Consider the following 66,428-nt stretch of genomic DNA (forward strand, 5'->3'; position numbering starts at 1 on the left):
AATCATTCTGCCGTGCTCATTTTAGAGATATGAGACATCCTTATCTCCTGGAAACCCTTTCAAGCAGCCAATATTTGTTCAGTCTTTTTTTAATCATACTGTCACAGAGTTAAACATGTAACATGAGGCCTGTAGAGTTTAAGATATAGGTAGTGGGTTTATTGCATTTTCTCTAAGCATTGCACAGCCTAACCTTGAGGTGAATTTGCTAGGATGTCCACTTCTGGGAAGATTGTGGTATTGTGTTAAAACATACCTAAATTCTCCAGACCAGCAAACTGCCAAAACTTCTGCATTTATAAAGACACTCACTCTTTCTAATAATAAATGAATAAGTGCATTTGATTAGCAGCACCTGGCTGCTATGTACCCTTTTGACCCCTATGGAAGTTTTAAGGGGGTACTTTGCTTTTCAATGGACTTTATAGAGTCCTGTAAAAACTCCTTTTTTCAGGATTAAGGTAAAAAGCTAATGGTTTTGCAACAGGAAAAAATATCCACAAAAGAAGAGCTTAATAAATTTTTCATTTATTTGACATATTTCTTATTACAAAAATCTAGGCATCTTCCACACAGATTTACAGCTGTATAGTCTGCGTGTTTAGTGAGCCTCACTTCAACATCATTACTGCATCCAACAACACTAGGCCTATTTTTTCCCCTCAAAGCTATGAATGAAATAGCTTGCAAATGTGTTTCTTCAGCTTGTGTTGAGCAAGTGATTAGACATCTCATTTAAAACAAATCACTACATACAGTATGTGTCATTGAAAACTGAGTAAAAAAGTTGACTTTCCTCAGTGATGTAGAAATTTTTAACATTTCCTTCTTCACTAAAAGGCCAAAAATTAAGTAAACAAACCGTAGTGCAATGTCGAGACCATACAGCTAATACCTGTATGACATTTAGAGATGTCAGCAGAGGCGAGCTGGAAAATTCAGATCTCAATGAGAAATACCTTTATTGACAAGCAGCACTCTGTTTGCTTTAGAATTAATTTAACTACTATGTAGAACACAAGTGGAAATTACTTTACAAGGATATCCCTGACATTTTATTTTCTTCACACATTGACTTGCTATAGCATTTTGAAGAAAAAAATTAAATAAAGTCAGCACTTAAGAATGTTTGGCAGTAATGTTGTCTTTGTTTTCTAGGGTCAAAGAAAAAGAGTAGTTTCCTCAGTATGAATCTTTGGAGAGGGCAATGATGGTGAAACGAACCTCCTGAGGGTCGCGAGCCATAAAGACTTTGCAAACCTCTACAGCATCCTAGAAAAAGGAAGACAATGATTGAATGTAGGCAAGCTTATGGCAGTATTATTATGACCATCTCAGTTTTATTTGGTTGTCTCACCTCAAGGAAAGTATCCTCTGAGGTTTTTCCATGGGCAATAGGGAAAGGCTTACGGCCATCTAGGTATTGGAAGAAAAAGTTAATCATGTAGGTTTAACAAAAATGTGCTTCCAGTCTTCTAGTACTAAATGTTGTAATGATTGTAATAACCATCAACAATGTGACAAATTCTACCAAATATTTTCTATAAGCACATTTTTGCTTTGTGGCTAACTCACCCAGTTCATATAAGTGCCCTCCAACATTCACAAAAGCTATAAAATGCAGATTCACTTTCTCGTCTAAACTTGGGGCCTACAACAGACAAGAAGCAAATGTTAAAGTGCATTAAGTTCAACACAAAGCATGCAAAAAACCTTGAGACAACACAGAGAGTTAAAAATCAAAAAGACACCTCAGTCTGTCCTTCCTGTGCACTGGATTCATGTGTAACACGTATACTCTGGAAGAGAAAACAGGAAAAGAGGCCGAATGTTTCCTCTGTTGTATATTTCAGGGTCATTTGAATGATGCACATTTTTTCATTGATCTTGTTATGGTTTCCTTTTTCCTGGTTTCTGAAATAATTTTTTATGACTTTGTACTATTACATTGCAAAAGCGGTAGCAAGCAAAAGTATGACATGCCCTCTTGTGACAAGTTGGTTACACAATTCTCAGTACTGTCCTTCACACGAGATGAAAACTTTGTCACCCTGTTCTTAATAAAGACACTTTTCCAACCTCGTCTTTTTCCAGGAAGGTTGCCCTTTCCTCCGGTGTCATTTTAGATGTTTGTTCAAGAAATTTCTTAAGAGGAGAATCAGGTTCTGAAAGAAAGAAAAACACTTATTAGAACCTAGAGAAAAAAAACTGACTTAAAGCAAACACAAAATTAGATTTATACTCAGTGACGTCTTTATTAGGTACACCTGTATAATGGAGTGAAATGAGATAATGAGAGAAGTCAACTTTAACATGCCCATAAACTCAACAACCACTCTGATACGTACGGCTGTTCAATTGCCCATTAACACAAATATTTAAGCAGCAACTCAGTGCATTTAACCATGCAGACATGGTCAAGACAACCTGCTGAAGTTCAAACAACGCATCAGAACAAATGTGACATGGCTGCTGTTGAGGTTTTCACAGACTGCTGATCTATTAGGATTTTCAAAGAAAACCATCTCTAGGGTTTACAGAGATTACATGGTAAGGTCAGAATTTGTTGTAAACAACATGAGAGAATGGATCCATCCAAGCTGGTGATGTAATGGTGTGGGTGATATACCCTTGGCACTCTTTGGGCCCCTTTGTACCAACTATGTATCATTTAAACACCACAGCCTACCTGAGTATTGTTGCTAACCATGCCCATCCCTTAATGACTACAGTGTGCCCATCTTCTGATTGCTGCTTTCAGCAGGATAACAGACCATGTCACGAGGCTCAAATCATCTCAAACATGTCAATGAATTAACTGTACTCAAATGACATCAATGACAATGACATCACAGTCACCAGGTCTCAATCCAATAGAGAACATTTACAACAGAAGACTGGTTTAATGGATATACCATTGACAAATGTGCAGCAACTGTCTGATGCCATCATGTCAACATGGATCAAAATATGTGAGGAATGTTTCCAGCAACTTTTTGAATCTGTGCTATAAAGAATTAAGTCATTTCCAAAGGCAAAATGGGTCCAATCTGGCACTAGCAAGGTACCTAATGAAGTGGCTGCTGAGTGGATTTTGACACTGACATACAGGTGTATATTTTGTTATAGGTTTTGTACCAAGGTCATTTGGTTTATTATTTGGGCATGCTGCATAGTGTTGATGGTGTTTCTAATATTCTGCCGCTCTTATGCATGTAACAGGCACCTAGCAATACCAACTTCACTGATATCCACGCATAGGGTCTTGCACATTAGTTCATCAAAAACCAAACAAGATAGATGGCTATGAAAAAAATAACTGCCTAAATAAAGCTTAATAATCATTAAAGTAACCTCAATAAAAAAAAAAAAAAGAAAACTCACCAAATTCCAGATGTGCCTGGTTGTTTGCCACAGCGTGAATTAATCCTATTGTTCCACAAGCGTTTCCAATAGTTTGCTTAATGAAGTAGACGTCTGGAGAAACCTCCTGAGGCTGATCTTTGAGCTTCTCCTCCTCTTCTTGTTTAAATGCCTCATACTAGACAAACATGGCAGATGAGAGAAACATCTGTTTAACAGTGTTTCCTAACCAGATGTAAAGTTGACATATGGATAATGAAAATACATGACTTATAAATAACAGGTACCTTCTCTGTCACTGGAAAGAGGAGTAGCACCGCGCACACTGGTCTTGGTACCATGCTGAGAAGCTCTGGATCCAATCCATACACATCCCCAAACTGCCAGGTTGGCTTCATACCCAAACAACTAACAAACTATACACAAGCGGAGTGTAAATTCATGCAGATCAAAATAAACTTAGACATTTTAAATTTAAAATAAATACAATAGCTGGCTCCTAATTACCATCTGAAAATGAGATTTCTACCTAAAAGGTGAGAATATGTTTCTGTAACATTCGACTTTTGACAATTCAATGTAATTTAACTGGTATAGAATTAAATATTATGCCACTGTATGGCAGGAATCTAAACTTGAAAACTAAAACTGTTAATAGAATAGCAAAATAATAAGAAGCACTTTTTACAGTAACACCGTTTTCAGGAAAGTATTTTTTGACACTTTGTGGAGAAAATAGAAATTTCCTTCATTATTTATTTCAACCAAACACTCAATTGCTAAATGACACCTTCTGCAGCTAAGACAGTCAGTCAATCAGTCTATTAGCAAAAACCTAAAATAAAAAGTGATAAATAAAAAAAGAGCTGCCTCCATGAAGTGTATAATGTTTAATATTTGGTGAAAATTTATTTAGAAGGATGATGATTCGTGCTTGGAGGATGCAGTTGCGATTCTGTTTGATGTTTGTATTAAACAAGTGTTAAAAACTATAAAAAAAAAACAATTTAAAAATAGTTTTTTGGTTAAACCCCACCCCCCACCCCAAACAAACAAACTACAATATCCTACAATATCAGAGTTCACTCAAAATCTCGACTACAAACCGGTAATCCACTACTATATCATCTGCGTCTATGCGGCCAAAACTTGATTTATTTTCATATTCACGCCTACTTTTGAGTAGTTACACACTTGAACGACATTAATTAATGTGTATCAATAAAACACTATTTAATTTATGCTACATAATACTCTTAGCTGTAGGAACCTGTGCAATAAAGTTTAACGTAATCATCTAGTGTGTTTCCTGCGAATGACATCAAACACACCGCACTATCTGCAGACTGAAACAGCTGGAAAGTTGGATGAAAAGTATGAGGAAAATGACTGAACGTCTTAAAATTAGAAGCAGGGCAAGTTGACAAAACTTTAAACTTATCAGATTTCTTCACTCTTGTTTCCTGTCAGTCTGTTTACATGACATTATTACATCATATTGTGCCTTGAACCTTTTAACAATAACATTAGGTGCAACACCGCTGCTGAGTAGGCCTTGCATCTCTCCGAACCGGTTTGGTTATTTGCTTTGACTACTCTATCGTGTTTTACGGAAAATATAAAAAGAAAACACTTACTTTAGTCATGACCTGAAATGAGAAGACACAAATGGAAAACGTTAATGAAAATGTTGTTGGGTTAACAAAGCGGCGACAACAGCTTTAGCTTTTGTTCTCTCTGATAGCTTCAAGTTAGCTGCCTCTCACATGTTTGAGAATGAATAACTTCGATAAAACAACATGTTCTGAAGAAAACCAGGAAAACATACTTCTGGGTTTGACTCAAGAGGCAGCCAACGTGGGGAATCCATTTTGAAGCACAGCTAAGTGATGTTTTCCCGTTACAGTAGCGCTGAGTCCGATTTACAATTAAATCTGTTTGACAGCTGCGATTCGCTTCCGCGTCTGGAGGGCGCACGTTGACATGTATGTGATCCGCGGGGGTGACTTGCCTTTATCAATAAACCATAACTACCCAAAGAACATGCCCAAAAGACTTGATAAGGCATGTGACATATATGGATGCATTAACATGTTTACTATAAATCGTTTAAATATGATTCTGTATACACAAAATGAACATTAAATTATGGTAATCTTCAGCCTCGGTGGACTATTCCAGGGCTATGGGCGGGGCTTAGATAAGGACATTTTTGCGCTCATGGATGGACGCTGTTTAAGTATATTCCCCGATATACCATCTAACTGACATAATATGACGCTGGTCATTGTTTTTCTTAACGATCTAACCACCATAATAATATTAATAAAAATAATGAACAACAAGAACCACACTCAATTAAATTATTTCATTTTTAAATTATTAATCTAAGTGTTATTTTTACCAGTAGGGGGCGTTGTTGGCCATGAATTCAATCGCTAAAGAAAACGACAACAAAACCGGATAAATAACAGAAAGAACAAAAATATTTTTCTTTGTGTGGTTATAGTTAGTCAACAAGGTTTCATAACATATCTTTCAATATTGATTCATAACACTTTGGTGGTATACCTTCATCATCTTATTTTTTGTGAATTATGCCAAAACTGAAACCATCATGCGAGGGAAAACAATTGTTTGTTGGATGTAATTCTAGATTTTTTTAAGTAGGTAGTAAGTTTTTATTAATGTATATTATTGTTGTATTATTGTTTTTATTAGTGGTATTTTATTCAGTAATCTTTTGTTAAAGAGTTTAACTGACTGTAATTACACAGTAATGACTGTGTGTTATAAGCTTAGTGGTCTGATGATGTATTTTTGTTTCTCTCTGACCCTATATTTTCTCCTAGTCCCCCATCTGAACTATTTGGCAGGGATTCAAAACAGCTGTTCATCGACCTCGAGAGTGCTGAAGAGGCTTACTGAACTGAAGGGGATCAATAAATCAGAGACCTAGGCAGCAAATCATCAAGACAATATGATTAAACTGGTGAGTGTGTAAGACTTTGGTCTGTTGAAGCTTTCAACCCTTTAGTTTGATTTATTGACATTGTACTAAGAAATACAATACTCTGCAAAAGCCTTGAGCCACCACTTACTTTTTCATATTTTGCTTCCAGTGAGCCAGACTTTGGTGTATTTTCTAAGTGCTTTTGAGCCATAGTTCTCCAGGCTTTTTTTGGACATAGGCTGCTTTATGACTTATTTTCAGTCCAGTCCTTGTACACTGACCATTTTCAGAGGAGTGATGGTTTGTTAAGCCACTTAAACAGATTCATTTTTTGTTGTTGTACATATGCAATGACAATAAAGCACTATTCTATCCACCACCAGATGAACAGTATCTGAAAGTCATGTCCTTAATAAATAGGAAAGAAATCCAGAAAAGACTTGACATAGGACCTGGGAGATGCATTTGGCCCTTCAGTTGATCCATCTACTGTTTGCAGATCCCTCATGAGAAATGATCTCAGAGAAAGAGTGGCTGTCAAAAAGCAATTTATAAGAAAGAGAAACAGAGAGAAAAGACAGAGGGATACCAAACTACACAAGAACTGCACAGAGTGGCAACAGGTCTTATAAGGTGATGAATCCTAATTTGAACTGCTTTGTTCAAATCTTTGTCGTTATGTATGGATGAGGTCAAGAGAGAGGCATCAATACCCACACTGTGAGGTTAAAACATTATAGTTTGGGTCTGCCTTTCATCAACTGGTGATGGGAATATTGTCAAAATCGATGAAATTATGAACACAGAAAAGTACCATCAGATTTTACATTACACTCCGGAAAGCATCTGACTGGCACCAGCTTAATTTTTTTGCATGATCATGATCCTGAATACACTGCCATTGCAGTAAAAGAGTACATGGATAGAAAAACATACAAATGACCACTATCAGTCATAGACTAGCCCCTGTAGTGCCCAGACCTCAACATTATTGAAGCAGTGTAGGTACACATTGGCAACATACAAAGCCTAAAGAACTATTCCTACAGACTACTTTAAGAAATGACAAGAAAATGCATGTAACAGAAGTGACTATACCAAATATTGAATTCAAATTCAAAACTTCAAAGACTTTTCTCATGAGTTCATTAAAATAAGTTCATTTTAACTTTTGTACTCAAATGAATGAATGAATTCTTAATTGATAAACTTCAGTAGAATAGTACTGAAGACAACTGGATATTTATTAGGGTGTTCAGTTAAAAAATGACCAAACATGTTTTTAATAGGCTATTTTGCAGGGGGGAGAGGAGGACAGAAATCTGTCGCAGAAATACAACTATATTGACGATAAATCAGAGATTTAACCTAGCAGAGCTTTAAATTAGACCAGCCACTTTGACAGATTTTTTTTTACCACTTATCTAGTTCTCTTGAAATCAGTGATTGAGGACTAGAAATAATATTGATGCCGTCATTTCCCCAAATAAAATCCTGACCATTTAGAGTCAATGAGCCACCTCTCCGGCTGACTCTGCAAAAGACTAGAACAATAAATTTCTGCTACAGCAGATGGCGCTATGCACCGTTTACAGTGATTTGCTATAAGCTAATAAAAACCAAAGAAGAAGACTTTTTTTTTTTTTTAAGGAAGGAGAATTAATGGACAGAATTGACGTAGAATAGCTGGTTAGTTGATCTAAGAAGCCGATTTATTCATAACTACTATTTTTTTTTTAATAATACAATAATTACGTTAAACGTTTTCTGAAATTTCCAAGGCAATCTGTTCGGTGGTCAAATTTAGCGAGAAAGTCGCTAATTTGGCTGCGCTAATACTGTGGTCAAACCCAGAGCCTGACAGAGAGGATGCCAGCAGCAGAGGAGTCATATGGTGGGTTCGCATTACTCCACTTCAGTAGAATGTTGTTTAAATGGCAATTAAGAAGAATAGATTAGGCTTTCACCCAGGAAATATGTGCTAATTTAGCCACTCCATAGCATTAACTTAACACCGTTGTAACCACAGAGACTTCCTGTCGCTGTCTTTCCCCCACTTATATTTGACTCCAGCATCTGACTCCTAATGCTTAAAAGCCCTTAACACCTTTTTAATGAATGCTACTTTAACATACATGCAGAAATACGCAAATGTTTATAGCTCAATAATAAAGTCAAAAGAAGATGTTTTAAAAGCTAAATGAACCTTGCCCTCTTGTATTAGTTATTACATGTATTATTATTATTTTTATCCTTGTTTACCCACTGTTATTTGACAAATCACTATGCAAGGTTCTTCAGGTAAGGCCTATACTATATACTATGTTATTTACTATATTTATTTCTGGGTTACATAATATATATCATCATGCTATTGCAGTTGTGATTGCCTGCTCTTGGGAAAAGAAAGAAAACAAAAAGCATTAAGAAAACACAAGTACTATCATTAGACTCCCATGATGCCTGTGACTGCATTAAAAAGAAGTATGGAAAACCTTGTGATAAATAAATTGTTTCACTTCTGTATTCAAGGCGTCAACAAAGTTGTGGACAACATATGCAGGATTTCTCCAGATCTGTTAGCAGATGTGGTGAGTGTATCTGTCCTTGGTTGTGTATGTTACTATACGGGTGGAAAAAAGTGGCAGCTTGGAAAACAGAGTAGACTTAAATAGTATTTACAGTGACAGCTGCAGACAACCCTCCTTCTGCAACTTTCCCCATTTCCGTTCTGAGTTTTTCCCACTACTTGAGCACCATGTACAGTTACTTGTATAGGTTAAAATCATGTGAAATATTTTTTGTGTTCTCTGTGCTACTATATACAAGTCAAATTAACTGGTTGCAAAACAACAAAGTCAGGTCACATGCAGGATTCTAGTGCTCATAGACCACTTGAATTTAAATACTCTCAAATATTATTTATTTTATTTTTATTTTTTTGATCCACACATTGATATGAGCAATGTGTGGCCCAACCCTGTAAGTGAGTTATATAGAAGTGCTCTAGAAAGAAAAACGGAGTCTTTTATTTAAATTGTTTTGGGGCTGTTTCATTAGTTTCACTGCCACAGGCTCAGACTGGATTATGAAACTCTGATAATTTAAACAGTTGTGCAACTTCAAAACACTGCCTTTATAACTCGCTACTGGAGGATGTTATTGTTGACCAAAATAGCGCTCATTTCAGGGCTATTAGCAACCACTGTGCACAAGTACCATAGGATGTGGTGTAGCTGTGGAGGCTATGCTGCAGTTCTGATAGCTAATCTTCAATAATCTCCACAGTGTCAGCACGTACTGACTTATCTTCAAGGGCAGAAGAGAGGAGTAGATTCAGCTGAAATTTCTGATGTGAGTCACCCTTTCTTTAGAATACATTTGACTTATAATAACCTATCGTCCCAAATTCCTCTTTTAAGACCTTTTCTGGGTTTTTTTTTTTTTGTTTGTTTTTTTTGTGGGCAGAGATTTCAGAGAGCCGAAGTGAGACTTGATCATGAAGCTCTGCAGGACATGATCAGATTTCTCTTGCTAACATTCCGGTATTTTTCCCACAATTCTTTTAAATTTTTTATAAAGATCTGAATGTAGTTTCTGAATTTGATAACGGTGTCTTTCATGCTGCATGCATTTGTTTCTTACATAGCACATCAAAAGGCCAAATTATACATAAAGTAGGATGTTGTCCTACTGTAGGCTGTGATAGTAGTGGTTTCTTTTGCTAGGTCAGCTGGAAAGAGCAACATCTCTGGGGATGAACTTGTGTCAAAGCTGGAAGAAGGCTCTAACAAGTGGACCAAAGCTTCCCTTCAGGTCTTGCATAGGTTGTGGAGTGAACATGGTGTGTCAGTCCACACTCAACAAGAGGCCCAGGCCATGCTCAGCATCGGTCAGGTTTGTCCAAGTTTAATGAAATAAAGTATATATATTCTGACCCCCTGAACATATAACTTCTTGTTTTCTCCTCTTTCTCTTTCAAAACTGATGGAACTTTGTTTCGCCTTAGTTGGTGGACATGCAGTGGAAGCTTGGCATGGCAGTGAGCTCAGACACCTGTCGATCTCTCAACTCCCCATTTGTGTGTCTGCTGCTGAAGATTGTTGAGCCTTCAGGACAAATCTGTCAGAGGTCTTTTGAGATGACCATCCCACAGTTCCAGGTTTTTTATTTTTTTTTTCATGTGAATGTAGTGTTGTTGGTGTTATTTATTCATGATATTTTATCCCTCTCCTCCTCCTTCTTTCTGCAGAACTTCTACAAACAGTTCAAGGAGATGGCAGCTGTTATGGAGACTGTATGATTGTTAGCACACCTAAGTGCTTGTTACAGTTATACCAGGTTTATGTGCAACTAACGGAAGAAACTTTGACATAAATGTTTATTTGCTGGTTGTCTCGAAACACCATCTCTCAGTTTTGTGCTTGTTTTTTTCCACAGATTGCGTAACCTCCCAGTTGATAATACTTTTAGGATGTCTAGCCTTGGGTTAGCTTAGAGTCATGCATTATATATTTAAACTGCTAAGCCAGCAAAATCTGACTAATATATGCATTGCCAAATGTGTGTGATGTGATTCAGTTTGTAATAAATTTCAGTTTGCCTGTGTGTGTTTGTAGGTTTACACTAAACCACCCCCCACCCCAGAAATGAAAACAAAACAGTGACCTAATCTCTTGTATTTTTGTCAAGGGTAGGAGACTGTAGTAGCCCACTATACAGCAAATTACATACTAGTATGTAATTAAATAATATTAAAGTTTAATATCAATTTGTCTTTTTGTAGAGCATGTAATGTAAAATGGTCCAACTTTTTAGTTGTTGCGGTTGTCTAAGAAGTCTGTTTCTATCAGATAACTTAAGTACTTTTATTCCTCCTCCTGTACACGGTGGAATGAGGTAACACATTTTTGCCACTACTTTACTTTGACTCTACAGCTCAAAGGGAAATAATGTCTGTAACTAAGGCTTTCAAAAATAGATTCAGTGGTTAATTTTCTCACTAATATTTCACCTGTTTTTCGGAAGTCTGCAAAATATAACAATTTAATACATTTTACAAAAGTAAATTTATGCAAACCATAGTAAATCAAGATCAAATAGATGCTCTTAAAATGAACACATCATTACTGGTTATTAGTTACACCTTTTTAGTACCGGTTAGACCACCTTTTTCCTTCAGAATTACCCTTATTCCTCATGGCATGGATTCAACAAGGTGCTGGAATTAGTGATTCCGTGTAGTGATTTCGGTCCATGTTAGCATCACACAGTTGCTGCAGATTTGCCAGCTGTGTATCCATGAGGCCAACTTCCTGTCCACCACATTCCAAGGGTGCTTTATTAGATTGTGATCTGGTGACTTGTGAAGGCCTTTTGAGCACAGTGAACCCACTGACATGTTCAAGAAACCAGTTTGAGATGGTTTGAACTTAATGACATGTCATGTTATCTTGCTGGAATCAGCCATCATAAAGGGATGGACATGGCTACAATACAATACTGGGGTTGGTTAAGGTGTTTAAATGATATTCAGTTGGTACTAAAGGGCCTCAAGTATACAAAAAAATATTACCCACATCATTACAACACCAACACCAACCTTAATCCATGATACAAAGTAGGATGGATCCATACCTTCATGTTGTTTATCCCAAATTCTGACCCCACTATCTCAATGTTAAAGCAGAAATCCGTGTGAATTGTAGGCTCAGTTTCCTGATCTAGGCTGACAAGAGTGGCACCTGGTGCGGTCTTCTGCTCAGAGTTGTTGTTCTACATACCTGGGTTGTAATGAGTTGTTATTTGAGGGACTGTTGCCTTCCTATCAAGCCTTGCCCCCCCCCCAAATAGAACAGCTGTTCACTAGATATTTTCTCTGTTTCAGATAATTCTCTATAAACCTTAGAAACAGTTGTGTTGGAAAATCCCAGTATATCAGCAATTTCTGAAAGACCAGTCAGACCAGCTTGTCTGGCACCAACAAGCGTGCCACAGTAAAAGTCACTTAAATCCCTGTTCTCCTCCATTCCGTCACTCAGTTTGAAATTCAGCAGGTCATCTTGACCATGTCTACGTGCCTATTGTGTTGCCATCTGCTTGATTAGATATTTGTGTTAACAAGCAGATGAACAGGTGTACCTTGAAAATTGTGAATGTGCACAGCAGCTTTGTCTTCCATCCCTCCTAATAATCTCATGACCCATGAGATTCTTCTGGTGACCCGGTGGAGGGAGTTCGACCCCTACTTTGGGAACCACTAGACTAAAATATCTAGCAACTACCAAGCCTGGACCAGCTATTTGTGGACCGATGGGTGGGCATAAACAATCGAACAGCTTCCGATAACGTTTGTGGAGAGTGAGAACCTTTTTAAAAAACAATTTTAAATAATTAAGCATTTTAGACCGCTGCTTCAGTCAGTATGAACACCACCACTGCAGTGGTGCAGTAAGTAATAATTGGAGTTAAGAATTAACTGTTATTAGAATGAATATTTCAACTTTTATAAGTGAGCCATTACACACTTCTTATTAGTAGACAATGAAATCCTACAAACTGGTTCAAGAACTCACAAAAAAGAAATAACACTTACATTTTGGTATACTTTTATGGTAAAGTTGTAGTTTTAGAAGTAATGTTTGATCCCTGGGCCTTCAAAGATACTATAAAATGATTATGCATTCCTTAGATTTCAAGATATTTCAATTTAACTGTGATGCACTGCAGTCTATGGATTCTGAATGTTATTTGCAATCGAATCCAATTAAAGTACAACTTATGGTATTCACTGAGGATCCGGGATCAGCTGTGTATCTGTTCTGCAATATAAAACGCATCTACATTTAAAGTAGGCACACACCATCAGCGCGGGGGTTGTTTGGTTGTAGAGCTCCTGGCTACCGCTTCATTGGTGAGTTTATATATGGCTAAGGTACTATTTTGGGGATAGGCGGACTGCTTGGATATTATAGCGTTAAGTTGAGGGGAAGTCTTCCTGTGCATAAAGCACCACATATGATTATGAATGTCGAGTAGTGGTGGGACTGAGATTAACCTACTTGTGAACAGTAGGGACTCACTTTGCTTAGCAAGAAAAAAATTGCACATGTTATCGAAACATAATATTTTGCAAAGGGCTTGTTTTTAAAACCCCTGGTTCAACCTGATGGAGGCGGTTGGCAGGTAGAATTACAGCCAACGGGAGCTGGAACCAAGGGCACTTGTGCCACGGGGGGCTGAAAACACATCTCACGGTGCCACGAAGAAAGAAAATTTCCAGGTAAAACTTAATGTACTGTGGAGAAAGGCGGAGCCTCGTCCTGTCACGTTTCGCACAGCGGCTCTGCGCTGCCCACTCCTCCAGCACATGGGATGGATGGGCGGTTCGTCACAGGCGCGCAGCCGCTCCGCCTCCGAGGCGTTGTGGAAGAAAGGATCACTGACGAGAGACTGCGCCGCAAGACCATAAACAAGCATCAGTGTCTGTATTTTATTGTTCATCTGCAGAGAGAAATCGCAACGGTGGCACAGAAGCGTTTGTGCACTAGGATTTCAGGACCGGGACGGTGGAAATGCGCCGCTCTGCGTGCGCATTCGGAGACAACGTCCAACGCGTCAAAGAAATCAGATTTCTCTGGGTGACTTGTGTTTACACGGGAGCCAACCAAAGCCACGTTTTGGCAAGCTATCTTGGTTGGGACAGTATAGTACAGGGGTGTTTAGCGCTTGGTTCTCCGCCTAAGCAAACAGTGGAGCGGAGCAGCGAGTAAAACAGCGAATACACAGCACTGGAAGTTCTTTTTTTTTTTTTTAAATCCTTGAAGGAAAAACTGAACATCATGGAGAGTTGCAGCTGATCGAAAGGGCGAGCACATGTTGGAGGTTTGTTTAAGCGCTGCGTAAACTTCGTGTATGGATGTGGACATGGAAAGTGTTGCAAACTAAACACAACTACAGCTAGCCTCGGTGGCAAGAGGGAAAGATATATTGATAGTGTTTTATTTTTGTTTTGGGTTTGGGTTTTTTGGAAGTAGGATTTGCTCTGTGTTGTTGTCATCGAGTTTCGGGCGAAAAGTCTGCTGGGTCAACATGGAGAGTCACGACGAGAAGGAGAAGTCGGACAAGAGGTTCGCCCTCACTTACATCGGCTGGTCCCTGCTGGACAGGCGGACCACCCTACCCATGCTGCCGTGGCTGGTGGCCGAGATCCGCAGGCGGTGCGAGAAAGGCGACTGCGGCCCTGTGATGCAGCCCAGGGAAGTTCATCTGGTCCTCTGCCCCCCCTTCATCCGATGTGTCCCCACCACCAGCAACAACTCCTCAGTGTTCATATTCGAGCACAAAGCACAGCTCATATCTCGCTTCATTCACAACAGCAATGACCTCACCTATTTTGCCTATCTCCTGCGGGGCCAGCCCGACAACCCCGAGTCCGAGATGTCCTGTCACGTCTTTAAGGCCTGCGACCCCAACCAGGTAGGCCTGCTCCTCCCTGCACAGCAGTTTTCATTACCATGAGCATGAATGGACCAAAACTCAGGCCAAAAAAAGTAACGTGGTGATTCATTAGGAACACACAAACACACTTATAAAAAAAAGCTTTAAATAATATTTTTTTTACACCTAAGAAGACCTGAAGCAAGTATCCAGTAGCCTGCTCAGAGTTTAGCTTAAACAATAACAGCCAGTCGCTGTGATCTTATCATAATATTCCAAGGGGATTACAAATCAAACGTCCTGAGTATATGTGACTAAATTAAATATGATGTCATGGTGAGGCAAACTATTTTTTTTAAGAGTGGACTGATCCTGTCATTAGCTGTAAATTCAAAAACAATGGGATGTCCAACTAAGCCTGAAGTGAAATGTCTCCAAGGTGAAAGCTGTATAATTTAATCTCAACCTCGCACAATATTTGATCAGTCGTTGGTCTAAATGTGTTTGTTTTGGGATTAAGTATTTAGGCCACTAGATGGTGGGCATGACAAACCCAGTACTGTGGGGTTTTTTTTTTTTTTTGGTCAAAGTTAATCCATCTCTGTGCCTTTCCCTAAGCTTAAGTACAGTGGCCCTGAAGCTCAGTGCAACGGAGTTTAAGTAAAGACATATGGTTTCACCAATTTTGCACCACGAAGGGAAAACGATAGCTGAAAGCTCCCATTATACAGTGGCATTTTCTGTCTTTGTGTTGGTTTATCCCTTTTGCAGCGTCATGTGTCAGACTGGAGAAGATGTGTTTCCTGAAGTTTCAGTGCTCTGCGCTCTCAGGGCCGCTGTAGATCTGACATGTGTCTGGTGTCTGTGGTGTGACAACAACTGAATACAATATTGAGTCAGCACATTCACTTGCCGATCAGCATGCCACTCTTGAGTAATAACTGAAACGCGGTAAACAGCCAGAAATCAGGAACGTGGGAGTCTGTGATTGAATATATATTTGTAGTAATCCTTTCTGCTCTTTTCTGAAAAGCAGTTCATAGCATATTTTTTTAGGAAGTTGCTGGACTCAAGAGCCTACCCTACTACCCTAGTGTTTATCTGAGTTATCTTTTCTCTGATTTGGTGGTAGAGAATGTTATTTATACAAGATTCTTAAACAAACGCAGTTTAATCTTGGTGCCACCTCAATTCCTAATTCCATGCAACCCATTCTGAAGTCTAACATCCCTACTCATGCTAATCCTGTTTTCCCACTGACTCAGGAAATGTGCACCAGTAATGTTCACAAACATATATCTAGTTATGCTCACATTTTGCATTGATCTCAAGTGTGCCCGTGCCGTATCGCGTTTCCTGTGCAGGGGGCTGAGCACAATGTTTGTGTGTTAGTGAAAACTGAGGAGCAGAAGAGCCAGCAAGCTTAAGGCGTGCACACTTTCGAGGTCTCTGGCCTCTCTGCTAATGCCCGAATGTGTGTGCAGCAGTGAGAAAAGTATCTTGGACGCACCTCATTCATCACTATTACGCAATGAGAACTGGTTTGGCAACCAGCAAGCCCTGCAACGTGTGCAAGGTGGACCATGTGGAATGCATGGCTAATTCTACCAGTGCTCTGTTGCCATGTACAACACCCTGTTGCGGCAACTGCTAGCAGTCTGTTTGTCCCATTTTCCATATATAAACAGCATTTATTGCAAGCATTCTTACTACCACGTTGTGTGTTTTCTCTTTTTTTCCAAACTGACTTTGAAGACACAAAAAATATTGCTTTATTTTTGGGTGGCAGGAATGGTTTCACATCTATTTTTAGTTGTAGAAATGACAGGCCTTCCTTGTGTAACGAGATTTGGCATCTATCAAAATTATGAGAAAGATTATAATGAAAAGACACTCTTGATGTCTTCAAGAGTAGTGCAACTTATTAGATCCTTTTGGATTTAAGAAATAAAATCGTAAAGGAATAGCCCTGAATATGCAGTTTGCCTACAAACGTGACATCTCTCATGTATGTGTTTCAAATGTCATCGTGCTAAAAATCAGGTTTGACCTCCTGGACTTGAAATGCAGCCTCGGTCCTCACGCGTTCACTGTTAGGGTTAACAAGACTAACATTAACATGCCATGGATAATATTTTGCTAAAGCATCAAAGGGAAGCTTTGGACACAAGTTAAACTTTTTTTCAGTTGAAGTGGGACATGTTTACTTGACTTGTCTGTGAGACTGATAGGCACACATTCAGCACAGTCTCCAGTCAACACCACTGTGCTATTATCAAGCCAGCAACACACACTCAAGGCCTGCACAGCATAAACCACAGACCCCTCCATAATTTTTTTTTAACCTCTGCTCTGACTTGGAACAGTACCACTGTGGAATCACTCACTGGTTAACCTTCTGTTGTCTCTGCTGTGGGTGATGTTCATTTTCAGTCACAGTGGCACACACTGTTAAACTAAAATAGGAAAAGCCATTGTCTACCATTCAGCTTTACAAACCGTGCAGAGCTTGTTTTTTCATCTGTTATATCCCTTTTGTGCCAAAGACAGGAATTGAAAAGCTTTTTTTCTTATATCACGTGCACCTGTTGCCCAGAGAAGGAAAAATGGCCCAGTGTCTGTCTGTTAATATGATTAGATTTCTTGCACAATAACTGAGGCCACATATTTGTAACCGGTTATCATGATATTCTGTGCTTGCACAGTTAACAATGAAAGGGAAATTGTCTGCAGTCACTGATATGTTGTTACATGTCAGATAAGCATAGCAAGTAGCTTTGAATACTTGAGTTCTTGGATTAACTTTATAAAAATTTATATTATTAGCAAGCCGTTTGTCTGGTAATTTGGTGTGACAGATAAGTCACAGGATCAAATACAGTCATGTGAAAAAGCGAGTTTTCTCAGGACTTTATTATTATTATTATTATTATCATTATTATTATTATTATTATTATTATTATTATTATTAAGTGGGTCAGTAACAGCCAGGTGCACAGTTGGGACCCAACCAAATTCACCCCAAGGTCAGACCATGCAATGCTCAGAGAGAATGTAGAAAAACCCAAGATCTACATATGAGCCTCAGTCAAAGTTTAATGTTTAAGTTCATGAGACTGTAATTAGAGAAAATACTGAACAAGTATGGCTGATTTGGAAGAATATGAACTAAGTTGCATCTGAACAAACCACAAAACTGGAGCAATGCCCTTTGGACAGATGAGACCAGAGTGGCGATCTTTGGCCATGATGCATAACTCCATATTTGGAGAAAAACAAACCAGCATATTGTTACAAACACCTCTTACCAACTGTCACGCATGGTGGTGGAGGGGTGATGATCTGGGCTCGCTTTGCAGCTAAAGGCCCTGGGCGCCTTGCAGTCACAATGAACTCCTCTCTATATCAAAGTATTATGGAGTGAAATGTGAGGCCATCTGTCTGACAGCTAAAGCTTGGCTGAAACTTGGGTCATGCAACAAGACAATGATCCCAACCACAGCAGCGAATCTATAACAGAATAGCTGAAAAACAAGAATAAAGGTGTTGCAATGGCCCAGTCAAAGTCCAGACCTCAGGTTGATTGAAATTCTGTGGCATGGACGTTTACAGAGCTGTGCAAAAATAAATGCCTGCAAACCTCATTGAACTGAAGCAAAGTTGTAGATGGCAAGCCAAAATTCCTCTGCAGTGATGCAAAAGACTGATAAAGTAATACTAGACAGAAAATTATTACTTCAAGTTGTTGCTGTGAAAATGATAGTGTGTACTTAGTTTTTCACAGGACTGCATAAAACTCTATGAAAAGTTTCTTTTGCACATGCCTGTGAGTTCCCTCTTAAAAATCAGAGCATAAACAAAGTGAAAAACTGTCTCTCCATAGCTGTTTTATTGCCAAGAACTATGAATGTTTACACATACACTTGTATTGGCACAAAAAAATAGGACGCTTTCCTGACGCATTACAATTTCCAGTTGTGACGGTGTATGTGAAGATATCATAAGGAATTTTTTTTGTTTGTTTGTTTGCTTGTTTTTGTGGTCGAATATGAACTTTGTTCAACTTACATTTGTCCTCAGCCTCATGGAAAAAGCGCATGCTATACTGAGGTCAAACTTTAAATGTCAAGTGCCATCAGAACAAATCCTTGCAGAGCCAGAGCCACACAAAGACGGATATTTGGCCTTAAAGCAACAGCATAAATCGATGTTTATGATTATGATGTTAATAAGCTACAGTTTTGGGTTTTTTTTGTCTTTCTATTCAATTTGGGCAACTTTCAAAGAACTTGTATCGCATGCTTTTAACTTAAAAGCATGCGATCTTTGATTGCTTCTGGTCTGACGTGGGGTATTGCGTTTCATCTCTCGCTCGCTTTCTGTTTCCATTCTTATCTTTTTATTGACACAGTGATAACCTGTGCACCTCCAAAAGAGCCTAATTAGGCCTAATCACAGATATTGTGGGCGAACGTGAGAATCCGCAGCTTCTCAGTGGTCTGGCTTATTGCTGCCGATAATAGCAGCAGAGCAATGTGCCATCTACTGTAAGATCTGATGTTATTAGGGGCTTTTGAAGAGTGCTTGGACATGATGGGAGCTATGCACTGAGAGTACTCAGGACTCTAGCAGCTCAGAGGGCACTGTTCTCGTGTTTGTTTTCGCCTAAGCTCTAAAGCTCTGCTCGGCTACTGGTGTTTATAGAGAAGCATTGCTTCTCAACCGCCGTCGCTTATATTGTTTAATGAAGCCAGCCTGTGATCACTGAATGTTACGCTAGTTTAAAGAACCGCTTTAGTGGGAAGAGGATGCTGGCTTTCCTTTATTGCTCAACAGCTTTTCTGCCTGCCTGCCTGTGCATGTCTCCCTTCAAGGAGCGAGCACCTTTGCCGACTCTGTATTGGGTAGATAACGAATAATTGATCGCACAGAGTCGCGCTTCGGCATCATCTTACTCATGTATAATAAAGCAGCTCCTTTTAATGTTTAGACAAATCTGTCTCTTTTTTTTCCCCTCCCTTTGTGACAAAGTGTTGTGGTGGCCAGCTGTAGTTCTCAGCCAACGAGACCTTTTGATTACCTCGACCTCGTAGTGTCAACACTGTCTTTTCCAATGCAGAATGCACGTTCCCACAAAATGTAGCCATCAAGATCCCATGTGTGGTTTATTTTTCATGCCTTGTAAGTTATTACAGCATGTTTTAATTTATTTGTGACCCCTGTTTACAGAGTGTGCAGATATTTGTTTCTGAAGCTTAAAATGATCACCGCGATATTATTTTATCCTGAAAATAAGTCAGCCAACAGTTTGAAAATCATTCACAGTTTCTGGAGTGTGGGATTAGGACTGAGCATCCCCCCAACCCAGCCACTTCCGCTTTTCCTCATCTCAAGGCAACGCTCTGTCACCAGCCAGGAAAAGCGCAAGGCCTTGAGGGGGGAGGTGGGAAAGCAGGCGCTTAGAAAGTGGGACTTTAAAATAGACCCAGTAGCAGACGCGCATTTGATCTCGATGCCTTTTATGAAAATCAGACACGGGCTTTGTCAGGATGTTTGAGTTCATTCACAGCTTTTCTTTTCCTGTTTGCCTGCCCTCCCCTCTCTGCGCTCTGTTGTTCTGGTCACACCTCTGAAGTAACCATGTACTTTGCTATACAACTTCCCTCTCCAGTCCACATTAAAAATATATTTGTTCAACTGCCTGTATCCAGCTCTTATCTGATCTGATGTGTGCAGTCTGTGGAGCTGCTGTTTGTTCTAGCCCTCACTGTTGTCTTAAACACAGTATTTGGCTGACCTTGGCTGCGGCATTAGTTCCAGGCACTCTGCCTCTTTTAGGGAGCTTTAGCGTCGAGGCTTTCAGTCAATTGTTTGCTGCCAAAATTTTAGTGCAGCGGTGATTCATTGCTCTCTGACTCCACTGCTATTGTTCGGTCCCCATTGTAAAAGTATTCAAAGTCTAAATTATGGGGGGGTTGTCTTGTCTTTTGCTTGTGTTTTTTTGTTTTTTAATCTTTGACTTGTTATCAAAGCAAGCTGTTATCATGCTTTGATGACACTAACACACTAGCTGCCTGCTAGTGTTTAAGTGCCACAGTGTAGCAGCAATAGGCTTATCGACCTTCAAGTCTCGAGTTTCCCCCAGCCTTCTATTTTCTGTTCATTGCTGTAGAGAGTGGGTGTTCCCCATGGCTGCACGCCTACCTCTGACACCACCGTAGCTTTTGGTCCGTCTATTGTTAACAAGCTTCTGTTCAAATCTTATGCTCTTTTCAAGTTATTTAAATTTAAAGTCTAAATATCTTTTTTTTACATTTATGTCTAAACATGCATAACCAAAACAACAGTATTGATATGAGTCCACATAATTGTTTTACTGTTAATTTCTTACTTTTTCTTAGTTTTTATTTGTATTTTGAGAATGACCTTGAACATGAAGCCTTATTCACATTCATATTTTACAGAAACTGAAAAAAGTTAGAAATTGCGTTGTTTTAGATTTTAGGGTCATGTTATACTCGTGCTCCTTCAATGTCTGAGAAGCTGGTTTTCCCCTTGACCTCCCTTAGTCTTTTTGTTATGGTTTTTCTTTGTTCGTGTCTTCCTGTTCATCACATCCTTTCATTCCACTTGCCTTGCTTACAGGTCCCTGAGGTAATTAGTAATATTCGCCAAGTGTCCAAAACAGCGCTTAAGGAAGATGCCAAACCCAAACAGGAAACCGACGAGGCCTTCTACAACTCCCAGAAGTTTGAAGTGCTTTACTGTGGCAAGGTAGGAATCGGTGCATATGCCTTTAGAATGGAGTGTTTTTAAGATAACAAGGGGCTTCAATGAATGCTGTCGGTGTTGCAAAAATCCCAGGTGACGGTCGGATACAAGAAGGCTCCATCCACACTCGTCGATGATTGCATCGACAAGTTTCGCCAGCACGAGATTGAGCGCAAACGCGTACGACTCCTCAACGGTCAACGAGGATCCACGGAGAGCCCCCCTGTGGAGTTCCTCATGGGAGGCGAAGGAGACCCACTCTCCTCTGCTCTGAATGAGACTATGGAAGACCCCAGGGGTCCTGGAGGGGAGGACGTGACCTCAGGTGGAGATGAACGCTTCAAACAAATTTATGATTAGGAAAAGTTTTATTGAAATGATGTATGTGTGCACAGCAACAACCAGTAACTTGAAGGCTGGTCAGGTTCACATGTCCCACATTGCTGTAAGTAAATGTTGCTACTGTCAGTTCTGCAAGGACACAAAAGCTAATTTGCAACTCAAAATCAAGTTTAAAAACAAGGAGACAAAGAGCGACTTTACATTTGTAGGCGTGTCTGTTCTGCACCCAAAATGACAACATTCGCTTGCATAATTTAGCTTCAGCCAACTAATGATTATAATGTTTCTTCTATTGGTTGGTTTACAGTGCTCACTTTGACTCAGTGTGGATTATTCTGTTGGTACACCTCCTTGTATTGCACTGTGTTCGCTGTTATGTTGACAGGCTAGTGTTCCAAATGGAAAACAGCAAGTTGCACGCTTACTTTTCAAAAAATGTGGCAGCCATCCACATTTATGCAATTATCAAGTTGCTGGCTATACAAGCAAAAATAGGAACTAGACTTAAAAACAACTGTAATAAAGATAAAAAATATAGAGGAAATATCCTTGGGTTTAGTATCTGTTAGTTTGGTAAAAACATGATTATAAGTGAGACATTGATGGATGTGTTTATTGGAACTCTAAATGTATGCTTTCAAAAATTTCTGTGTTTTTATGGTAATACATGTGGTCGCTGAGTATTCTAAAAAGACTAAAACTAAAACTGAAACTAACAAAAACTAAGCTGAACCAAGAAAATCAAGTGAAACTACACTGAATTACAAACAAGATGAAAATGAAATTAAAATAAAAACTGAGTAAAAAATACACAATTATAATAACTCTGTTATTATCACTTTATGTTCATCAGGAGGCAAGTAAACCATTTACTAAAAACAAGAGGTCAGTAGAAAAATCTAGGTTAATTTAATGACTCAGTCAAACTGGGTAATCCTGTGTACTTGGTAGAACAGCACTGGAGTATATCCATTAGATCAATAGCGACTAAAGGTTCTAGTGATGTGATTTTCTAAACTTAGGTGTGAGTTCATGTTTGATGTGTCTGATCCAGGTAAAGGTATTCTCAACAGTGGTAGTCAGAGCAGCCTACGAGGAGCATTCCCCGAGTCCATCCAGGAGGACTCGGGATTTGAGGAGCCCCAGGAATTTCGGACACGCTGCAGCAGCATGGTGGGGAGTCTGCAGAGGAAGCCGGGAGAAGGCATCGTTATGGTTTCCACACGCCGCCGTCATGCTAGCGCACCAAATCACGTTCAGCCTTCGGATGCAGACAAGAACCGCACTATGCTCTTTCAGGTAGGAGAAGTTGAACGAAGTAAAGGGCTGTGCTGTACTGCTGCTAATGTGTTGGTGTCACAGTGAGTGAGAGGGTTTCTCTTCTCTTTGTCCAAATGACTGTTAAAGTTCAGTCTGTTGGTTCGATGCAGAACACTTATCAAAATAACAGTGTCCTCACATGAAAATCTTTGTCTAGTATGGAGAGAAGTGACTGACCTGGGCCCTGAAGGCATTATTTATATCTTAATAAATAATTTGCAGTGAGCTTAAAGGGATGCCCGCCTGACGAGTATGTGCACGCAGTGTACGGATGGGCTGACCGGGTGTCTTATTTTGCATTGTTTTGGATTTACTCCACTCTAAACATACCCTTTTCAATAATATGGATGGCATTTTTTAAGCTGCTCATGCCAAACCATAATTTGTATTGAAAAACTTGATTCCATCTGTTACACCAGAAAACCAAATGGTCGCTGTCCTCAGCGCTGTTTGTCACAGAGGCCTCCTTTGCATAGAGTCTCACTGCTGAGGTTCACACCACCGCAAATCATTTTTATGTGCACGTGGCTGGCAGCTATAATGTGTAGACCAGCTTGGCCTGGTGTAACTGTTCCAGTTAATAAGGCCGTAACTCCTGTGGTATTAAAAAAAGAAAAAAAAAATTGACTTTACCACTGCTCCTGTGATAACACACGGTCGCTGCTTCATGAAAAACATGTGCGCCGCACTGTGAGCCAGCTGCCATTCCTCACGCACCATGCCTGTTTCCTCATGAAGCTAATTTTAAAAACTAGAGCACAACGCTCAATGTGATACTGTACGTAGCAGTCAATTATGAGGAAAAATCATTGGCAGAGACTCGCTGACCCAGATTTTAAAGCGCACGTGAGCGTGTTTTATCTCTGTTGCCGATCGGGTCCCAGAATAGTTATAGTCCTAGTCATAAAATGCTTAACATCACAGGAGATCCTAGTGTGTTTACACACATGCTCTCCCATTGGTGTTGTTTTGTGAGAACTTTTCGTGTATCTATTACGTGTTTTTGCTTCACTGTGACCGTGTTCTCTCGTGTTTCATAGGTTGGACGTTTTGAAGTGAACCTTATAAGTCCTGACAGTAAAACTGTGGTCCTGGAGAAGAACTTCAAGGATATCTCATCGTGCTGTCAGGTTGGTGTATATTTACTTGTAATGTTTACGCTGAAAAGGTCTCTCTTGTGTCTCTGCTGCAGCCCTAGCAACTGGAATCTAATCACAGAGAGCCTTTGCTCATCTTTACACAAGAGCAGACCTTTAATGTTTATTCCTTAATTTAGTGGCAGATCTTTGTCAGTAATGTAAGAATACACTCCTTTTCACCGTTGGTGGTCATTTAGTAATTAAATATGATATAATTAAATCATCATTATGGTGATGTGCTATAAAGTTCCACAGCTATCCCAGGCCTCTGAGGCTAGTTTGTCTTTTGCTCCCATCCCCAGGGTATCAAACATACTGACCATTTTGGATTCATCTGTCGGCACCACTCAGAGTCTGGTCCCAGTCAGTACGTGTGCTACGTTTTCCAGTGTGCCAGTGAATCCCTGGTGAGTCACAGGAATTGTGTAAATAAAATGAAATTCTTAAGTGCGTGTGGCAAACATCTTCTCTTTCTTTGTGCGCGTGCGTGTTCATTCGCCTGTGCGTGTCAGGTGGACGAGGTGATGCTGACCCTGAAGCAGGCCTTCAGTACAGCAGCCGCCTTACAAAGCAACAAGACTCAGATCCAGCTATGCGAAGCCTGCCCCATGCATGACTTGCACAAGCTCTGCGAGAGGATTGAAGGTAGGTCATGTCACCTGCATCAGAGATCCAGCACTTCTCTCGGCTTTGACTCATGAATATATTGATGCGCGGTCTGTTTCTCAGAGTTAAAGCAAGTTAAAGAGTACAGCTTATTTCATCTTCTCTGTTTCCAGGTCTCTACCCACCTAGAGCAAAGTTATCCATCCAGAAATATCTCTCCCAGCTGACCGACAATGAGCAAGCTGAGATTTTTGAGCGAGTTCAGGTCTGGCAATAGAGGTGACACTTTGATATAAACATGTTATTTCTTACAGCTGTTGATTCACACTTGAGTGTTTGTGCATTCATTTCTGCAGAGACTGAAGCCTGCGTCAGACCAAGAGGAGAATGAGCTTGTGATTCTTCATCTGAGACAGCTCTGTGAAACCAAACAAAAGTCCCACCTCCACATTGGAGAGGCCCCTCAGGTAAGGGCCCGAGAAAGCTTACAGTCCAGAAATAATTTCAAGCAAAGTGGTGTTTCTGTTGAATAGAGAATCGACACTTGGTGACATCACAGTTGTCGATTGATTTGTTGGTTTTACTCTAAATTTCATTTTGAAAAGCAAAAACAAACAGACAGACTGGATCCTTAAAATGTTTCTAGTGGTCCTTACCATGAAATCTGAGAAACATCAATTCAGACCCCTGATGGTTCTGAAAATCGCTTGCACGAAATGACCTAAAATTTGAATTTCTCAGACCGTATCCTAAAGTTTTGTTTTGGACTTTGTGTTGATAAAGGGATTGTGTAGAATTATTGATGGTAAAAGAACTCCTTAGCTGCTGTCTTAAATGTAAAGCTTGTTGCTTCCCACCTCCATGTATAGATGTAGATGTCCCCCTGCCTGAGACCTACAATGAACCGCTGTTTACGTTCCATGAGTTGCTGAGAGGGGAAACACGACATTTAAAGTATGAGAGGATTGTGGATAATTGCTTTGGAATGATATACCCTGAGCGATCTGCATGCTAAATATTATCAGTCATAGCGCAGGTCTCCAGCAGCAGCACCACTTCTTTTAAAGCAGTTAGCAGCTATTGGCTGTTTCTTGCAGGCTTTATCACAGGATCTGCAACTGTATTCGTACAGTGAACCTGTTTAGGTTTATAATTAAATTCATTGAAGTCTTGTTAATTAAATCTTTTTCTTTTGCGGTCTAACAGAATGCAGCAAACAGCTCAGCAGCAGGAGATGGCGCAGCCACCGGCAGTCGCTTCAAGCTCGACATTTTTAAGAATAAAGCGCGTTCATCCCTCACTAGCTCTCTGGAGAATATCTTTGCAAGGGTGGGTCTTTTTAAATGTGTTTCCTTTTCTGCCACTGCCTTATCTTCCCCATTTCCTGCCGTTATATTATTATAACCATTTACCTATTTCTCCCAGTTTATCCCTGTCTTTTATGTCTCCGCAACGGACAGAAAGTACAGCCGCCATGATGTTTACCTCTTACTAGTCTTCCAGCCTTGTATAGGTTTCTGTTTCTGTGTCACTGTCATCACAGGGATTTGGATTGACCCATATCTGCCAGTGAGACAGCAGAATAATTCCTTAGCAGAGGCGTCCAGGAGATCAGAGAACTCTGCTGCCATCTGTTATTATCTTATAGACTTAGCTGAACAATAATGCTGTTAGCAAGCGAGGAAACGTTTTCCCTTTGTTTCTTTCTGCTTCACTCTTAATCTAATCGCTGTTTCTTTTTGTCAGAAACAATTGTGTAAAGAAAGAAAGTGTTTTTACTTTTTTTAAAATGTTTTTTTTTTTTTTAATTTACCCACTTGTGTTTTTATAACTTTTGTACAATCATCTCTGTCACCAGGGTGCCAGTCGAATGCGCGGCCGCTTGGGAAGCATGGGAAGCATGAGCAGTTTTGAAAGAGTAAGTGTCCTTGAGGATGAACATGAGAATTCCCAGAGCTTCAGTCGGGGGACTCTGAGAATTCTCACTCTTACCCCGTGGCTTCTAAAAGCATGCTATATTCCAACTGTGTCCTCGGGAAAGGCACGGGTCGATAAGAATACTTTCACTTTCATCAGTGTCAGTAGGTGGATCTGCCAACAGTCCTTCTCGCATGAGGAGAAACGATTTTGTGCTGCATTTTTTTCCCACATAGTTTTGTGATGAAGCTTGCACTGACAAAAAGGCAGAACAGTACAAGAGGGAACGTGTGTACAGAGCTGCTAGTGAGCCGTTTAAGGTTGTTGGCTCCCTTGTGGTTACTGCTGTGCAGAATGTGGAGTGAGAGTGTGATATGGTCCCTCTGACTCCTCATCAGTCATGATGAGTTTAGCACTACGCTGCTACGATGAACAAGTAAACGAGCAAATTAACCAAATCAGACACACTTTCTTTTTTTTTTAATGGTGCCAGGCACTCAATTTACAATCTAAAGGCTAAACCAAACCCAACATAGGGTTGTGGCTGGTGTAGCAATTATTTTATAATTCTGTTCTTAGAATTAATTAAAGAGGTTTCTAGCTTCTTTGAAATGCAGCAAAAGCATTTGTAACTAAAATGCCGATGCAGCACAGGGATGCTGGATTTTTTTTTTGTGCAATTTTGCATGTTTGTTTGTTTGTTTGTTTTTTACTGTGCATTGTGTTCTGCATCCTGATTGGCTATAGACCATTGTCAATCAATCTCGTGCCGTGTCTTCTGTACAGTATAGAATGCGTCCAGCTTGTCAAATTTACATAAATCTTCGATCGCTAGCAGTGTGACTCTGAAGTGCTGTACTGTATGTTTGTAAGGTTTCTCCCCAACAAACACAAATATGTCGACAAAACGTTTTGCACCATCAAAGGCACCTGTGGGTGCCTTTGGATTTATTCTATAATACTGGACTTATTTTTCTACGAAGGTTTGAGCTTTGAGAGTGTTTAAACAAGAGAGAAAAGTGTGAAAATGCTCATGCCTGTCTGAGAAAAGTGTATAAAGTGTGTAGTGAGGGGTTTTCCAGCCTTAAAACATCTACAATAATTGTAAAAAAATAACGTTGGCTTCTTTGCGGATTTCACTTATCACGGGCTATTTTTAGAACGCAACTCCCGCGATAAACAAGGAACCACTGTATTGTTATATAACACATCATAAAGCATATGCTGTAGAATATTGTGCAAATGTCTCGAGCCATCCTTTATTTTTTATATTTTCTTAGGAAAATGGGAAATCACCATAGTGATTCAGTGAAACATACAATGAAAGTACAGCATATAAGGCAAAAACAGAGATTGTACAATTCTAATAAGCTTGAAAATCAATATTTAGTGTTGTATCATGATTTTTATTTGGTATTATTACAACGGCCTCTACAGTCACAAACCTGCTGGAGACCTGCAAACAGACTTTAAAGGGTTAAAACTACAGAAAATAAGTGTTACTTGTTTTACTGAGGCTGCAAAAATATGAAATACTCTCTTCCTTGTAGCAGATGTTAATACTGTCATGTCAGATTTATTGAAAATATTAACTGCCAAGTAAGGACGATTATTAACACCAGTCTTCAAACGGCAGCTCCAAGTGTTTGGGAATTTATTAAGCTATTATTTCTCTTTCTTTTATCTATCATTAGCCGCACTGGCTATTGCAGGTTTTAACAAATGTAAGTGATCATTTATCATTGAGTGACACGTCCTTTTAATTTATGAGGTTCAAGTAAAGGTTTCTGTCATTGAGATGTCTTTAAAAAGTCAGAAAAAAGTTGCTTTGATTGAGATTAAGTGAGTAAGTAGTCTTGTGGGGATTCTGTCAGGATGTGATGAGCTGGTGAAAAGGAAATCCCACTCAGGATGTCCAGTTACGCATCTGCTGAGCCACGTGTGGCCTGGATTTGTCTTCTCGGCCCTGACGTAAGAGAGATTATTGCAAAAGTCTCTGATTTGAGTAAAATTCTATCATCAGTTTTTCCTAAAATTAACAACAGCATCAGGCTGTTAGATGACATCATCGTCTAGCGTGATGTGCAAACAGACCTCTTGCAGTCTATAATGTGATCAGCTGTAGCCCTCAATTTTTTAATGTCATCAGCTGTAGCCGATGAATTAAAAAAAAAAAAAAATGCGCATTGAAAGGAGCAGCATGACCTAACCCTGATCTTAAATAGGGAGGTCTCTAAAAGCATGATGGAAGGAGATTGGAGGGCTTTCGTGTACAGTTGCGTGTCACCGAGGTCCTCCCCTCCAATGATGTGTGATGTTGTGAGTCACAGGACACTGGGCATTAGAATACAATAGATGTGGGAGTTGTGCCGCCAGACATGAGGCAGCACGGAGTGATAGCGTGGAGTATAAAGTTGAACCATGGACTGAGGCTTGCTGTGGCTTGAATAGGTGAGTGTGTGTGATTGAGTGTTTAACTTGGCTGTGATCTTTGTCGTGTAATTTAACTTCCAACGAGACAAGGACTGATTTCTCACTTTTTGACTTTTGCTTTCTGTCACTGACTTTTTGTTTGATTGTATGATCCTCAGAAAATTTAGCCATTCATAAAAAAAATGTGTATATATATATATAAAATGTCATTAAATATGCATCACTGGAAAACAGTGAAGTCATAAATATGACTGACTGCTTCCCGCCTTACACATTCTGCCCTCTTCAGCAGGATGAGGAATCTCCTGGTCACTCCCCACCAGGTTCCCCTCCTGCCTTCCCGGACGAAGACCCGGAAGCTGGCTTTCAGTTTCGTCGGCGCGCTCACACCTTCAGCCATCCACCTGTGAAAAAACGCATCTCCTTCGAGGGTCAATTGCCAATACAGAACAAACAGACTCCACTTCGCAGACAGCAATCTGTCAACCCAGAGCTGCTGCAAAGCAGGTAAATATAAGCTAGTTTACAGTTAATCACCCTCTGCGGTTTTAAAGAAGGGTTCTGCGTCTGTTTGGTGATATTTGCAGGAGTTAATAATTTGTTCCTTTTTGCAGTTATACAGATCCCCTCCCTTTCCCCCTTCGCTGGATTGAGCTTTTGTGTTTTGTTTGAAGATATGGCTAATGCTAACTTAATCATTAGAACTGGTTGCTTTTCTTTTAATCACGTTAACAGTGTGTGTGCATAGACATTGTAATCTATTTGCAGCACTTTGATCAGTCTATAATCTCTTCACCTTCTGCCCCGCTGTCCTCGAACAATCGCATCACAAGTTTCCTGTCACTGTTTTGATCCCTCATAAGCTCCCCACTTGTTATTTTTTTTTTCCTTATTCATTTCTGTGCTTGGACCGAAAGCTCTTTGTTTTGTGTAATGTTTTTCTTTATTTGTGGGCATTTCATGTTTGGCCCGCGCAGTCCCGTGGCTGTTTCAAGAACACGCAGTGTTTCGGAGAGCGAATCCTCCTCCTCCTCCTCCTTCAGCCTTCCCTCCTCCTTCACTGCTCCCACTTTCCTGAAAAGCTTTTACCAGGGCTCACTGGGTTCCCTGAGCTCCCTTCCAGACAGTGGGAGCCTCAAGAGGTGAGAGGGGGGTGCTCAGGCAACCCCCCTTGCTTAGACTGAAATGCACCCCATACCGGGGGACTTCATCAGGAATGAGATGGGTGGGAGGGACAGGCTGTTCTTTGCTGGCAGTAACAGTATTCCCATTGGCTGTCAACATCTTTTTAACACCCAGCTTTATTGCCCTGTATCTCTTTTTCTGTATATCCAAAGCAAATTTGTCGTAGGAAAAATTCTTTTTCTTTTTCATTTTTTTCACACCATCTATGCAGCTGGAGCCGTCCTCTTCCTGTTTCTCTCAGCAGGGGGATGCTGATGCATCCCTCCCTTGTTGCATTTGCATGTGCATTGCAAGCTTTTTGCTGGATTTATAGCCTTTAATAACTGTGTCTCACAGCTGTAACCTTCATCCTTCTTGACTGGTGCAAGAATTGCTACTCTAACACGTCATGCATAATAGATTCCCTGATACATTTATGTTCAGCAGTTGCTATTAATGGTTAGCTTCACAAATGAGCAAATATAGTGTGTTTGATACCTGATGGTGCAGCAGTAGGAGCAAGTTTTTGAGCACAGCTTACAATGATGATGAATAAGAAGTTTAAATGACACAGCACTGGAGACACTTGATCTAAATACTCCACCGTGCTCGCAGCCTAGTTTGCTTTGTTGATTGCACTGTATGACAACTTTGCCCCTTAGGGACTTGGCGAGCATGAAAACATAGCAAGAGGTAGTAGGTCAGGGGAAGAGTTCTAATCTGTTAAAGAGACAGTGTTATATGTCTAGAACAATTGTTTTCTCAGTGCCATTTGTTTCAATCCAAGGTCACTTCCTGTTTTTCACTGCCCACATGATCCGACGGGCTCTTGTGTGCTAAACAAGCTCGCCAGCTGTTTAAGCGACACTGAGCGAGAAGCGAAAAAGCTCTGTTCTTATGCAGACTAAAGAATGCAATCTGCGCTTTCAAAGGATCTGAATTAAACTTTGCTTAAATTTTCACAACCCACTTTTGCTCTTGCAAGGCTGGTAATTGTACGCTTGTGTAGAAAACCTCTGTTGACATGAGTGAGAAATGGGACGTTCGGTATTCAGTTCAGCAGCACCAGCCAAGTTTGCAACAATGTTCATCACGGTCAGCTTTTACCGGCGTTTATTTGCTGAGTTGGAAGGAAAACGTTTAATACGAGGTGGGGAAGTTTTTCAGTTCTGATTTTTCATTTCCACTTACTAAAACAACTTCTTTTTCAGCAGATGAACACACGTGCATGCACCTCAGCTGTGGCCGATGTTTCTCTTTTACATACTGACTTTGCTGCTTTATTAACATTTACACTGGGAAGGAGTTAGTGGCTGGCACAGTATGTTGAAGTTTCATCTTGACTATTTTTTTTATCAGTCCAGAGAGCTTGTATTATTTTACCACCATTGTGTGTATGTGTGCTTATTTGTGTGTGTGTGTGTGTGTGTGTGTGTGTCTGCATTTGTAAAAGTGTGCTGAAAAGAGAGTCGGTGTAAGCTGACACCTGACTCGTTTATCAGGTGTCTCTGACGCTGCTGTTTTCTCTCGTAGCAATGGCGAAGGCAGGAAGAGGACTCTGTCTGGCTGTAGCAGTGACTCGTTCAGCGGGGGTCTCCCTCTGAGCCCACGCAGGGTCTCCTGGAGACAGAAGATCTTTCTGAGAGTCGCATCGCCAATGAACAAGCCGTCTGCATCCATGCCGCACACAGGTCTGGCAACTCGATCCTTGTAAGAGTTCAAGAAGCACAATGTAGAAGCTTTGTACAATCCACAGATCTACTAGAAGGCAGATCGAATCTTCTTCTAAGAAATGACAGTACCTCAAACAGATTTTTAAATTCCAGGCTTATATGCGAAGACTGAGGGTTGAAAAAGAGCAAAGGGAGAACAATGAGCTTTGTACCATTGTTTTTCCCCATGAATAAGTCTCTAACAAGGTTTTTGACCAAGCAGCATTGCAAAATTGTATCATGATTTTTATTTAAGACTGATTTAGTCATATATAGTTAGAATATTTTCTGACTGAAGCCAGAAAAACAGTTTAATTCTTTTGACTGCTTTCCTGAGCTTTGTCTCCAATTTTGAAAGTCAAACATCTGTCTCTAAGAAGTGATTCCGTTTTTTTGTCCTTCTGTTCAGTTAAAATTGGTCTGGGTTTATTGGAGCTCCCTGCTGTGTTTTTGCTGCATTGATGAGAGCAGTGAGACTGAACTGCACTGTTAATACGCTGTAAAACCAAAGCAGATCAGAAGCTAGAGCAGTCTGAATGCCTGTGTGTAGCTGCAGAGCTGAGTGCTAACAATCTGTGAACTACCACTGCAGAAAGCCCATTTTTATTTTCTAGCATTCATTGTTCCAAAAGCTGTGACTTAACAATATATTTTCTATATTTACCATGTTTTGGATGTTGTGTTTCAGACGACTCCGAAAACAGGGAGCTGTTGCCTCTCTCTCCTCGTGCCTCATCTCTGGACCCTTTGGGTCAGCTGCTGCCCCAGGCAGGCGACCCAGGGTCAGAGAAGAAGTCAAAGAGGACGGCAGCTGACTACCGGGCTCTCTGGAAGACGGCTATCCACCAACAGATCCTCCTGCTGCGCATGGAGAAGGAGAATCAGAGACTTGAAGGTGAGTCTAACTAGCTAATTCTACACATAAAGTATAGTGACCTTGAGTGGAGCCTGGTACTATGACTGATATTGATATTACTGCAAAAGACTTCAAAGTGTTCCTTAATGTCGGGTGTATTTTTTTCCCCTCAGTAACTGTTAGTATCTATAACTTGAAAGCTTGGATATCATTGTTAAGTTATATTAAGCTAGGAAGATATTTATTACAGTAATAATTTAAACTCCTGTCTCTTTACTTCACCTGTCATCTAAGCTTTATACTCAACCCTTACCCCGTTCTCCAATCTTTAAAGTCTTGTCATTCCTAACTGAAGCTTTATGATTATGGACAGAGATAAAGGAGATGACGTTAGGAACTCGTTAAGCTCTTTCATTTTTTGTTTATTTTCAGAAGTCTGGTAATGCCATACTGGTTTTGGGACGCTTGAGCAAAGCTACATTTAGTTTTGGTTTTGCAGCACTTTCAGATACACAAACTTATATAGAAGCGGTCGCGTAGCTTACAGTGAAGTCTTGCTATTTTCCTTTATAAAAAGACTGAAATAATAGCAACACTAGTGCTACTGTGGATTGTCCAGATGCAGCTTTGCAAACTCAAGAAACAAATGGCTAAAAAAACGACATCCAATGGGTTATTTAAGCTTTTTTTTTTTTTTAGCATATTATTTTTGGCGATTGGGAACAGCTGCCTTATTATAAAAAGATAATCTTACCCTTACCCTTTAAAATGCTAAAGAAAAACTTAAGATCACAATATTTTTGTAAATGCCTAGATCAAACCATGGACCAAATAAATGCGTTGCTTCCAGTGACAGACAGTAGGAGTAGTATGTGTTGCTTTTATATTCTGAACACCAACACATCTCTTTTCCTTTGTTTGCTACTATGACATCAATGCTGGTCTGAGGACCTAACTGTGAATAACTATTTAATAGAAGGTAAGCAACATAAAAGGAGAATTTGGGATAAAAGCAGATGTTTTTGCATGCGTCTGGTGGTTCAATTCAGCTTTTTTTTGCGTGCATGGTGATCATACTTTATGATTTCTGTTATCTTTTGTGCTCCCATTGTGCTGTTGTAAGTTTCTCCATGCCTATTGTGGCTTGCGTTTATGTGAAAAGGGTTTCCATGTTATCCAGTGATTAAAGGTTGAAGCCACGATGCTTTGTATCCACGCTTTCTCTGTAACGTGAAATCTTTTAATCGTCATTATTCTTTGCTACAAATCCAAAATTATAGGGGCTTATTTCGAAGTTGTTGGCCTTTAGTCTCGTTTTTTTTTTCTGGTGTAAAAACAGAGTCTTAATGGACTTTAATCTATTAAATATGAGTCAGTCTCTTTTTATACTGATATTTATATACATATTCATATACATTCTGTTGCAGCAAGCCGAGATGAGCTGCACATCCGCAAGATGAAGCTTAACTACCAAGAAGTGAGCGAGTGCTCCAAAGATGCACAGGCTTTGTGGGAGAGAAAACTAACAGCCCCGGGCAGAACAACGGTCCCACAAGACAAGGAAGAAATGTATCGTGCCCTCTGCCAAGGTGAGAGGCACTAAAAAAAGAAAAAAAGAAAACCGTATCACCAGTGGCGTGTAAACAGGGCTATAAATAAATCTGAAACTCCCCACAGGACAAAAAACATTGTAAGTTAACATTGTTTCTTTTATTTCTGTTGTGGTTCTTTGTGTGCAGGAGTTCCAAAGAGCAGACGCGGGGAAGTCTGGTTGCTTCTTTCCCATCAGCACCGGCTGCGTCACAGACTCCCACCACGTCAGCTAGCCCTGGATACCCACTACCATGACCTGCTCAAGCAGCTCACTGCACAGCAGCATGCCATTCTGGTCGATTTAGGTGTGCACAGGACCACAAAAACCCATGAATTTCATCGAAGATACAGATACAATCTATGCATGTAGAAATGTTTCTGTGTCTATGTGAAAAAGAAAGTACACCCCATGATTCAGTTTGTAGAATCTCCTTTAACATGTATGAGTTTGTCAGTCTTTCACGTTAGGGTGGAGGTATTTTGGCCTACTTTTCTTTGCAACATTGCTTCACTTCATTGGGGTTTTCAGGCATTTGTTTATGAACAATCTGGTGTAAGATCCAGATTTGACTGTGCACTTGTGATCATCACCCTGTTGCATGGCTCAGTTTTGACCTACATTTGACTGTAGAATACTTTGTTTGGCTGCAAGGTGCCCAGGTCCTTGTGGCTAGAAAAACGATCCCAAATCATCACCCCTCACAGCATATTGTGCTGATATGCTGTGTTTGGTTTTTGCCAAATGTGGTGCTGTGCATTATGGCCAAAGGACATTGCTGCAGAAGTCTTGTGGATTGTCTGGGAAACCTTTCAAAACAAGCTGCAATACTTCATTCTTTTTCTGATTGTAATGAGCTCGAACATTTAACATCCTAACTGAGGCCTGTAAGATTTGAGATTAAGCTCTCAGGTGTTTTACAGCTTCTTTGAGCATTATATAGTCTGATCTTTCGGTGAATTTGCTGGTACGTCCACTCCTGGGAAGATTGTGGAATTGTGTTAACACACACCTGAAAGCTCCAGACCAGCAAACTGATATAAACATCTAGTATATATATTAATTAGCTTCTGGCTGCTACTGAACCTCTGAATTCCAATGGGAACAGTACGGTTATGCTTAGTTTTTGACAGGAATGCAGAAACTTTCTTTTTCACATGACACACGCTGTATCTGTTTATGATTATATATGTTGAGGAAGGCCAGAAATCTGAAGATGGCCTCAGCTGGTCCTTCAGCAAAGGCGACTGTTTTCAGAGCTGTCACTTCAGTATTGTTGCTCTTAGTTTAATTTGTTAACCAGAAAACGAAAAATTCCTGGTTATTTTTCTCACATTTACACTCATTATCTGTCTCTCTGATTAGGCCGGACCTTCCCCACCCACCAGTACTTCTCAGCCCAGCTTGGCGCTGGACAGCTCTCCCTTTACAACCTCCTGAAAGCTTACTCTCTGCTGGATACAGAGGTACATACTGTAATCCCCACAGTGGCTCACTTTAAGGCCTGTACTTTAATGATTGTTGTGAAATTTGCAATAACCCCCTTTTTAAACATTTTTTTTTTTTTAATTCTTGTGCTGCACAGGTTGGCTACTGCCAGGGTATCAGCTTTGTGGCTGGAGTTCTGCTCCTCCACATGAGTGAAGAGCAGGCCTTTGACATGCTGAAGTTTCTCATGTATGACCTCGGCATAAGGCGGCAGTACAGACCCGACATGGTCTCTCTGCAGGTCAGTGGGTGGAATGAACAACTTATTCTGTCACAGTGTCCAGTGTTTGTGTTCATTATGTATTGCAGGAATATTTGCAAATGTTAAGCTCCAGTGCCACCGCTGACTATAAAGACAATGCTGTGCACAATAACACATGCAAATGTCCATTGCCAAAGGTGGCGTTCAGTTTAAACAAATTCCAATCTATTCGAAACAGTTATACAGTAACAAATGCTTGTTACTGCATACCTGCTATAATGCTGTAAACATTCACTTTTAGCTGTTACTTACTGCTGCACGAACCCTTGTGTGGGTTTTATTAGTTACCAAGAGCAAACAGCAGTTAAGTGTCTCCACCTCTTAGTCAAACCACTCCTGCTCTGTATCTGTTAAACATCATCTGACCTCGCTGCAGTTAAAGCATCAGCAGGCGTGGTAATATTTAATCCGCTTCAGGTAACTGCTGAGCCAGGTCTCTCTTCCCTGCAGGGTTTACACTTTTAATCCAAAGTTTTTAAAGTCAGGAGGAGTTTTGGCTGTTTTCTCTGCACAGTGGCTCAGTTTGAGGGAGCTAAAGGTATTACTTGCTTTCTTTTTAACTGTCAGGAAATTGTAAAACTTGATAACTGTCTAATTTTAGCCTGAGCTAACTTCTGCTTCCTTTTTCTATTGGCTGTGCTTTTGACTAACGTGTTGTTAAAGAGCACAGATCATCAAATGTCTGGCCGTGACGCATGTCTGAGCAAGTCTATAAAATAATACTGGTAATACTTAAAGGGCTCTGTGTTTGGATAAAAGTTGGCTTGCCAGCTGGTGATTCCTGGATTGCTCTGTGACATTCTGTTAACAAGTCCTGACATACCAGTTTGACGCAGCATGTTTTGACCTGATTCTGTGTTTATGTGTGTGTGCAGATTCAGATGTACCAGCTCACCAGGCTGTTGCACGACTATCACCGTGAGTTGTACAACCACTTTGAGGAGCACGAGATCTGCCCGAGCCTCTACGCCGCGCCGTGGTTCCTCACACTCTTTGCCTCGCAATTCCCCCTCGGCTTTGTGTCCCGCATCTTTGGTATATACATATCTGTTTTTCTTTTTCTTTTTAGATTAATAGTTTGTTTGCTCACACACAAAATTGGATATGATAATTTAATTGTCTGCTAAGCCCTACAGCTCGAGGAAAAACACCGTAAATCACTACTGGTTTATGTATTACCTTGCCTGTTTTTCAGATTTTGTGTTTGTTGAGGGGACTGAGGTGATTTTTAAAGTGGCCCTCTGTCTGCTGGGCAGCCATGAGGGGGAGATAGTTGAGTGTGACAGCTTTGAGAGCATTGTGGACTATCTGAAAACGACACTCCCCGCCCTCAGTCACACACAGATGGAGCAGACCATTGCTAAGGTACACAAACAGCCTTTTTTTTACACTGCCAGATTATTAAACAAACAGTAACACTTGGAAGTGCATCCTGGCCCAAATTTGATACTAGTGAAAGCTGAAATGTTTTTCTTTTAAACTGCTCTACATTCTTTAACTGTTAGAAATAGCTAAACAGTTTCCTAAAGAATCAGGACGTAGACGTAGTACTGTAGTTTTACAAATATAATATTCAAAACGGTGTAAATGACGCGCTTTGATAATTTGATAAGCCACCACATTTGTAAAGTCCCAGTCACACAGGCCTAGAGACCCTTCGATGGCCTCCTGGCAAACTCAAATCCTTACAACATCCATCAACCACTAAATAACTGAAATTCATGGTTGGTGTCGAAGAATGCACTTTGTTCCCTAGCAACTGGTGGTTGCCAGGGGGTTGGTGACCAGTCTCTTGGCCTGTGTCAGTAAGACTTCACCTACTTTGTCCTTCAGAATATGCTTTTACCTCAGAAAGGTGCCCATGTGATTTGAAGCTGTTTGTAAGAACACTTTGGACTTTTTGTGGCTATTTGTTGATGAACTCTCCATGCAGGTGCATTTCCATTGACCTTAATGTTTTGGTACTAGAGTGTTGTACGATAACGAGCTGTCTTTCAGTGGCATCTGTCTGTCTGTTGATGGCCAGGTAATGGAGATGGACATCTCAAAGCAGCTGCAAGCATACGAAGTGGAGTACCATGTTCTACAAGATGAGATGTTAGAATCTGGACCACTGCCTGATGACTCTGAGCGGCTTGACAAGCTGGAGAAGACAAATGCGCAGTTGAAGAAGCAAAATATGGAGCTGCTGGAAAAACTTCAGGTAAGGAAGAGAAGGTTCAAACCTCTATGAGACCCCAGCCCCACCCACTCCCCTGCCAGGTGTTACTTAATTTTGGTGTGACTATGATATAATTGAGGTAAACATTTTAACCCAGTGTCACTGTGTGGAGACAATTTTGAAGCCAGTAGTAGTACCTAAAACTACCTATAGATGGCACTAAAACACAAGTTAAAAACACAGTACCAATGTTTGTAAGACAAAGGGACTAAATGCTGCATGCTCTGCAGATATCGCTTCACTAATGTTTAAAGTAGAACCAGTAAAGTCACACCTGATGGTCTTCATATAAATACACGTTAAAGAAATATTTATTTACTGTCCCATCTGTCTCGTCTGAGTCACACCTATGGTGTTGGAAATCTGCTCGTACAACATTTTAACAAGTGCTTGTGATTCTGTAAGAAATAAAATCTTATTTGATTTGCACTTTTAAAAAGCTCATGTGCTATCGTGTGACTACAAGTTACAAATTCTTCCTTTTTAGACTTTTAGTTTAGTTCTGAGATTTTGTAACGCCTGTATTATTTTCACCTCCTGTTTAAATGTTAGTCTATGCATTGTACTCTGTATACTCTAACGTACAATGTTTGTGTCCTCCAGGCTGCGCGGCAAAAGATTCAGACTCTGGAGACGAGCATGGAGAACTTCCTTTCTCGGGAGAGCAAAATGAAGCACATGATTCGCTCTCTGGAGCAGGAGAGGGCAGCTTACCAGAGAACCATTGAACGCATGCGCTCGTGCCTTCCTCCTGACGCCTTGACAGATGTAGAGATGACCCAGATCAAAACAGGGCCCAACGGGAAAGCCAAAACAGCAGCCAAAAAGCCCTGATGGCAACCAGGGTGCCGGCTGCTGTGGGCCAGACGCACAGGCAGATACCGAAATGAACAAATGAAGACTGTTTTGTGGAAAGCTGCTGAGCTCCACCGCATTGTTGTAATGCTGTACAAGAGCTGTACACTATTTTTTTTTCTTAATGTGTTTTGTCTGAAGTGGAGACGTGCAGACTGTATAGGGAAATATCTATGTGATATTCGTCAGAAGATAATAGCGTAGTGGGAGGAGAGTTTCATCTGTATTAGCAAACAGACTGTTCCCATAGTGCATTGGAGCCACTGTTCGTCTCATCCATTTCATTGCCAGTTTGAAGGTGAGATCAAGATGCACACCATCCTTCACTTCTGAGATCTTTTTGGTTATCACAGGAGAGTGAGAAACAGATCTGCTCCTGCAATTTTATTTTATTTTTTTTTGTTCTTTGAGCACTACCTTCATTCTCAGCAACACTACAAAAGTAGTGAACAGAAGGTGCCTATTGGCAAATAATCTTTTGGACCTCAGGGTCAACTTATAGCCATTACCAGTGTCTTTGATCTTGGAGTGAAGATCGCGTTGTTTTTGATATCTTCAAACTTGCGTCTGCGATGGAAGCGCAGCCTCAGGCTATTGATGTTGCTTTGTTACTTCTGTTTAATTCACTTGAAATTTTTGTGAATGTAATTTCTCTCCAAAGATCACGGTGAAAATGTGTCGCTCCCCACCTCGCCCACCACAGAGACATCTGAGCACACATCTGCCATATTAGGCTTTAAACTTCTGCGGATACGTATATAGTATCATGTTTATCTCTTGGCATCGCCTCACTGCCTTCACGTGAGAGAGCTTTAGTACTTGCACTTGCTGCTTTTAAGGAGGAAGTGTTTCTTCCAAAGCTCAGGCAGGATGTGTGGTTGTCTGCCTTTTCAGTTTCCTGTGTGACTGACCGCGGTGTCGCCTTCTTTTAGCACAAAGATCAGACACTGAGACAGAGTTCACACTCCCCGGGCGCCGAACAACAGACCAAGGTGGAGGAGTGATCTGAATGTACATCACATGGTTCTGTCAGAGAAGAAAAAAGAAAAAGTCTGTATGCGATTTTTTTCTTTTCTTTTGTTTTGTGTGTAACAGTTGAATGCAGGTAGCTAGTCCTGTAGATCTAACACACAGTGGCAGTTGCTTTGCTGGTTGTCACACGTCAGCATGTTTGCATTAAAACTCAAGTGTTTAGGTGAGCAGAGCAGCAGTAAAGGAGGAAAAAAAAAAGAACTTGAAGACACTTGAGTGTTCTATTCACTGGTAGGGAGTCTCTCCTAATACAGGGTAATATATACAGTATATAGGCACACACAAACACACACTGTGATGTGAACTGCCTGGCTGTAAGGACAGACAGTTTTATGAGTTCAGCGAGTGTCCCTGGTTCCCTTTTCAGTTTTGTTTTAGCCCACCCCTGTGTCTGACTCACCATCACTGGTTCTGATTGAAAGCAAAGCAGTCTTGGGCTTGACTTCACTTTGAGAAAACGCCCTTCCGTTTAAACCAAGGTGATGTCTATCAAAGGGAGGGGAAAAAAAGTACCCACTAACAGTGTCTATCAGTCTTTCCGTCCTTGGTGACAAGTTGCGATGACACATTTGTCTGTTTCACTTTTTATTTTTAAATGTCAGTACATATGGGCATGTTCTGTGGCAGACAATGCAGTGTGTTGATGTTAGGAATCCTTTACCCAGAGCACAGCAGCTGTTCCACGCAAGGCTGACGAATCGAGCCCGATCGTCTCGGTCAGGGTGGGGATTTGTCTTGTAATTGATGCGATTTTGTCAAAATTCAGGCCAAACTTTTCATGCTTTATGGAGAAATGGCCACATCTTTACAGCAGGGATTTTCTAAATAGCTAAGAAAGGAAAACATATCAAACAACAAATTGTTAAACATCCATTCTTCAGCACTCCCCTGCCTCTTTGCCTGTGTTTTTCTTAACTACAGAATTTGTGAATCTTAGAAATAGGTCACCGAACCAAAGATGTGATTGTTTTCCAAAAGCAAATTCATTCAATCAAAATGAAGTGACATCTGTTTGCAATCTTTTGGTTTTTACTACGACAAGAACTCCAACAGTTACCAAATATTGGTAATTTAAAAACACAAAAAAGGTGCATTTTTTTTTCCATCATGTTCATTTTTTGTGCCAAAGATGGCCTTTGTTTCTTTTATTCAGAGTTATGATAAAAGCTTCTTTTTGATATCTAATGTAAAGCACGTTCAGGTGCTGAGTCTTGACTTCTACAGTAATGTGTGCATCACTGTGTTTTAACAAAAGACTGTCAACACGAGGGCTACCGAGAGGCAAAGAAACTGTCATGAATTCTTCAATAAACCTCACCTTGCCTTTTTTTCTTCTTCTTTTTTTCTGTCTACTCATGTCCGAATCTCTTTCTTGCCCAGTAAGCTCTCATAAAGAAATCATGTTCCTTTAGCAATCCGAGTGTAGGATGTAGCCTGGAGCCCAAATGTCTTTGTGTGTAGACGTATTATTGCGTAAAAGGCCAAGGTAAGCTTCGACAGTTTTAGAGAATCTATTTAAAGACCTTTCAGGAGTTGTTCTTTTGTTAACGCCTTGGGCGAAGAGAACTACAGTTCTGCAGTGGGGCGAACAATCCACACTGAAATTGTGGTCCTGCAAAGAAACGTTCAACCTAGTGTGCATTTCTGAATTAACTATAGTATAGTGAATGAAATGAGAAAATTTTTTTAATGCAGCGATCATTGAATGAATTGGAGATATCTCTTTTGTATACTAAGCTGGTTTGATTAAACCCTTTTATTTTAAATTACTGAGTACCAAACATATTATACATATTATACATATTATATAATATTACGTACTTGCAGACAATTTAGCAACTCTACAACATGTTGGCTTAAATTGGAGAAATGGGTCAGTGTACTAATTAGCCACGGGGAAGCCAAAGAACACTCTGTGTGCAGGTTACAGTTTTGAAATACAGTTTTATGGAACTGAAAAACAAAGTAAAAGGGAAAGACATAGCCAGATGCTTATAATCAATACCCCTTATCGATTATTAGCAATGTGAAGGTCTATAAATATAGTTGAATATAAATGCTTTCCTTGTGCAATGCTCAAAGAAACTGCAAAAAACGCACAAGCTTTATCGGAGATTCTCGAAACCTCAGTTGATGTTGAATGTTAAAGTTCATGATGGTACAATTACAATTGTTTGGAATGAATTTGAACATTTCTACTCTTAGAAATAAAGAACATGGCAGTACAACTTAGGTTTGCAAAGTTGCATCTGAACAAACCACAAGGCTTCTGGTACGATGTTCGGGCAGATGAGATCAAAGTAGAGATGTTTTTCCATGATGTACAGCACCTTGTTTTGTGAAAACAAAACACAGCGTGTCAGCACAAACTCCTCAAGCACGGTGGTGGAGTCGCGATGACTTGAGCTTGTTTTGCAGCCACAGCACCAGTGTACCGTGCAGTCACTGATTTGACAATGAAATCCTTTGTATACAAAAGGATTCTAGAGTTAAATGTGAAGTCATTTGCCTGACAACAAAAACATGACTGAAAAGTGGGCCATGCGACAAGACGATGATCCCTACTACATCGGTGAATTGACAACAGGATGGTTAAAAAGAAGAATCGAGGTATTGGAACGGTCCAGATCTCAGTCTAACTGAAATGTTGTGATGTGACCCTAAGAGGGCTGGGCGTAAACAAATGCTAGCAACCCTCAATGAACTGACGCAATGTTGTAAAGAAGAGTTGTCCAAAATTCCTCCGCGATGATGTGAGACACTGCAAGTTATTGCTGCTTAATGTGATTTTGCAAGCTACTGAATCATGGGCTGTTCTCAGTTTTCCGACTTTATTTTTACGTAACTAGCATAAAAATGTTTACTGAAATGTTTCTGAAAGTCTAGTTCCAAATCACTTCCAATAAACATGTTTGGACCTGGAGTGATGGGACACTGGAGTTCCTGTAACAGATAAAATACTGGTAACCACTGATGTAGACGCCTTCTTAGCTCTTTGTCTAATGCGTAGTTTATGAATAAAACCCACAGGGAGCAAGTGCTCTATGAGCCAAGGAGGGGCTTTGAAAGATAGCAGCCACAAGGACCAGTCATTGTTTTCCTAGGAGGGTCTTACCCAGAAAGGACTGTGGAGTGTTGCTCTGATCAGTCTCTGCCAAGCCTGGAGCTTGTCACACATAAGACACACAAATGACCGCCAACCAGGAGCCTATCACACACTAAACAAAAGGGGCCACATTCCTTGTGTATTCCCACACGAGGACACATCCTGCAGCAGGGGAAGAGAGGGATACTGGGAGTCCACAGGGGATTGGCCCAAAATGACACTTCCTCTGCCGAAGGTCTTATCAGCTCTATTTGTGTTTTTTTTCTCTCTCTCTGTCTTCACTATCTTCATCCTTCAATCCATCTCTACCTCCCACTCTGCTTCCCACTCTCCTCATCCCTCCCATTGGATTTGTGAGGCTTGATCTGCAGCTTTGGTGTAATTTTTGCTGTACTGTAGAGCCTATGGGAAAAAATATGCAGCAATGCAGATGCTCAGGCAGGTAGTTATTGCAATGTACGGCTGATGGAAAAATCACAAGTGGTTGGTACTCGAAACAAAACAACCATACGACACAGAACTATTGTTCTAGCCCTCTAGAAGACATTTGAGTGTGCGTTCGAATAGCAGTAGAACGCGATCACAGGAAAAGGGGGTGAAAATGAAAAGACAGTATGAGCTAGATGCATTGAAGGAGTGAAGGGGTATAAGAGAGTGGAGGAGGTGGAGGAAGGAGGTTAGAAAGGGTCCTTCTGCCTTATATGGGAATTTACTGCTCTGCTTGTGGCGCAGTCTAAAAGCTGGAGCTGTTTCTGTAGAAAACATGGAGCAAGAGTCATTGGTGCAAAGTAGAACGGTCATAAAATATCTATGCTGTAGCTCAACTTTAACTTTGCTGCATGGTTATCCATAAATCACATCAATATCCCATTCAAATCACAGTCAGGCAAAAAAAATAAATAAATACAAAAACAAACAAACATTAGAACACTGCAGGAGTGCTGTTAAAAAGCTTGCTTGAGTGCCACAGGAATTGTTGATACAGACTGGGAGCTAGTAAATTTGGAGGATAGAGATTGGGGATGACGGGGGAAGATTTTGGGGGTAGCGAGAGAAACAGCTGGAGGGGTGGGAGAGAGACTCAGGTGGGCTCAGTCAAGTCCAGAGAGAGGAGTTGGCTCCCTAGAGAACGGGAACACACACAGACTCACAGACGTGAACACATTTCGCAGTGTTTCATAGTTCAGCTGTGCCTTGATTTCTCTCCCCATCTTTCCCCCGATTTCCCCACTTTGCAGACACACCGGCTGTTCCAACTCTTTGAAAGCTCCTAAAGCTATGAAATAAACCCTTCCACATAACAACCTGAATTCCAATCAGCTATCCACATTGTACAGGCATGCACATGAGTGCACCTAGACACACAGCACTACCACAATGACATGTTTTAGTTAGCACTGTGACAGATTTGCTTCCTACAGAGTGCTTTCTCTCCCTCTGTACCTGTCATGGATGTAGCTGCCAGAGGGGGTGATGGTACCCGGCCAGAGCCAGGAACGACAGACGGAATAGTGAATAGGGCAATAATGAAGCCGCAGCAGAAACACAGAACTAAACACTCACCCTCACACACACATATACACACGCTCTTATTCCCTTGGCTAGTCCATTCCATTCCTTTGGTTCCTTCCACTGAGTGCAGGTAGATACACAAATACTGCCTGGAGAATCTTGCGATTAATGACACGCTTGTCATATCTAAACCCTTTTCATCTTTTTTTCTGACAAGAGCCACTCTTCCTCTCCTTACCTTCTCTCGGCCTGGCAGACACACTATCAAAAAATCCCTACGGCCAACTGCAGCACATGCTGGGGGAATAACGCCTGGCTTACCTGATCCAATGCTTCATTCATCTGAGCCTCTGGAGGCCTGAAAAACACACGCAGCATCCTCGGACGCAAGGGAATCACAGATTTATATGTACACACACACACATACGAGCACTTTAAACTGCAACAGACGTGCAGGCTTAGCCCATGCCCGTGCCCACTCCCTTATTCCCTTTTGACCCTTGCTCTGAACCCACAAACATTTAGAAAACAAGGCTAACAACAACGTGAAGCTCACGCACCATAAGTAACACGTCTGAAGATTTTAGTAGGGCTCTTTTCCACACAACAAATGGGACTTAAGTCCCAGGTGACTGAAATGATCAGAGGAGAGACTTTGCGCCTGAGCCCCTTCTAATCACATTATCCAGTGGCTGTGCCTGGCCCACATCACCCCAGCAATGATTAAGACAAACACAAGCAAGAGAGGAGGAGAAATAGACAGCGAGAGACACAATGAGACTGCAGGCAGGCAAGAAGGTGGGGGTGGTCAGACAGACAAGGAGTGAGTCAGACAGGCAGATATCCTCCTACATGTTGGTCCATCAAATAAAAGAGCAGATAATATGTGAGGATCAAGTTCTGCAGAGGCGATCCTTGAGCTTCCTGTGTTCTGGGTTAAGCCCTGTAAGACCTGGGCGTACGGCATCAGCGATAAGGGACTGGGTGTGACACAAGGAATGGAGAAGCGTGCCTGACATCATGTTGTGTTTATAAGAACATCCTTTTCGCGAGGCCCCAAAGGGCACAAACAAAGAGACGAGGTGGTGGGTAGGGTGTTCGCATATGTGACTCAGAGCACTCTGGACACTTTCTGACATCATCCTTTGGAAGCCCAATCAAAGCAGAGAGGGTTGTCCAAGAAGAGGCTGCCAATAACAATGAAGTGTTCACCAACACTAAGCTCATTTCTAAACTACGCTTGCCTGGGAATTGTTCAAGAAAGTCAACAAGTTCAACACATAGATGATTTGCTATCACTGTTCTTTTCTCCCTTGCTCGCTGTTATTTTCTTACACTAAGCCACCCAGCTGTTGCTGCTAGCTCAGACCGACACACTGGGTTTTTTATTATGCCGATCTGACATTGCTGAAGTTGGGAGGGGAGACAGCTGTACTCGTGTGGCCCTGGGCGCACCCGTCATTAGTGCCAGCCTTGCTTCACTCTTCCTCCATCTCCCTCCCTTGTTCCAGACCTTTCTCCTCCTCTCCTACATTGTTTCTAAAACAACACCACCACCACCACACCCTTTCGGAATATTTCTCGACCCCATCTCTGCCAGTCTTCCCACCTGTCCGTCCATCCTAACAAGACGCTGCAGCCCTCTCACACATCCTCACCTCCCCGCTTTCTCCCTCGAAGATGACAGAAAACAACCTGCATTGTGTTGGTTAAAGGCTGAGTGCTGTGTGGTTGCCACTCAAGATTTTCTTGAATAGATAATTTTCAAATTGATTCAGGCTGGGCTCACATCTAATGGTCTGTGTGGGCTCTAATGTGAACAGGAGATAATCAACACCCTGTGTTTTGGAGCTGTTTTGTCAGTCATTTATATTTCTGTGACTGTCTCTTTCTGCCTTCTCATGTCTTCATTTTTTCTCTCTCTCGTAGGATCTTATCATCTCACACTGCCGATTTCTACCAATTCTTTTCCACCTATACCTCACTATCACTTTCTCTCATGCTATCTGAGATGCTTAGAGGTTGATTTCCCAGTGTGTGTCATTAACCTTTTCTCTTTTCTCTTGGTTAAACCCAGGGAGCACTGTTTGAGAAGACTTGGGGAGCATGCTGCTCTCATTCAAGTGGAATGGAGGTTTCATCAGCGATGATAACTACATCCTTATTAGCCTGTAAACTGAAAGCACTTCTGTCTCTTATCATATAACACTTTCCCCTCTCATATAACTTTAATTTTACGTGTTTCCGAGAGGTGTCAACAAAAATTACTCAACACGATACCATTCTCACCTCCTTGTATTTTGCCGTGTGACATAACAGCATGGGGCAGGAGGGTGGGGGCAGGAACGCACATGCCGGATGCACTCAGATGATATAACCTAGTACAGTTCTTGATAAGATGTTTTAAGCCTCCGGGGTAGAGAAAGATCATCACTGTGCATACAATAAAGTCTGTCATCTTCCTCTAACAGTGTGTCTAATCACCATGAGTGAGGTGTAATTAATGTTTCACTCGTGCGCTGTGTATGTGCAGTTGAGGACCGTGGGTGAGAGGATGTAGTGTGCGGTCTCTCTAACAAGCTCCCACTCACCCCAGTGGAGGCAGGCAGGGAAGGCTGGAGTGACTGCGAGGCTGTTAGAGCAAGTGGGTTGCGTTGGACGTGTCCATGTCTGTGTGTCTGCGCGAATGTGTGCGAGTGTGCCTGTCGGTGAGTGTGTGTTGGTGTGTGAAAAAGAGTGCATGTGTGTCCTTTTGTGTGTGCTGTACTGGGATGTGGAAATTGAATGGAGCCTTTCAGTTCTACTGCTCGTCTCCTCGGGGGTGAGAGACTGGTTGCCATGGTTATCCTGGAATCCTGCCGCTAATGGGTGGGAGTTTGTGTAGCTCTGGCAACCTGGCCTGTCTAGGTTGGAGTACGTGTGCGTGCGTGCATGCATGTGTGTGTGTGTGTGTGTGTGAGTGAGAGAGAGAGAGAGAGTGCAGGGGGGTGTGGTTGGGTGGAGGCAACATTCTAGGACACAGGAGGTCACACATGTAAGAACACACGCTTTCATTCCTGTGTGCTCCTGGATGGACAAACACAGGCTGGTCATGCATACATGCACTTTATGCCTAAACTGTAGATGCTAAATATTTACTCCACTTGAAGTACAGTTTGTTGTAGATTTAACAGGTGGCAGGAAGGCTGGCAGCAACTGATGCTGTTTTTTTTTATGTAAATCTCTAAACAGGAAATGTATAAAATCTCCTACTGTTTATTGAAACTTGATATATTAGGAATCAATTGGGAGCAAACACTGGGCGCTTAAATTCTAAATTTAGATACCCATAGTTCTAATGCAGATAAATGTAACACAACTGATCACACCTGACTTCAGTCCTATATAACAGCTCTGATCAAGCATATGGTCACCTCTTTAGACAGCTCCTCCTTCATACCTGCTCATCAAAACATACTTGAAATATGAAAATATCAAATAAACCTCCTTGTGTGCCCACAAACTCTAGTGCGACTCTGAAGTAAGAACCGCACTAGAGTAACATAGTGCTGCTGGATGTCACCGTTTTACAGTGAATATAATGTGTCTCCAGATAGCTGTCCACCACTGCAAAAAATCGTTGATTTGCTCACCCCACAAGCATGGTGGATCATGATGAAATTATCTTCTTCTTTTACAACATTATTGCATGTGTAAAACATAATGCAGAGAAACAGTAAAACCCCGCTCCTCTTGTCATCCCCATCATCATCCTTTTACCCTCAGGCGAGTGGCACTCTTGACTGGGCACAGAGACCCCACTGAACAGGAACACAGTGGAGAGTGGATAATGAGAAACTCCACACAGAGTAGATTAGTGTAGGCAAAAAGATTCACTGTCACTATGTGCTTCTATTCCTGCACAGTTCCAGATATGATTGTAAATGCTAGTTCACAATAAGTTCCATCTCCCAAATACAGCGCGTGCATGTATCGGTACATGCTAATTGGGTTACATTATTCATACTGCATTGTGAATTTGACACAGAGCACTTGGATGGCAGTGAGGCAATTGTGCACAAATAATACACCCATGATATGCAATGTGACCAGATAACCCTGGTTTTCCTATTCCCAGTGTTCTAGTAGGAAGGGATCAGTCTATACTAGTCACACAGATGTCTTGGCTCCTGCTACTCTTGGAGGACTGATCCATACGCTGCGTGAACCCCTGTGGATTTAAAGGAACTTGGCTGAGGAATTTTCTCTCTTCCATTCCAGTCATTATATATGGCCGATTCACCGTAGCCTGGAAACATTAGGAAAAATGTTTCTTTTGCATGTCATCCAACAAGCATAAAAATAGAAAATAAAGGCCAAAGCAGTATTGTGATTATGATCACACACGATACTTTGAGCATGTGTTCTGGATGACAGACCTGGAGCCCAGGGACAAAATCATCTGTCAGGAAACTCGCTGCTGACAAGGTCGAAGTGGTTTGATCCTTTTTTTTCCTTCTTTTTTTCATGTTTCACAAAAAGCAGCAAGCAGAGGCTCAAGAATGTGGGCTGGACTTGTGGTCAAAACCCAGAAGTTCATGGGGGGTAGAAAAACCTTGTGGATCCGCCCCTTGCTCCTTAGCCTAGATTTATACTGAACGGTTACATAATTCAACAAACACCTCCAACTCCTTGCCAGGGTCCAGCCGTAAGCCATCTAACACTCAGACTACAACATGGTCAGCACTTTAAGTTGTGTTATGACTAACTAATCACAGTTACTGGAAAAAAAAAATTAAACTGCAATTACATGTTTTGGCTGATGAATTCTGGTTTCATATTCACACTGTAGAAAATGGGACTGGAAGTATATTTCCTGCTTTCAGTCTCTCTTCTCTGTTCACTTTTAGATGACCATTGAACGTTCTTTGTGTTTGCCTTACTGAGTGAGTATCTTATCATCTTATGTAATGCATTCCTTACCACTGTGCAGCAACAACGGCAGGCACTGAACAGTGACAGTAAATGTAATAGATTTTCAGTGTTACAGAACACATCCACATGTACTTTGTAGCTTTCCGACTCTAAAATCCCAGGATCCTTTTAAACAGGTCACTTTAATAGTTTCCTCTACTCATTTAGTTTGGATGTTCCCTTCTCCCTTCCCCAGTGCTTTATCCTTTTTTGATATTTCCACTCACTAGCCCAGACAGCCTCAGCCTTGACTCAGGGCCACCCAATGCTCTCACTGTCCAACTATTTAACTAACCACAGCGAAACAGCTTTAATTTCAGCTTGCTGCTCAGCCTGTCTGAATGCAAGATCGCTTGGGGGTCTTTCTGGAAAGCCGTGGTATGGGGTCCAACAGGCCAGGCAGGCAAACAAGGGAGAACAACAGCTCTGTGCAGTTAGACTCCAGAGACACATAATGTCAGTCAGAGCAGGCTACCTCAGGAGTAATTCAGTGTGCTGCGCTTTTAAATGCTTCTCTCCACCTCTGGCCAATACCCACAAAGGTGAGAGTTAATCAATAGCCAGCAGTCAGCAACTGGGTTGAAAAACATATTTAGCTATTTCTCCTCATCAGATCATTTTGGTTTCCTTGTTTTTGCACCAAATATATGCAAACTAGAATGGGGAAAACTGGGTCTGTTCTGAGGACATATAATAACACACCATTAGTGTCAGTCTCAGTTCATTTATCACATTTCACCCATCATACTGTAGTGTTTGGACATGGTGAAATGACCAGGACCAAGAGTGTTGACAAAATACTTTTTTTTTTAATTTAAAAAGAAAACAAAACTTATTTACAAAGAAAAATATCCTCACAAATATCCTACTTTCTCACCAGTACATAAATATGTAACTAGAGCTCCCGAGCATCATTTAGCATAAGTCAGCATAAAGATGGGAAAAAGAGAAGAAACAAAGGGCATGGCTCTTCCAAAGGTAGCCACATTCACCAACCAGCTCTTCAGTTTTCACAGGACCAGTAACTTTCTGAAGTATTTGTTGGTTGCTTGGCAACTGGTGCTTACCAAGAAGTGATTTGGCACTCTTGCTCATAATCTCCATTAACAAATCTCTACATATGAAAATTCATCGTCTGCACCAAAGGGAAAACAATTCCAGTATGGAAGGTTGTCTGGTTTCCGTCACTTTTCAGCAGACTTTGGTTGCATGCAGGTTGACTGTCAATAGAGGAATTGCTTTTGACAGCATACAACCTTGAACCACTGGCTATGGTCTGACGATGATTTCACTTTTATTAGATTGGTTTAAATTTTAAAGATTGGCCAGGGGACAGAACAGGAAGGCTTGGCCCAGATATCTGTTGGCTGCACCTGAAGCACATAAAATTAGCAATTGGACCCAGAAGCACATAGTCAGTTTCTCAGTTATACTGCTGTTGACTCCGGCTGGTAGCCATCAGTTGTGCACTTATCATTCAAACTTGAATGATCACTTCTATTAAACTATAAGCAACAGAAAATATTTTATATTTTATTTTCCCATCCATCCATCCATCCATCCATCCATCCATCCATCCATCCATCCATCCATCCATCCATCCATCCATCCATCCATCCAAGTATAAGTATAAACAAACAGAAAGAAAAATCAATATTTTGGATTAGTATAGACACTATTTTTAAAGCACATCTGATCACTTCTTGGGCTGCCCTGCAAAAATCTGCCATACAGTAACAAGTGTTTTCATCTCTCATCACACAAGTTGCTGATTAACATGTTATTGTAAAAGTAACCACATTAAAAATAATGGCTAGGAAAGTTTTTCTATATTAAATATTCCAAATTGTAAAAAAGGGAAAAAAGGAAAAAAAAAACTTATATATATAAAATACAAGGAATCAGTCGTCCAGCAAAGGTGGATGTGTGTGAATATTTTTGCTGACACAGTAGACTTTGGATTTGTCTGGATGAAGGGGAATACATTTATGGGTTTTGAGGAGTGAGGGCCCACACCAGCCACCCTAGGGTCTTGTTATCCTCTCCTCTGCCTGTGCTCTTGGGGCGACTTTAATGAACACTCCTGTTCCAGGCCTCTTCTGGCTCCAGTCAGGCTATCTACAGGGCTGCCCCCCCTTTCCCCCCGCCCCCCGACTGGCTATACAAGCAAAGAAGGTCCTTCTACAACATGGAGCAATGGTAAGATGGAGACAGTAAGGAGGCTAGGTGATCGAACTGAATAATTGATGTGCAGAGTTCACATGGGAACACCTCAAGAGTTGGTGTGAACACACACTAGCCACCATAGTGTATGCACTGGTACAGATTTGAGGGGAAAAGTGCTAAGACGACGTATGAGTTAAAACTTTTTACTCTTAACTTCTTTATACACCTTTTAAAAAATTGTTTCTTGTCATTAGTAAAAATCAAATCAGCTCTGAGTTCATAAGAGACTATAAATGGAAATAGACAACAAGTAATTAATTCTTGCTGTGTCAAATGATAAAAGACACCAAGTATTTTTAATGTGTGCTACTGATAAGGCCAAGCAATGCATGCTGGAATAACTCCAATTACCTCATGGGGAATGATAGCTGACTGTGTAAAACTAGCAAAGAAACATGAGATAGAAACAAGAAGTGCAGAAATGTTTCCACACAACATCTCCATCTTTTGATGAAAAAGAAAACCAAAAGCTATTTTACAAGTGTTCTCAGTCGAAGTTGTGTACATTGTAGCTGCACAGAGGCTTCATTTATGAAGTCGAGTGACAGATGAAACACCAGCTGTCAGTAAATCTGATGTTGGAATCTTTCAAATCATCCAAAAATTTGTGGGACCAAAATACGAATTAAAGACGCATGTTGATGTAATTGAATCCTTGCCATCGTTAATGGAACGCACACAGACTTTTTCTTTTTTGGGGGGGAACATCTTAATTTTTGACAGCGAGCTCAACATTTCATCACATGTGTTCATCACAGACCAAAGACAAACACTGTGCTGAAATTCTCTTTCTCAATATAAAACCACACAAGGCATCCTTAGATTAGAAACGTGTGTAACTGAGAGAAATGACCTGAAGTGTTAAAGTGACTTCCTAATGCTACAGAGACATGATTTAGTGGTTCTTCTCTTATCCTCAGAAGATATATTGAATAATCCCACAATGTGACTGCTCACCTAAAAGCAGCCTAAATGCTTTAAAAGCAGACGTTTTGGCTGTTTCTTGGTCTAGAGCATTCAGGTGTGTGTTGAAACAATACCATAATCTTCCCAGGAGTGGACCACCCAATTCATCCCAAGGTCAGTTAGCAAGTTAAATGTTAAAGTTCTCAACAGTGCAATTAGAAGTAGACTGAACAAATGTAGCTTGTTTGGAAGGTTTACCAGGAAAAACTCTCTTCTCTCTAAAAAGAACATGGCAGCATGGCTTCGGTTTGTTAAACTGAATCTAAACAATCCACAAAACTTAATTAGAAACAAACAATCCCACTAAAATCTGGCCAGATGAGAGCAAAGTAAAGATCTTTGGCTGTAACACACAGCACCACATTTAATGAAAACCAAACTCAGCATATCAGCACAAACACCTCATACCAGCTGTCAAGCACGATGGTGGACGGGTCATGATCTGGGTTTGTTTTGCAGCTGCAGAGCCTGAGCACTTTGCAGTTAAATGTGAGGCCATCTGTCCAAAAGTGGGTCATGCGGCAGGATAGACATCAAATCTGGACCTTAGGAGAGCTTTGCAAAAACAAATGGTCGCAAAAAGCAATGATCTGAAGCAACACTGTAAAGATGAGTGGTCCAAAAATTCCTCCATGACAATCTGACTGATACACTCATACAGAAAATGATTACTTTGACTTATTGCTGCTTGATGTGTACTTTCTTTTTCACATCACTGTATGTTATTTTATAATGAGTGTAGAAGCCAAAAGGATGATCAAGTGAAAGTGACATCCTCAGAGCTGAGAATCAGCTTATTTTCTCATTTTGAACATTGCTGAATTGAAGGCTTTTGTGAATTGTCATGAAGTATTTTTACTTTACAATCTCAGATGCTAAAAGCCTAAATGAAATCAAGGGTTAAATGGGATCATCTCTTTAGCAGAAAGAGAAAATATGAGTCATACAGGAGGGTAGGCAATTATTCTCATTACAACCATTTTGTTTCACCAGCGTATATTCCTTTTAAAATTCCAACCTCTGTAATGAAGTGACACTTTTAACAGGTTTTATAGTCTGCATGGAACAAAACAGTAAGACTAAAGAAGGGAGAAGTATCTATGATGCACGTTTTGTAGACCATCTTCAGTACAACAGCAGACCTGTTTCGAATCCATCAGTATTCAGTAGTTGTGTCTGGGTGTGGTCACATCATCTGACCACCGCTGCTGTTGTATAAATTTTCCTTAACATCTTGCCTCATTGGCATGAGGTTAAGGAAAAGTGATTAGGAAAGAAAACAGGATGCAATATACACATTTTTTTTTTTTTTTTTGCTTTTACCGACAATGAAGCCAAAATAACATACAAAAAATCAGGGGCTCAAAATCAAATAAGATAGTGTAAACTGTGTATATGTGTGTTTGTATATCTCCAAGGAGACAGACCTAACTGAAAGCCTCTCCTATTTTAACTGACTTTCCTGAAAGCCTTGAAAAAGCCCAGATATTGTGTGGCTATGTTAAGGGAAATATTTTGCTGCAGTCCACTGACTTTTCAATTGTAGCTGGCCTTCCTTGCATAGCAAGTCAAATGGGTATTTCAGCATGTAAACAACCCCACTAGTTGCTTAAGAACCACATCCCTTTATTTTTTAAGAAAGAAAGAAAAAGAAGATGCATCCTGAACGTGGGATGCCTGCACTCTTTAGGAGGTATTATTGTAACCAGATTACAAATAATAAGGAGACTTTCGGTTATCACGGAGTTTGGAAGGGTTTTTCCAATCTGAAGAGACACAGCATATGTTTCTGGTTTTTCGTGCCTTAAAAGAGGCTGGTGTCCATTTAACTTTCCAAAGTTTTTGTCAGACTTCAGTGTGCCAAAAAACTGGCATAATGATAATGGAACTCCACTCAAGAAAGCAAGTGTCACTTCTGTGATTCCCATGTGGATCACTAGCTAGCATTAGCTACTACTGTAATGATACAGCTGAAAAGTGTATAAAATGGACTCAACTGCAGTTAGTCAATGAGTCCTGTTGTATGTTTGGTTGGAGTCTTAAAAGCACTAGTGAGTCTTTTCTGTCCTATTTTTAGGGCAAGGTGCCAGTGCAGTGTGTCTGCATTCGTACGTGTGTGTCTTCACAAAACGGAGGACAGCTCGGAAAACTAACACTTCTGGAATGCCCCCTGCAGAGTGAGGACTTCAGGGTTGGATGTGTGTTTATGGGAGGGTTTTGGCAGGAAGAGGCAGGGACCCTGTCCAGAATAACGGAACAGCAGTGGAATGCGGTGCAGCGGGGAATATCCTGAGTCAAACACAAGGCAAACCCTGAGGTCTGAGGAGGAGCGCTTTGTGGCAAGACTTTTATAAACTGTGTTTTTATATTAAGACAGATGACACTAAGCGCACTATTCATTTGAGTGGCTGACAACACAACATGGATGCCTGCAATCGGCTTTTTCATTTTACACCACAACTAAATTAGAAGACCATGTCCCATGGAATATCTTTCAAACCTGTGACTCATTCACTGAAAATCTCTATCCAAATGTGAGAGCCTCAACTGTGGCGGTGTTGAAGTCACAGTGAATATGAAGTGTTAGTATTTCTCTCCAGGCTGTGCATTAGGCCGGATGCCACGCACCTTCGCCCACATGCCTCCCACAACCCAGCACCCGTATATAGAGGGCAGAATCTGAGCCCAAGCTGCAAGCAGGCAGATAAAGACAATCTCATTGATGTAGGAGCATCTCACTGGTAAAAAGAGACATCTCTGACACAACCCTGCCTGCGTTACCCTTGCTACAGAATCAGATTAAGTACCGCAAAAAATATTGTGCTGAGGCTTGAAGGCGGAGAGTCAGCTTTTACTTACATCTTAAGCAGTTATGGTGGATCTGTGTATGTGAATATGTGCGTGCACATCCCTATAAACCTGGTGGTTGCAGGGAAATACCTTTAACTGAAACACCGACAAGCAGCTCAATCCATCAGTTCCTTCAGGAGCCACGTCTGCGCCATGTAATGACATAAATAATCACTGTGGAGCCCATGAATGACATGTTCCACCCACAATGCAACCCGCAAACTGCATATCTTATCGCTTTATGGTATTTATTTTCTTACAAGAAAGCACAGGAATTTACAAAGAAAGTTAAAGTGTAAACCTGAACACCTCTTTTGGTGATTCAAGGAGCATTTATTTCAGTCGTTTAAAACAAAATATATCATCTGTATAATCCACACAATAAATCTGCACAACCCACATTACACCACTGTTATGCTGTCTCTTACGGTAAACCTGCTCTCAGTAATATTTCACCTGCTTTGTCTGTTTTTATCATTACGAGGAAGATTTGTACGGCGTGAAATCATACGAGCTATGGCTGGACTTGCTTGCCTTGCTTGGTTTGCTTTCCCCACACCCCCAACTCTCTTCTCACCCTCCTGGTCTGTTTCCTCTCACTCTCTTTGTTTTTGCCGTTTTCTCTTACTCTGTCTCTCTGCCAGACCTTTGCTTTACACTCCCTCTTCTTGCTCACCTCCTCCCTGAAACCAACTCCTTGGCAACCAGTTGCAGCGTCTCCCAGAAAGGTAGACAGCCTCTCCGTGGTGCCACAGCAACCCAATGCAACATCAGACAGCGAGGCATGCTGCATTATTAACCAGAAACAGCCGAGAGGGGCTGGAGAGGAGCAGATAGAGGGCAGGAGAGACAGAATGAGAGGGAGTGCGTTACAAGTCCCGCACTGCTGGTTGTTGCAGTGTAAACTCAAGAGGAGCAACAACACTTCAACCTTTGACCTGCCATGCATGACCACATTAGCAGAGAGCAACACATATGCAGACAGTGTAAGCCAGAGAGGAAGAGAGAGCGAAACAGAGAGAGAGAGAGAGAGAGAAATTACAGAGCGGTTACATTCAGCCAAATCCACAGGGGAATCAATGAGGAACATCTGGGTCTGGGGTGGACAGGGTGGCTTTGTTTGCAGGCAGTACGCTAGCTTGACACCTCACCCAGATTCTCCCTGGGTTTCTACACAGGAGGAGGCAGGGAGGTGAGGAGATATTGCTGGGGGTGTGATCGTACAATAAAAGGTGTTTGCTTTTCTGCAAGAAAAATGTTTCTGTTCTAAGGCTAAAGATCTACCACGAGTGCTCCTTCTATTGTGTTAGTGAGAGAATTGATTCAGCCTAAATTTTCATATAAAAACGTCTGACTACTTTCAATTTTCGGCCTAGACCCTACAATAAAATAAGGTTTGAACCTCTGAGTAAAGTGAGGCCTCTCGGTGAGGCCATCACACTAGACTGCATAATTGAGGGTCAAATGTCACATGTTGTAGTGCTATTGCAAACCCCACAGACAAGATATTTTTCAAAAGGAAACCCATCCATCCATGTATCCTCTTCTCCTTCTTTGCAATTCAGGGTCATAGTTGGGCAGGACACTTTCCTGATGTCACAGGGTGAGAGTCGGGGTACATCCTGGACAGGTCACTAACACATCCATTTAGAATGACCAGTTAACCTAACTCCATACATGTCTTTGGACTGTGGGAGGATGCTGGTGCATCTGAAAACAATATGCAAACACAGAAAGCCCCCAGTCTGTGACTTTTATCTACCTCAGAAAAACTAGCATACAAAAGTGGCAATGATTTAGATATGAAGGAGCTGCAAAACACAGGGAATCACTTTCAATTTACACTTCTAGTACGTAATTATTAGACACACAAATCCCAAGGAATTTGGGGCCAGTGGAGATCTTTGACCCTAGTTGCCCATTCTACATAATCCATCCATGGAAGAGACCCATAAATATCCAACAGAGTAAAGACATCACAGATGAGAAAATACTCTGCTCAGACAGACTGTCAAAGTATAAAAAATTATTCTGAATTATTCTGCCGTTTTTTTGAAAAGGAGAAAAAAACTGTTACAGCCCAGGAAAATAAAGTGGATGTGAGGACACAAATGGCAAATACATAACTCAATAAAACCATTTGCATGCTTATTTTTTGACCACAGATGGTTAATATATGTTTAAGTGTATGTTTCAGTAAAGGTCTGAATAAAAATAAAAGAGCGGCTGAAAGGATTTCTACATTGAATTAGCAGGGATATTCATGCAGTATCCTTGACTGTGTTGAACTAGGTAGCTTCACAGAATCACGGCGACAAAAGAGACACATCCTCTATTCTTCATCAGGTATTTGAGTCTCTCAGCCAGCCCCACACCATGTTCCTAGAGATTGAATACGGTCGCCGCAGTCTGCTCCACACTTTGAACAAGAGGAAAATACACACAAATGTTGAAATGGAGAGACAGACAGCGCGCACAAATAAAGGCTGGGGAGCGAGGACTGAAACTGAAAAAAAAGTGGAGGAGATGAGAGAGGCTGAAGTGGAGAGAGAGAGACAGGGGGAAACAGAAAGAGTTGGAGGAAGGTTTAGTCAGAGGGGGGGAGAAGCGCGAGGGGAGGAGAGGAGAGGTAATGAGGCCAGTGACTGGCTTTACACCTCGTCTCTGTGGAAACTAATTGGGAGAGAGCTGGAGGGCACTAATTTGAGCACTCTGCTGGGTAAATGTAGTGCAACGAACTATGAAGGGTAAATCAATGTACTACCTCTCCCTACACCTCGCTTTCTCTCTTTCTCTACCTCGCACCCAGTCACCCACCCCCATTATTGTTTCCTAATAAAAATTCCATTGACTTCAACTATGCTTGTGGGTATAAAGGTATTGACCTGGGTAGATATCATGCGTGCTGATGAGGTACAGCTCACCAGAGAGGGTTTCAGCAAGTGAGCTGAGAAAAAAATAATGAAATCATCACGATGCGAGATCTCAGTTGAGCACAACTGTGGCGTTAACATGTGGCATTGTTTTTACTGTACTTACTACGAGGTTAGTACTGTATGAACAACAGTGCACTCCCATGAGCCTGAAGATATGTTTTCTTCCCACAGTGACATAGTATGATTGGGAGTGGGGGGCAGTGATAGAGGCAACAATGCTACTTGGAAAGTATTATGTGCAGCATGTGTGTGTGTTCTCTCCCAGGGAGGCATGGCGTCTGATGGGAGAAAAGGAAACAGAATGTATAGTTACCCCCTGTAGAGAGCCCAAGGGTGGTTGAACAGGGAGCCAGAATTTGGGAGGTCTTAGGGGGAATTATCCTCACCCCCAGGCTTGGGGATGTAGCGAGCTTTTCAGTATCCCATAAGAAGAGGGAGCCCTGCTCTCATCGACAAACACAGTAAGATTTAGCAATGGAATAAAAAAGGAAGCAAAGCCATAGCAGTGTGCTTTAATAAATTTATGTGCCTCATAGCTTGGGCAATTATCACATACAATAGTTGTTCGTGCAGCAGTCGACGTCAGTTTATTTTCTGGAAATCTAAAATTAAAAGGGCAAAAAAAAAGTTGCTGCCTTTGAGAGCGGTCGCGCTACGCCGAGTGACAATGTGCGTTTGCCTAACTCCACCTTACACTGTAGTACTTGGAGGATGCTGATTTGCTCCGTTCAGCACCATCTGCCCCCTCTCTCGGCGACAGTGCCTTGCAGCTCGGCCCCCTGGGAAATAGCTGTGGATAAGTTATTCAATTAGAGGGGCATTATTGGCCCGCTCTCTCAGAGGACAGAGCTGATGATGCTGTGATTATACCGCTCTGCATTCCTTTATGGCTGTGTGCGGGTGCGCGCGCGTGTGTTCACAGAGACACTCCCACACGCACACACACGTAAACACACACTCTTTTTCCATGTGAGCTTCTGAATATATGTGCGTAGCTGCAAATCAACAAATAATGTTTATAGGGTGAATGGATGTGGAGAGGAGGTGGGGGTTAAAAATAGGGGTTTGTCAGATACGCTTGGGTGATTTTAAATGAGCTCGTCTAAGTTTGAATTGAAATACACACACACAAACAGAAATACACACTCATACAACACATATAGGTTGACCACGCATGATCTCAGAGAGGATGGAGATGTGCCCCTTTTGAGTGACTAATCAGTGTGAGATGGAGAGTCTTAACAGCGCTCACTGTCTCTCAATTATTGGTTTATTTTTCAAATGCATTGCAGAAAAGATCTAGGTTGTGACAGATGCATTTCTATACAATTACTTGTCACTGTGAGCTACCACTTGACTGTGGGTTTTCAGAGTTTTCGCGGTGGAGTCGGGAGATTTCTTTTGTCATCTGAACTATGGTCGCAAAACGAGACTGTCTCAGACAAAGAAATGGAAGGAGATACTTCTTAGCATTCAAGCACGGAGGGACCAACACTGAAATCCAAACACATTGCCTCTCTGCGGACCAGTGAGGTGGTCTTTAAAGTGCTGCCATGATGGGCTTGCCCTATCTGCCCAGCGCAGACCCACAGATGCCCTCCCGAGGGGACGGGCTAGAGGGGAGCAGGGCAGTGGGCCTGGAGCCTCATCTGCTCTGCCCAGAATACAAATAGGTCAGTGTGCGGTAGGAAAGGAGGGGCACAGGGACACACACACACACACACTGACCATGAACAAGAAGGGGTCTTGCCAGCTGAATTCCTCCATTGGCCGTGATGGGAAGGGCCATCTGGTATCAATGCGGAGAAGTCAAGCAAGCTTATGAATGTGCACACATTCACGGCCACACACACACAGAAGACATGACTTTGTTTTGTGGACAAGAGATTCGTGGCTGAACCTGAACATCATGTCAGTGACCTCTTCTACTAGTGCTAGTGTGGACACATAAATTAAGCAGGAGGCCTTGTGTTGTTAGACTAGCATAATTTCCACTGGTTAGGCAACTTTTGAAATGATGTAATGTAAACCAAACAAAGTACCACTGTGACCACGGTAAATTTCAGGTTATTGTCTTGCTGTTGTTAGTATGTATCATCACTGTACTATTCCCCAAAACACACCTTTGAAACCCAGAGTTTACTTTAAAGGGTACGCCTAATTGCCCGTTTTGACCCCCTTTTTATGATTGCAGCTTAATTCAATTTTGCAGCGAGCTTTCAGATTTCTCCTGTTTTGGAAATTCCTGGAAGTAAGAAAAACCTTAGCCGAGGTAAAAATAGACATTGTTTGACTATGATGTAATCCTGTGGCTGCATTCAAAAATTCTTCTCTCTGCTGTTAGTGCAAGCTCAACATATCGCTGAAAAGGGAAACTGATTTATTTTGGCTTAATATCAAAACCATGGCCTGATGAGGGGAGGCTTGCACAGAGTAAATCAAGTAGAAAATAAGCAGGGTTGAATTATTTTCAAAAGCCAGCATGCTATTAAGCCAGGGCAGACCCGTGGCAGCAGCTCATGAAAAGAAAACATTTCTGGCTTTTCCATCATACAATTCCTTGTTCTTAATATCAGCACCTCTTAGTAGGTACATAAACTTTCAGAAGGACACCAAGAGTTTTATATTAGCTTGATGCATGTGCTTCTAGGTGTTACATGAAGAAATATGTAAGACCTGCAGTATAGTATACCTGCCAAGGAGGATGTATGATCAAATGAGTGTTAAAGAGGTCTGGATGAGCACTTCTGCTCATGCACTCTGTCCTAATGTTTCAGGCGCTAAACTACAAGTTACAGAGACGCATCTGGAAATGAACCTTTGAAATCACATAAACAGAAAGCTCGGAACGAGGAACTGATTTGTCTCCCAGACATTTACATCCTCTCACCACGAAGCTGCAATTGAAATTATTACAACTCGAGCCTCCTCGCGTGCACTTGCATTAGCAAGGTAGGTTCTGTACCATGGCTTGCAAATATCTCAAGCATCCTTGTCTACACCCACCACAGTCTTATGTCTGGAAAAAAGAAATCATTTGTTGTGCAGCAATCTGCCTCTTTTTGATTAACACCCCCATTCTACTTCCTTGGCGTGCCCCCGCCTCACCTCTCTTTCTTCCACCCTCTCTCTCTATGCACATCCTTCTCTATGATTATTTAAACGGGTGCCAGAAAAACACTGTGACCCGTCTAATTTGGGCTGTGAGAGCGCAGAGAGGAGAGAGAGGGGCCCTGCGATTCTCCACACTCCCTTTTACCGAGCGGGGAAGTGGCGGGTGAGAGAGAAACTGTTGCCATGGCTACCTGCTGGCAGCTTCTGTCCTTGTGTTTGGAGAGCACTGGCTGTTCCCTCTCTATCCAAACCCTGGGAGGGAGGAGAGGGGAAGAAGGTGAGGGGGGACGGAGGTGATGGGTGTAAGGAGGTGAGGTGGGGGATGTCTGTGGTGGGGGGGGTGGAGTGGGGGTCCAGCTGCCAAAGGGGGAACAGCACAAGGTCTCGCAGCCGCAAAATCAGAGGGCTGCTGGCTGGAAAAAGAGCAACAAAAGAGCAATTCTGAAGGCTCTGGTGGCTGATCAGCCCCAGCTAGTTACATACACACGCACCAGTGTTGATGACAGGGTTGACAGCAGTGGGGGGATGTGGAAGAGTGGCAGTGAACAACTGCTTCAGTGCTTCCATACAACGTAGGTGTCTCCACTGCTCTATGATGAGGCTAATCTTTCATCTGTCTTCTACTTAAAACTCACTTTACAAGTCTAGTAAAGTGCCGAAGTAATGCATTTAACCCTTCCACTGATGCATTTGATGTTAATTACACTGTAGCAAATTGCCACATTTTTTCCTGTAAAAATTTGCAGTGACCTGTGTAAAGGTACATCAGCCCAAAAAAAAAGGAAAAATAACTTATTAATTGTGACCATATTCTCCCATATTAACTTCTCTTAACCGGTTCCCTGTTAATTCCATAATTGAATTTAAAATCCTTTTCATCACATACAAGGTCTTGACTAATCAGGCCCCACCTTATCTTAAGGACCTCATAGTACCGCATCACCCCAATAGAGGACTTGACTCTCAGACTGCATGCTTACTTGTGGTTCCTAGGATATTTAAAAGTAAAATGGGAGGGAGAGCCTTCAGCTTCGAGCCCCGTTATCTGTGAAAACAGCTCCCGGTTTGGATTTGGGACACAGACACTGTCTCTACTTTTAAGATTAGGCTTTAATCTTTCTTTTTTTTAAAAATAAATCATATATTTAGGACTGGATCATGTGACCCTGAATCTTCCCTGAGTTACGCTGCAATAGGTCTAGGCTGCTGGGGGCTTCCTATGATCCACTGAGTGTTTCCTCTTCACTCATCTTTCTCACTCACTATGTGTTTGTACACCACTCTACATTGAATCATTAGTTATTATTAATCTCTGGCTCTCTTCCACAGTGTGTCTCTATCCTATCTTTCTCCCCTGAACCCCAACCAGTTGCTGCACATGGCCATCACTCACTGAGGCTGGTTCTGCAGGAGGTTTCTTCCTGTTAAAAATAAGTTTTTCTTTCCCACTGTCGCCAAAGCACTTCCTCATAGGGGGTCATCTGATTGTTGGGATTTTCTCTGTTTTCTCTGTATTATGTAGGATCATTACTTTTTTTCTGTTGTTGTGATTTGATTTCACTTGAACTGAATTGGATTTAATTAGCGTTCAAGACCCAGACTTTTCTGGAAACACTCCCTAAGTACTAGCAAAGCAGTTGTGAAATGCAAACTGGGAAACTGAGAACATTCACCCTCAAAATCAAAATTGTGCCTCAAAGCTGTAACCAACAGAGTTTAAAAGGTGAAACTTTTACTTTAAAAGTATGTTTAATAAGTAAGTTTGAATTGTGACTATAGTTGTCCCGTATTAACTTCTCTTAGCTGGTTCCCCATCTTATATTAAAAGTAGTGTGGCGAATGTTTGCAGAGAAGTTGGAGTGTTCCATGCAAAGTAAGGCTGGCAATCTGCCAGCAACAAAAGCAATGGCAATAAGTTTTTTTGCCAAGTGGTCAGGGAGTAAACATTTTTCCCACAGGGTCATTGACCAGTCTCTAGGTCTCTACACCCTTAGAGACTGATCAATGACCTGGGTTTTAATAATCATTTTCCCAGCAACTGTCACCAACCACTTGCCAATGAGTCTGGGAATATGCATTTTTTCTTCACAACCAGTGTTGCTAGAGCGGTATCTAGGACTGTGTGTCTACGCTGTGATTCCCTTTCGCCTGTGTGGCCTTGATCTTGGTACTGCAGCTTTCTTCCACAGTTTAAAGACATATGTTTGGTTGTCAGGTGAGTCTCAATTCCAAGTGGGTGTAATGAGCACTCTGTGAATAGCTTTCCCCAAGTCATGTGGGACAGATTCTGATGATCAAAATAAATCAATCAGTCCTGGTTTCTTTCTTTCTTTCTTTTTATTGCTTTGTTTGAAAAATACATCATCTAATATAGTCCAATCATTTTTATAGTAATGTAAAGATATTTTTCAATACTTAGTTGATAACTTTTTACCAGGGTTAGTGCTGTAAGTTTTCAACAGTGTACATTTTTTCATTATATTACTTGCTGAACTTCTTATTTGTGCATCGGTGAGTCAGGTATTCAGGATGGCTTGAGTATCACAGACTCCACCCTGGTTCTAGCCACCCAGTAAGACGATCCAGGTAAGTGATAGCTGTGGAATGGACATAATACAGAGCTTGCAGTTTTAAAACACACAGGTCTCCTTGTTACTTTCCTAGCTACCCTTTCATTCTCTTAAGTTCAGTAGATATAGTTACTTTGTCAACGAATCTAAACTATTTCCTTGTTTTTGTAGCTATAGTTTCTTTTGTCTTATCTTATTTGCAGGGTAAAAAAAATTCTCTTCTACTTCCTTGAATGTGTTCCTATCAACTCGTACTTGTGTGTTCCTCAGGATCTGCTTGTATTGGTGTTAAAGTTCATTCTAGGGGTGCTTGTGTGTGCAAGCATTGCGGTTGCTATTAGACACAGTGTTCTGAAACCCCGGTGGCCATGCTGATGAAGCTTCCCCCTCCCTGCCCCCTGCCACTGCCACCCCCACCCACCCACTGGCAGGCAGCTGACCTTGGCAGGGCCTGACAGAGAACTGGCCTGGAGGGGGATCCACGGAGCTCCACGCCAGCCCACTGAGCCAGCCCACTCAGTCTGTGCAGGTGTACGGTCGCCTGGAAAAACACACACACATGCATAAGACCCAGACCAAGTGAGGCCCTTGAGCAAGCAGATGTCCTAACACTCTGTTTCTCTGTGTTACCTTTCTTCTGGATTTACCATTTTCACTGTCATTTTCCTTGTATTTCTGGTTTATTGTCCTTTTTGTTTTTTGGTTTATCACTGGTACTCATTTTCTCCTTACTCTTCCTTTCTGTAACACTATCTTACCTTCTTTACCATGCTTGCAGGATCCTTTCCACTTGCTGCAATAGCAAATACTGAAATGAATGGTATTTATTATTTTCCAGTTGTGGGCCTTATTTGGAATCATTTCTGATTTCTTGTGTATCTTTTCTGACAAAATAAAAAGCAAACCATTGTCACAGACCATGCAGTTGTACATGCTTTGAATGAACTTATTAACTAGCTAACAATAGATGCACATGAACGCACGATAATTTACTCCTTATAACACTCTTCATCAGTGATTGCAATCAAGCTCCTGGATCAATGCATTTAAGAGCTTGGGGGTGGAGTTCCCAGTGCAGGCATAAACCTTGGCCACGCACTGATGCACAGTACTGTACATACTCTCGAGTTATACGCACTGCATCCACTCCCACATCTAACCTCTTAGTTGGCACCATTCTGTGTTTAAATTCAGCAATCTTTTGAAACAAGTCAGAGAAATTACACTGGTGCTTTGAAAAACCTCTTATATTAGCTAAAATACAGAGAAGACAACTTAAAAATGCCCCAAACAGCCTTTTTTGGGTGTTGTTGTTTTTTTTATAACAATAATTCAAACATGTCTGGTTTGTTGGGACTGCATCAGGCTGCAGAAAGGGACAGGTTAACATTCTATATCATATAGAATATTGTGCTAAAGTCTTGAGCCACCCTTCATAATTTTCTTCCAATGAGCTGGATTTTCTTGTCTTCTTATTGTTCTTCAGGCTTTCTGAAGGTCTTTCAAAGTGTTTTGGGCATGACATTGGCTGCTTTCCCCCTCGTTTTCAGTCTAGTCCTTGTACCTGATCATTTTCATTTTAAATTGTGTCTTTGGGCACTTTATTACCAGCAGCCTGTCAGAAAAAACACATCATTGTTTCCCATTTCTTAAGTTAAATCGATTAAAAATGCCAAACATAACACAATTTGACAGGCATAAAATAGTATTTTTGCAATAACAAGGTGATTC

At 41.2% G+C, this 66,428-nt stretch overlaps 3 protein-coding genes across 7 annotated transcripts; 2 read left to right on the top strand and 1 right to left on the bottom strand.

Moving 5' to 3' along the window:
• Window positions 1-515: 515 nt before the first annotated feature.
• Window positions 516-5,314, bottom strand: uchl3 (ubiquitin carboxyl-terminal esterase L3 (ubiquitin thiolesterase)). The gene is made up of 9 exons (XM_063498346.1): window positions 5,192-5,314; window positions 5,001-5,012; window positions 3,651-3,779; window positions 3,385-3,541; window positions 2,080-2,165; window positions 1,752-1,799; window positions 1,576-1,651; window positions 1,358-1,416; window positions 516-1,272 (listed from the first exon to the last, which is right to left on the bottom strand). The coding sequence occupies exons 1-9, from the start codon at window positions 5,231-5,233 to the stop codon at window positions 1,183-1,185; spliced, it is 699 nt and encodes a 232-aa protein (XP_063354416.1). The 5' UTR covers window positions 5,234-5,314; the 3' UTR covers window positions 516-1,182.
• Window positions 5,315-7,965: 2,651 nt separating this feature from the next.
• Window positions 7,966-11,037, top strand: commd6 (COMM domain containing 6). Of its 2 annotated transcripts, XM_063498336.1 has the most exons (7): window positions 7,966-8,210; window positions 8,849-8,907; window positions 9,605-9,670; window positions 9,785-9,861; window positions 10,045-10,213; window positions 10,326-10,478; window positions 10,569-11,037. In XM_063498336.1, the coding sequence occupies exons 1-7, from the start codon at window positions 8,186-8,188 to the stop codon at window positions 10,617-10,619; spliced, it is 600 nt and encodes a 199-aa protein (XP_063354406.1). In that variant the 5' UTR covers window positions 7,966-8,185; the 3' UTR covers window positions 10,620-11,037. The 2 variants fall into 2 exon arrangements, with proteins under 2 accessions (XP_063354406.1, XP_063354407.1); XM_063498337.1 differs by lacking the exons at window positions 9,605-9,670; window positions 9,785-9,861 and having other exon boundaries at window positions 7,971-8,210.
• A 2,686-nt stretch (window positions 11,038-13,723) lies between these two features.
• Window positions 13,724-41,792, top strand: tbc1d4 (TBC1 domain family, member 4). 4 transcript variants are annotated; one of them, XM_063497028.1, is made up of 23 exons: window positions 13,724-14,794; window positions 21,401-21,529; window positions 21,620-21,851; window positions 22,923-23,167; window positions 24,229-24,318; window positions 24,630-24,734; window positions 24,840-24,972; window positions 25,107-25,198; window positions 25,290-25,400; window positions 26,140-26,262; window positions 26,792-26,851; window positions 29,573-29,790; window positions 30,261-30,425; window positions 31,981-32,138; window positions 32,848-33,054; window positions 34,443-34,604; window positions 34,755-34,913; window positions 35,972-36,072; window positions 36,192-36,335; window positions 37,232-37,391; window positions 37,552-37,721; window positions 38,383-38,559; window positions 39,181-41,792. In XM_063497028.1, exons 1-23 carry the CDS (start codon window positions 14,408-14,410, stop codon window positions 39,409-39,411), a joined length of 3,759 nt encoding a protein of 1,252 aa, XP_063353098.1. In that variant the 5' UTR covers window positions 13,724-14,407; the 3' UTR covers window positions 39,412-41,792. The 4 variants fall into 4 exon arrangements, with proteins under 4 accessions (XP_063353098.1, XP_063353095.1, XP_063353096.1 ...); XM_063497025.1 differs by lacking the exon at window positions 30,261-30,425; XM_063497026.1 differs by lacking the exon at window positions 30,261-30,425 and having other exon boundaries at window positions 29,576-29,790.
• Window positions 41,793-66,428: the final 24,636 nt, after the last annotated feature.

This window comes from Pelmatolapia mariae, linkage group LG16_19 (assembly GCF_036321145.2).
Source record: "Pelmatolapia mariae isolate MD_Pm_ZW linkage group LG16_19, Pm_UMD_F_2, whole genome shotgun sequence".
Taxonomy (NCBI): Eukaryota; Metazoa; Chordata; class Actinopteri; order Cichliformes; family Cichlidae; genus Pelmatolapia; species Pelmatolapia mariae.

Coding starts and splice junctions, on each gene's coding strand:
- uchl3 (XM_063498346.1), bottom strand. CDS start 5,233: ATGGATTCCCCACGTTGGCTGCCTCTTGAGTCAAACCCAGAA. Junction 2,166..3,384: donor CCAGGCACATCTGGAATTTG/GTGAGTTTTCTT, acceptor TCTTTCTTTCAG/AACCTGATTCTCCTCTTAAG. Junction 1,273..1,357: donor CAGAGGATACTTTCCTTGAG/GTGAGACAACCA, acceptor TCCTTTTTCTAG/GATGCTGTAGAGGTTTGCAA.
- commd6 (XM_063498336.1), top strand. CDS start 8,186: ATGCCAGCAGCAGAGGAGTCATATG. Junction 8,211..8,848: donor AGCAGCAGAGGAGTCATATG/GTGGGTTCGCAT, acceptor TCTGTATTCAAG/GCGTCAACAAAGTTGTGGAC. Junction 9,671..9,784: donor ATTCAGCTGAAATTTCTGAT/GTGAGTCACCCT, acceptor TTTTGTGGGCAG/AGATTTCAGAGAGCCGAAGT.
- tbc1d4 (XM_063497028.1), top strand. CDS start 14,408: ATGGAGAGTCACGACGAGAAGGAGAAGTCGGACAAGAGGTTCGCCCTC. Junction 23,168..24,228: donor ACCGCACTATGCTCTTTCAG/GTAGGAGAAGTT, acceptor CGTGTTTCATAG/GTTGGACGTTTTGAAGTGAA. Junction 33,055..34,442: donor GGAGAATCAGAGACTTGAAG/GTGAGTCTAACT, acceptor ATTCTGTTGCAG/CAAGCCGAGATGAGCTGCAC.